The sequence below is a fragment of the Gymnodraco acuticeps genome, unplaced genomic scaffold (genome assembly GCF_902827175.1).
Source record: "Gymnodraco acuticeps unplaced genomic scaffold, fGymAcu1.1, whole genome shotgun sequence".
Classification (NCBI taxonomy): domain Eukaryota; kingdom Metazoa; phylum Chordata; class Actinopteri; order Perciformes; family Bathydraconidae; genus Gymnodraco; species Gymnodraco acuticeps.
In genome coordinates this window covers 210410-282498 of record NW_022990779.1, presented here as the reverse complement: position 1 = coordinate 282498, position 72089 = coordinate 210410, and the positions used below count along the sequence as shown (strand labels likewise).

Below are 72089 nucleotides of genomic sequence, written 5' to 3'. Positions count from 1 at the left end.
TCAGCTGATAGGGGGAAGAAAGTGTATGGCCCACACTGCAGGTGGGCAGTCGTGTCCTGGTGAGAAATGTGGGTGAGAGAGGAGGACCAGGTAAAATCCGCTCCTACTGGGAAGACAACATTTATGTTGTCAAAAGTCAGAAAGGTGACATCAGTCCAGTGTTTGAGGTAGTGCCTGAAAGTGGTGGAAGCAGGACAAGGATCCTCCACAGGAATCTACTTTTACCATGTAACTTCCTCCCAGCCACAGATGACAGATATCAGGCTACCATCCCAACTCGAACAAAGAAATTAAACAATTACACAAACAGACACACATCTGTGACCAAGTACACACAACAAACAAATGTTGATGAGGAATCAGATGATGACTTTAATGATGTAACATTCACCTGGCCTTCAGCGGAACACCAAAGGATGCCTGCGCTTAACTCCTCTGCTCAGAAGTTCCATCCTCAAGAGGGAAAGATGATCTCGGGAACGAGGGAGCCACTGCAAAGCAGGGAGGAAAACAAGAGGAGCAGGTTCACACAGTGACATCTGACGAAGGTGAGGAGGATGTTGTGACAACAGCTACAGAGAGCTCAGAGGAGAAAACAGTGGAAGACTCGGAGCAGAGGACAATGTATCCAAGATGACAAAGAAAGCAACCACAGACTCTGACTTATGACAAACTTGGCCAGCCTAGTTTCGCAGAGAGAACCATTTCCACCAAAGAGATAGCTTTAAATGGCTACTGACGGCCCTGGTAATGGACTTGGAAATACTTTTTTTTTTTTTTAAAAAGTAAATGACACTCCTTGCCTCTTTGAAAGTATACCTAAAGTGCCTTGTGTTAATGTGATTGTTGGCTGAAATTTGTGTTGTGTGAGTTGGGTTCCAGAATTGATTTAGAAAGGAAAATGATGACCCTTTCAACAGTATGGACTCATGGTTTTGTAATATGCATTAAAGATGCAAATGTTTGGGTGTTAAAAAAAGAAAGAAAAACTGATCAAATCAGTAGTATTCACAACTGCAGTGAACAGCAGCTTGTGTATCTCATTAAGAAGTGTTTTATTCAAAATGGCCCATTCTCTTGTCTTACAACCCATGTACTTGTTTAAGACTAGTAGGTGTAAAGGACAATGTCGAGACGACATTTTGTAAGTGGGGGAGAGTGTGACGATATAGTTCACAACATGTTATGTTTATTGTTGAAGCAGGTTTAGTTGGTGCATGTTTTGGCCACAAGGCTCCGCCTGAGGGCGTGAAGGTGAGGAAGAGCGTTTCTTCCTCGGTGGTTGAGAAAACTGTGACGGAGTTTTGTTTGGATGATTCATAATACAGTTGCCACGAGTGAGAAAAGACAAGTGATGTCCGCCTGAGTCCTTGAGTGCAACATTGACATAATATACGTAATATCACCTACAGTACCCAGTGATTATATCTCCAAGTATCTCAAACCAAGGCAGACATACAAGTCAATTGGATTACATTAATCATTCCTCTGACTTCTTGAATAGTGATGAAATGCTGACAAATGTTTTTGAATATTTAACACAATATCGAATGCTTAAGTGTCTGTTTTTGTTGTTCCACAGATACATCCATGATGAGCCCTTTTGAGCACCACCCCTCGTCCAAGACCTTTTCGGTTCTGCTCGGTTATTCTGTATTCATGTTTTATATTTTCCATTTATTTGAATAAATGACTGAATAAAAGCACACTATTTGATTATGTATTTGTTTTTATCTTCTGTCAGAATAAGTATTGCTATTGTTTTACATAGTATATCCTTTAACAGCCAGAATTATTTCTCGAAAATGGTGAAGGTTTGTTTAAGAAAAGGCTGTTCCTGTAATGAGAGTTCACATTTATGCTACATTGAAGGGTGGAATTGACTACACATCTTCAGAAACATAATTTGCTTCAGATATAACTCATAGCAATATTTTAACCATTAAGAAAAGCCAACTGCATTAGTTAACAAACACTAGGTAAAGTATTTTCCTTCAGTAATGAAGATGTAATTCCAAGACACACCTGGGGTCGCTGTCGAGACTGTTAGGCTGAGCCATGCATTGACTGGACCGTAAAAGGGACGAAGAAGACGAAGTGAAGTGACGTACTTCTGGTTGAAAATGAAAATATTCCGAGTGCAAAATCAAATCGCTAAATAAAAAGATAAAACACTGGCATGTAATTTACGTTAGAATACATTTAATGGTTCCGTTAAGCTGTTTTCGCTCTCACTCTTATGGTGATAGGGCACACCAATTTCCCCACAGGTTGGGCAGTCAAGAGTATTCTAATTAGCTTCGGCTTGATGTGGAGATGTGATTTGATGTCGTGTGTCCCCCAACTCCTCTCCAAAGTTGAGATATTCAATAAAATACTCAGGGGTGTTTCCTGAATTTTCATTCCCAAAACCAAGCATGAGGCCCTGGGTAAATTAAGACGCTGATTTCGGGCACTTTTGTCCACTTTCCCTGGTGCTAGAGGCATCCCTGGAATCGTTTCAGAGAGTAGATGATCAGTGGGGCCTTATTTTTACTGAAACATGATGTTTCCATTGAAAATGCTAACCGCTAGCCGCAAAGCTAGCATCACAGCCACTGCTCCGTTTTCGCTTCGTCTTGATCTGTAGATGTGATGTGTCGTTTGTACATTTTGATGGCGGAAAATATAGGAAAATGTCCCGTTGATATACTGAGAAATGTATATAACCAGGGGTGCACATAACTTTTTTGGCCTGGTTCTCAAAGGAGCACCTGGAGATGTTGCTTGGCGCTCATCCTTAAAATGAAATAAACCGTAACTTTTGAGGGGGTCTTGACTTTATTTGCCAGACACACGGCGCTGAACACACGTGCAGAGGTGAACACAAAACACACATGCAGAGGTGAACACAAGACAACATTGGCACGACCAGTAATCCTACAAGCTGTCATCACTACCCTCCTGACTGTTCTCCTCACTGTCTTCCTCTCTGTCAGACATGGTAGCTGATGATGTATGCCTACTTCTTTCTCTCTGGTTGAGTCTGTGATTAGCTGCTTGCATCCACAAGTCAACAGCTGGTTTTGGGTCAAAAGTCTCTGTTGTCATCTTAGAAAAGTGGATGTAATCAAATAAGTATGTGAACATAACCAATAACCTACCATAGCCAATAACAATTTAATGTAACTTATTTTATTTGTGTTGTTCATTCATATCTTATTTTACCTTAAAGGGGACCTATCATGCAAAATGCACCTTTGGACGTCTTTTATACATGAATATGTGTCCCCGGTGTTCCAGGGAACTCACCAAGTGTCAGAAAACACAACCCTCTCTATTTTCCTCCTTCGCCAAATCTCTAAAAAAGTGGCTGAAACGGATCTGAAAAAAACGGATCCAGATTTCAACACTTTCCTACGTCACAAAGAGACGTGCTCTGCTTATTGGTCAACTCTCCACCTATCAGGGGAATGAGCCACGGCCACGTGCATTGCCGGGATCAATACCAACCATCCGGGAGCAGGCCAGTGAGGACACATCCAATTTTGAAGCTGTAAGTTTTTATTTAGCGGTGTTTTTCCTGATAAAGCTATCTCTAGCTTGTAGTATGTAGCATGTAGCTTTGCCGTATCAATGTCGCCTCAAACCCAAATAGTAATCGGTTAGGTGTTTATATGTTTTTGTAACATTTTATATTGTACGCTCCGCAGTCTTTCCTTTGTCTTTTATTTTAATTATCAGGCATTTGCTAACATGTTCAGACATACTGCCATAATGGTGATCTGTGTGAAGGCTGTAAAGCCACGCCCTAGCCGATAACACAAGTATTTATTCTCCTATTTATTAGTATTTTGTATCCTCTAAAATCATATTGAGTAAGTTATAATAACAAACGTAATCTTCTGTAGGTAAGTGCCGTTTTTTGCAGCGTTATATGTAAAAGCTTTTGTGATTGTAGTCTGTAAGAACGATCAGATATCATCGATCTGTAAGCTACGCTACGCTACGCTAATGAGACATGCCGTTTTTTGCAGCGTTATATGTAAAAGCTTTTGTGTGTTTACTTGTTTGCGCACATGAATATAAATGGGGGTGTGTGAGGATACAACACTGTGTGTATGTATGCGAGGGGGGACACACACCATGAGTAAAACGGAGCTAAAGCCCCGTTGGTCTGTTGTTGTTGACGAGGCCTTACCTAGCAACAGGCTAATTAGTGGCTAGCACTCATTACAGTCAGTCTACTGAGCTCAGCCCCTCTCCAACACATCATCTGTATTGAGTCAGAAACACAGCATGCACGTTACGGTTCAAAACTAACTCAGATTGGAAAAGGCTAAGCAAAGAGCTTTGCTAAATAGAGAGTTTTAAGCCCCATCTTTTGGGATTTCAGACGATATTTATCCAAATAGTATTTTCTCATCCTGAATACTAAATTGAGATGATTTTGTTCCAACTATGTTTTCTTCTTTACAGGCCAGCACCTCACATACTTACTAATTAGTGACAATTTGTACATCCTTTGCTATTATTTACATTTTTTTTTCTCATGGCGGAAATGAAAGACTGTACCTGGCAGCCCTGCACTACAATGAAAACGCTGAGCGTGCACAAGCCACTACATCCCCTGGAAACCCTCTGTATAAACTGCAGTTCCCAAAGGCCAGGAAGGGAGAATGCAGAGCAAAACCAGTAAAGACTGACCCCACATTCCGTAAGTGTTTAAAATATTTATTATACAACTATTTACAAATATAAAATTAGAAAGAACTTTCAGTTTTTTACATGCATATACTAATCTAAACCACATTTTTTGTTGTGCTTTTTTTTAACATTGCACAGGCTACGTGGCCAACTTGATGGACCTCATCTTCGACCAAGTCTTTGTGGACCCTGCACCATTATGAGCGACCTGACAGGGACGAGGTCATCGCCGGGTATGCTACACGGTTCAATTTGGCTGCTGTCTGAACCCAACATCGACATTTTGCGGATCAGGAAACTCCTGCCTCCTTGAGGACAACGCAGACCGGAATCACCACTCTGATCCTGCGTCCAAGGAAGCCCCAGCACCAGCTCACAAAGCTTCTGTAGGCTAGATACCTGTGACGCCTGAAATCATTAAAAAAAATATTTAGTGTAATTTATACAAAATACAAGTACATTTCGTTTTTTTTTTATGGGTTCAAAGAACCGTTCATTTTGACAATAAAGTTCAGAGTTGATATCAAATGTGTCGTGATTATTCATGTTTGGATGGGTAAAGAATATTCTGATTTCAAAAGCATAAGGTTGTGTGTGGACTTTTTTTGTCGTACACATGGGTGTGTTATGCCATTGCTGTGTAATAATATATATATATATAATAGTACATGTACAATGAAAGATTGCATAAAGCCATATACACCAGTATTTATTTCCATGAACAATATTAGCATTCGTTTTACAATTTCAGTCAAAAGAAACAAACCACTCACTGCTCTATTTGCCTCAACTGTAGTCCACCATGTTCAGCTCTGTAAATATTCAATGCATTCTGCAGGGAGAACACATTCAGGCACACAGGCTCCAATCCAGGATGGTCCACCATACAGGTTATAGAGTCCTCAAGTTCCTGCATCCGTCTTGACACCTAGTGTGATAAAGATATATTGAATGACATGTTAAAAATGTATTCTCTAAACAGACAACTTAGTGAAGCTATCAAAAATGTTACCTGTGGTATCTCCATGCAGCACACATTCTCCGTTCAGAAGGCATCGTGGCGCAATTTGCACATGTACACCTGTAGAAAGAAGTCAATAACTGAGCTTTTAAAAACACATGAAACTACACACACTGCTGACAACTGAGGTGTTGTTGGAGTTATACTTTTTATCACCCTAAGTTATTGAACTTTCCAACGGTTGTTGCACGATGTTGGAAGAAAAGGACTAAACTATTAATAAACGCAATGAGGCCATTGTATATATGCTGAAAATATGAATGTCTCCCTTTATAAATATATATATGTATCGCTGTTTTTGCATTACAAGCTCTAAGTTATAAACTGTACACATAGCATTCTTGCTAATTAGCCAAAATATGAACGGAATAAGTAGCAAGCATCGTAACAGAGTAAAATAAATAGGAACAACAGCTTGTCAACTAACCATTCAGAAACGTCCTGCTGCAACCGAGATCTTTGCACCTCCGCTGCTTCAGGGTCAGTCTCTGGATCAAATTGATAATACGCTTGAACACATGCATTGCCCTGAGATGACATGTTTATTCCACACTCGTAATCACAGAAAGCATGTTAACGTGACTCTCGCCGGCGCATGCCCCGCTCTTCTGCAGGGGGGCGTGGTCAGCTGCTGCTCAGAATTTTCAAAGGCAGGCTTGGAAAAGAGCGAAAATGAGCGAAACGAGGCATGGCTAAAAAATGATCTGTTTGGTATTTTGAAAAATAAAATGTATAAATATACCTTATATAGGTATGGTCATACACTATATCATTTAAATATAGCATGATAGGTCTCCTTTAACATTTATTTATTTATGCATATTTTTTTATCTCTCCAGTTTTAAAGGATATTTTAGTTTACTGTCCTATAGTATACATTGGAATGATTTCAAACCTGTTTATCCCAATAATTATAAAGGAGTGCCTTGGAAATATGTGTTTACATAAATTGCGACCAAACCGTTTGAACTTAGACTTTACCTCACTGAGCTGTAGTTATCAGTCTGACTGGAGAGGACTCTCCCTCCACATTATTGTAGAAACATCTCCTTCTTATATCCGTTAGAGCAGCTAGCACCAGATGCTAATAACAACAGCGCCGGAACCGGTGCACCCTCCCTCTCTCCCACGCTCACTCGCACTTTGGCTGTGAGCTGCGGGCGCCAGATAAGCCAACATCCCCCATTTTCATCACTTACAGCGCCCATCGTACAGGGCAAATGAAACGTGTAACCGGGGTGAAAAGGGTGTTTCATTAGTGAGTTTATTTAAGGTAATTAGTTAGAGGCCCTATTTTATCAGCATGTCTGCACTGCAGTTACAATGGGCAAACTACATTAAAACAGAATTGTCCCCATTTTTTCTTTAATAGTTACTAACATTAGATATTTTAATGAGATATGTACCGCACAACTAAAAATGTGCCTGAATAAAGAATTTAGCAGTGGACATAAAACTCAACTGAGTGTCACTTCACTTCTATATTAAGATGTAAAGAAAAAGAGAAGGGGTCGGATTAAATAAGTGTAAACTTCTTCCGACCCCTTTTCGGACGTGTAATTAGCTAAAGCTTTGTTGTTTATTGATATCAGACAATGATACTACAGATTATTCAATTATTAAAAAATATTTCGTTTTGTTATTGCATTCATTTGTATAGTACTGTATCATCTTTTGTTTCATTTGTATTTTCTTTGGTTTTACATGCTCGCAAAAAAAAAACTTGACAGTGTTGTGTTTTTATTAGGGCTGTCAAGTTAACGCGTTAATAACCAAAAAAAACGCGATTAACGCATGTGTATTTTTTGTCCACGGCCGCCCCGTAGTTTCAGAGCGCATCGAGTTTAAAATACCATCTACAAGCTGATGCTGACAGCCCCGCTCCTGCCGCGCGCTTGCGGCAGACCACACTTCCACGCTCACCGGCAGGCACCGACTGGCCATCGGGAGGACCGGGAGGGTGTGTGTATGTGTGGCAGAGTCCTGCACGGGTCTGATTTTCAAGACCCGCCCCCGCGATGTGCAATACCGAACCCGCCCCGCTACCCGCACATATTGCCAATTAGTTCGGCACAAGATTCCCAACCCGACCCGAACCCGCATATATAAGCAGTGAAAGAATTTACAGAATTCACAGAGCACGATTAAAGGGAAATGGAGCTCCCGAGAGAGAGCGCTGCGCTGCCTTAAATACAAGCTGTAGGACTTTGAGGAGCTGTCCAGTAACACTTACTGAAAATAAACTATTCATTTGCAGTTGCGTATTTGGCTCAAAAAGCATTGGATGTTAATAATTACATAATAATAATAATAATACTCAAGTAGCCTAACCTATGACGTTTAAAGTGATAATTGTTGGCCATTTAATGTGAAATTTGGATAGTATATTTTAAAACGAAGGTAGCCTAATCCAGGAAATACAATGCCTAAATTATGCCATTCATTCCATTTAATTATATTCATGTAGACACATATTAATTAGATGGTCCTCCGCCCCTCCCAAAACAATGTGACTTATTAAAAACGTAACGTTATCATATTGTTATGCAACAATCACGTGCATTTATTTGGTTTCATAATGTTAGTCATTATGGCTGACGATATAAAACAAATTGAAGCCAACCAGTGCAATTGCAACAAGGCGGCCGCGGCCTATGTCTGACACTTTTAAACTGTTTAGAACAGTACTCCTCTTCATGCCTGAAATAATTAAATGGAGGCCCACTTTAGAGAACATGTGAATTGTAAATAAATACAGAGACAACATAACAATTTGGAATGAACATTTTATTGGGGTCACGAAGGTCAAAAACAGGATTAAGAAAAAACGATGGATACTCACCTGCTCACCGTGACATACGGAGGCTTCACGAAAGTTACATGGGAAATAAGCCCCTCCTACACCTCTATATAAACAGCGTGTGGAAGCCCTTTCCGGCTCACTCTGTCCTGATGCAGCGCAGCGAATGCATCTCTCTTGCTCACGCATCTCTCTTGCTCACGCATCTCTCTTGCTCACGCATCTCTCTTGCTCACGCATCTCTCTTGCTCACGCATCTCTCTTGCTCACGCGTATAGCTGCATATCCTCCTGAATGCTGAAAACTCACACACACAGCTACATGTTCCTATAATACACACTGCTTGGATTTGATCACCTTGCACAGGGTTCGTACGGGTGCTTGAAATCCTTGAAAATGCTTGAAATTTGACGTGGTGTTTTCAAGGTTGGGAAAGTGCTTGAATTTTGGGAATGGTGCTTGAAATTGAGATAAAGTGCTTGAAAATGTAAATGCTTTACTTTTACAATAAATTGCTGTGACTGAATAGTTCGCGTTTTAGATTAAAAGAAAAATAATTGCTTCGCTTCTACATAAAACAGCGCCGCTGCACCTTCCCGCGCGACCTGCAAGTGTTACGTGTGACCTGGGCATTCTGATGAGAGTGATAGATGACTGTGTGCCAGGAGGTTGCAGTTTCAACGAGCGTTGGCTAGCAGAAGACAAATACAAGCCATGGCTAAGACGAGGGTCAAGCCCACGAGTAGCCTCCTGCAAGTTTGCAAAAATAACGATGCGAGAGTGCGCTGACGAGCCACATGAAAGGTACGCCGTAGTAGAGCATTTTAGATTAGGCTAACGTTGCATGTTACGTTTGTTTAACCAGTTAAGCCCTGAGCCTGTTTTTCAGGTTTCAGGCTCGAAAATGCCACTAACACAACAAATGATATATCTTCACTTCTAAAAGGGGTAAATTAATAATTATTTTTCTCAAAGCAAGGTTACATCTGTGAGTTGGATGTAGAAGTGTCAGAATCAATATAGATGTTTTTATTTTAAAGTAAATTCAGATGGAACATAGTAAAAACATGTAAATTCTAATGTCCACCTAAAAAAAAAACCTTTACTTATCGTGAAAACCACCCTTGCATGATGGGTTAGTAGACTAAAAGCTTTAGGAATCCAAACTATAACATATAAGTACCCTGTATCAAGATTGATGCAAAACAAGTGACATTTGACCTTTTTAGAGAGATTTAGAAAAATAAAGTTAAAGCGGACTCACCTCTGGGTAATTTGAACTTTTTCACTGTAAAAATCATTTTATTACTTTGAATTATCACTATAGGTATTCATTCCATCCAAATACAACTGTTGTGAAAAAAAAACCAAAAAAAAACCAAAAAAAACATAGGCTTACTCTTACAGTGAGCCTCTGAATTAGCCCCGAGCGAAAAATGCTAACCTATTACAGCACCGAAAATCACACCTCGCTCCCTTATTACTTATCCTAGCTGCACATCCAACACATTGTTTATGATCGCAAGGAGACACAGAATCTAACGGTGCCCACCTGAACAGCCCAACACTGAAAGATACAAACTCGCGACGTTATCAACAAAAACGTACATCAAAACAGATGGCGCTAGCGCTAATGCGCTAGGCTAACAATGACTTACCTTCCTCGTTGTCTGGTCTAAACTGGTTTTCAATGGCATTAAAACGATAAAAACGATGATGTAGTTAATCCATAGATTAATATCCAATGGGGCTGTGTCCCCTTTGAAATGTTCTGATAATCTATAAGCAATAAAACTGCAATTCCGTTATCTGCTGTCCGCTCTGTGCTCCGTGCGCTCTGGGTCCTGCAATTCCTGCTTCGTTACGCTGTAAACAATAAATGAAGTCGGCTCCGTAATGTACTTAAGTTGGCTGCCATTCTTTATAATTTGCGCAGGACCATATCTCTGGAACCCATTGGTCGATTCGTGTGATTTACACCTTTTTCTTAACCATCAGAACCAATAGAATCGATGGGCAGTTCCCAAATCTACGTAAACATTACCATAACATTACCATACCACGTAATAGAGAAGCAAACGAAGCATATCTGAAAGTGCAAGCCTGGACGGCAATACTTTATACCGAGTATATTGCCATAAATATGATGATTGATTATCAGTAAAAAATTATACGTGCCACAAAGACATTGGATTAACCTTGAGATGCGTTTTTATTCTTTTGATCACAAATCAAAAAAGGTAAGACGTAATTATTGTAATATTTTTGGAACCGGATGTTGTTTACTTTCTCTTTTCTGGCTGATAGATCCAGGAATTCGAGGTCGGACAGTGATGACATTACATGTGTGGAATCTGTGGAGTCTCAGCTTTAAATCGTATATCTTGTTTGTGCAGTTAAGATAGTAATAAGGGCATTTCTACCGTGTGTTGTGTGTAAAAAAGCGTTAGCATCAGTTAGCATTTTTTCGCTCAATGCTAATTCAAAGGCTTGGTATTACTTTTGTGTTTTTCTTAGCTAACAATTGTTCTTATTGTCAGTTAGCGGAGTTTCTTACCTTTAAAAGGGTATGAAACATTAATAGTTTCATAAATGTTAAGAAGCCCTGAGACATGTGAGAAAAAAAAAACTGTGGGAGGGGTCCACTGGGGGGACCTTCGGGCTTAACTGGTTAAGCTAACGTTAGCTAGCTGAATAGCGAACTCCATGAGGGATAATAATAATTGGAGGGGACAATCATTTCAGAGGAGCGTTACAGTCGCCATCGTGTGGTGTTCAGAGGATGAAGCACTCACGGCATTTCGTGTTATAGTCACGAAATATAATCTATTGATTCGACACCGAGCGATTTTGAAAGCTATGTATTTCTACTGGTAGTATGTTTCGTGCCTAAACCAAATGTGACTTGCTCTATCGAAATCAGTCACATTGACCCGAAGACACATTTTCGTTTGTATTACTGGTCTGGGGGAAGCTCGCGAGTGTGTTTGTGTATTTTTGCGTTTGTGTACCGGGGAAACACTCACAAGAAACACCGACTGTTGTTATGCCTGCTGTGACGTTAAATTAGTCCGTTCTCGGCTTGTAATTATGCCGTTACAAGCTTCAAAGTTGTATTTATCATCTGAATTTGCCGAAACAAGTTTAATATTCTGAAAGCCAAGACTTTGTTTATTTGAAAACAGATGAAAACAAACTTGAAGTATTATACAAGTAAAACTACATTTTGCTTTAATCCCATGTAATTGTAGAATGAACAGTCTTCCTTTGAAGATGTATAAGTCAGGTGTCTTGAGTAGTCAAAATTACCTACAAATCATTGTACACATTTGTAAATATTATTTTCCACTTGTTACCATTGTGAGTCTATTTTTATGCAGCTCTGCTTGATTTTGTGGCTACAATTCAGACTAATACGCTACCAGAGGTGGAATAAGTACTCGGATATTGTACTTGAGTAAAAGTACAAGTACTCAGATCTTGTAGTGAAATTATAAGTACTCAGATCTTGTACTTAGTAAAAGTAGAAGTACCAGAGTGTAGGAATACTCTGTCACAGTAAAAGTCTTGCATTCAAAATGTTCCTCAAGTGAAAGTAGAAAAGTATTCTCATCAAAATATAGTGAAAGTAGCGACAGTAAAAGTATTCGTTGTGCAGATTGGTCCATTTCAGAAGAATATATATGATATGTTTTATAATGATTGATCATGAAAGTGTTCTCAAAGCTGGTAAAGGTGCAGCTAGTTTGAATGACTTTGTATACTGCAGGGTAGCTTGTGGATTTACTCCAGGTGGAACTAAAGTCTGATTTAACACTTGATTAGATTTCACATCATTCATCCAGATCTGTGAAGTAACTAAAGGGATTAAATACATGTAGTGGAGGAAAAGTACACCATTTACTGTGTACTGCCAACCTAAAAGTACCTCAAAAATAGTAATCAATAATGTATGGAAAAGTTATTTGGCTGATTGTTTTATATCGGCTCAGCCAGGTTATATGCAACCCAGTCTCACGGCATTTCGTGTTCACCAACACGATTTTTAATCTATTGATTCGTGTTCCCCAACACGATTTGCCCCTTTTTTTCGTGTTGCACAGCACGATTTTTTTTCGTGTTGCACAGCACGATTTTAAAAGCAATGTATTTCTATTGCCTGCAGCACGTCTTTTTCTCCGGTCGGGTCGAGGAAGACCTGAAGCTGTGTGGTTCATAAAAACATGTTCTTACTCAATATCAAGCCACAATTATTGCTTTTATTTTAAATCGTATAATTTCGGACTTTTGTTGCCGTCTGTGAGGAAAATAAATGGGGCTCAGAGCCTCAGAATACTGAAATCTGTATTTTTAAAATATTTTTTTCCTTCTAATTTGTTATTCTTTTCAAAATAACACACTGTTATTTACTCACCAATAACACACAATTATCCTTGCTTTTATTTATTGGTTTAATTCCATAATCTCTGGCTTTTTTGGCGTCCGTCAGGGACTGAATTTCAAAATAAAATATCCGGAAACAGACGTAGGACTATAAGGGACATTTCGAGCGTCATTGCGATTGTCAACCTTTCTGAGTTTAGGATGGCCGAAGACACTACACTATCCATAATCCCCAGCTATCGTTTAGGACTACAGTCCCCCGTAAGGTTACGCAGAGCGTCAAACAGCTGTGTGAAATGGAACGAAACCACCCACCCCAGACTATCCAAAACTGGAATCGAACGCCCCCCCCAGAACTACATATGCTGGATGCTGGCTATTGTGTTTCGCCAAATGTTCTATGGGACGTCTCTACTGAACGTTTTCGTTTTTCCCACAATTAGAAGTTGCCAGTATTAAACACATTGGCGTTATCAAATGTAAAACTATTATATATTATTTATTATAATTAATAAATGGGTGAAAATCGCTATATATACCCACATGACAGCTCATTGTTACTTTGTAATTCTACTCCACTACAATTCAGAGGTTAACCTGGTATTTTTACTCCACTGCATTTATTTGAGTTACTTTGCAGATTCTGATTAATTATGTGAAATATAAACAACCCTTAAATCAGACTTTAGTTACACCTGGGTAAAATTCAGGTAAGGTGATTGTCAAGTGCCAACAATCAGGAGAGATATTTGATAGTTGGTGCTTGAGAAGACTAAACATTAGGGGTGTAACGGTTCACAGAAGTCACGGTTCGGTTCGTACCTCGGTTTGGGGGTCACGGTTCGGTACAACAAGAAAAAGCAAACAAAAGTCCCAAATGTAAAAAATGTTTTGCTGTTATTTATTTTTAACAGTAGTGCACGTTTTGGTATGAAAATAAAGAAAGCAACTCTAACATTAGGAATCATTAACTGTATTACAGTTAAAAACAAACCACAAACAGTAACACACACACACACACACTCAGATGGCCATATTACAAACGAAAAGGTTAAATAAACTACAACTAAAAAGAATGTCTTGAAAATATTAAAATAAATAATAAGAAAGTGTTTCAATCACAATCAATAAAAGGTAATACAGAACTGTATAACATCTGATGTCAAAATATAAAATAAATACAATGATAAATATAAAACAAAATAAAATCTGTACCTTTAGGAGCAATGTCTAATATGTGTAATCATTAACTTGTGAGTGTGTGTGAGGCCATTATGCCTAAATAAAAGGTGCTCAAGCTTTACTCTATTTTTAAGTTTTTTTTCAGAAAGATGAGTTTGTCTACGTTGTCAGTAGTGACAACGTTGTCTGTTGGCGGTAACTATGTCACCTGCCGTCGAGAAAACCCTCTCACTGGGGACTGAGGTGGCAGGTACAGCCAGGTAACAATGTGCCAACATGGCTACATTAGGATAAACAGACTCATTATCCTTCCACCAGGCAAGAGGGTTTGAATCGATTGAAATGCACTCCTTTGCCATGTACGCAGACACTTCGTCCTTCAACTGCTGCTTCAAATCAGGCTGGTTACTCTGGCCAGGTTTAAAGAGTGGGCTAAAAAGTTCTTCCATGGCTGACCTCTTTGGAGGGGGGGGTGCTGACTCTGCTGTCGCTGGTAATGAAGTGGCCTGTGATGTAGTCGCTGGAGTGGCCTCTGTAGTCTCAACCTGCAGTAAAAAAAATGACAAAAACAGGTAATAAGTGAGTTCAGTGACCATTGTTACAATACAATGTTTAGTTAAGACATAAGATAAGGTATTTAAAATATCACCATAATACATACATTTTCTGCTCTGCTCAGAACTTCAGGGATGATGAGATCTTCATAGATTCTCAGATGAGAGGCACGATCCAAGTGAGGAAGTGTTTTGAACCTCGGATCCAGAGCTGTGCACTTGTGAAGGAAGTCCTGCAGCCCAGCGTCAGAGTATCTTTTTTGCAGATTTTCCCTGATGGCATGCTTGAGTTCCCTGACAGTGGGAGTGGCCTCATCGTTTTGTTCCATAGATTTCAAGATCATGGTTTTAAGTGGTAGGATCATAGAAACCGATGGTGCCGTTTCAGTGCTCAGTATTGTAGTGACTGTCTTCAGAGGTTTCATAATCTCAATCACATTCTCTGCGACTCTTACCTCCTGGTCAGTCAGATTGGCAATATCCTTGTTCTTCAGGGCACTTAGTGCCGAGTAAACAGCCGATTGCTGTTCAAGGTACCGCTCAACCATTTCATAGCTGGAGTTCCAGCGTGTGGCCACATCGTTGATGAGTCGGTGTTTTGGCAAGTGAAGCATCTCCTGCTTTTGCTCCAAAACATGTGCAGCCGTTGTGCTGCGGTGGAAAAAAGAAACAGCTCTTCTGATTTTCCCCAGCAGTCGAGATACCTGGTTGACTTCCATCGCTTTCTGTGATGCTAAGTTTAATGTATGGGCAAAGCATCCTATTTGTGGACCCAGTCCTGCTTCACTGACAGCTTTAACAATGTTTCTTGCATTGTCAGTGGTCACTGCGATAGTTTTGGGCTTTTCAAGTTTATACTCTGCTACTGCCTCTTGTAGCTTCTCAGCTAGGTGGGTGGTAGTGTGCTGTTCATACACAGGGCGTGTAAGTAGAACTGGATTTTGCATTTCCCACTCTGAGTTGATGAAGTGTGCGGTCACTGTGAGATAACTTTCAGTAGCACGGGAGGTCCATCCATCTGTTGTTAGTGCAACAGCGGATGCAGCCGACAACTCATGCTCAACAACCGCTCGTGTGCGCCGGTAAATTGCAGGGACCACGGACTGGCTCATGTGCGCACGGGATGGGACACTATAGCGAGGCTCGAGCACTTTCAATAAATATTTGAAGCCGGGGTCCTCTACTATTGCATAAGGTCGCATTGCCGTTGCAATATACATGCCAATTGCTTCGGTTATTTGTTTTGGTCTCTCGGCTGTCATTTCTATTGGCTTCTTAAAAACAGCGGGGATTAGCTGTTGAACAGTTGTCGTCTTTTGCCGGGCTCCGGTGATTGACAAATCTGGGTGATGCCTTCGGATGTGATTTAGCATGTTGGACGTGTTACCACTAGCATACCGCGCCACTGTGAAACAACGCCGACACACCGTCCTCTTCCGATCCACAACTCGCACCCCATCATTGTTATAGTCCACAGGGAACCCGAAATGTTCCCACACACCTGATTTAAACGAAGCAGGTGGGTCTTCTAGCTCCTGTGTATTGTGTGAACTCGCCATAGCTAACTTTTCTTCTTCATGCATTTTGTTCATTTTGTAGTGTTTGTTGTTCTTGTTCTGCATTTGTTATTTACGGGCGGCTGGCTTTTAGGCGAAATACCGCCCCCTGGATTATAGTGTAATACAGCCCTGAGTGACAGACTTTTTTCCCACTCGTAAAAAAAGTCGTATTCGCCGTGTGACTGCATGTGCCGAACCGTGACCTCCGAACCGTGACGGGACGAATACGGATACCGTTACACCCCTACTAAACATGTATCTGCAATTGACGAGTAATAAAGTATATTCATTACTCGTTATTCTCTACTAATAGTTAATTAAAGACTGTATATTATGGCTATTTTTCACATCCCTTTCAAGATTTTCAAAGGTTTATTGACATATCATATATACAACTACGGTGTAGTTATGCAATGAATGAAACACTTGGGTCACAGGTTCCTCAACAGTGCATTACAAGACATCTATCAATATGTGTGAACCTCCACCATTAAACTGTCATATTCTGCACATTTCTTATTCTATCTACATACGAGTATAATTCATATGTATAATATCAGTTAAAATAAGTGCTTCAACATAATTAACATTGCAGGAAAGCAATATATTAGACGTTAAGTACTTTGTCAGGCTTAATATTTATCTGTAGATAGATACCCCCAACGTTTTTTTCTTATTTAAAAGAAGACCTTAATCTGTTATTTAATGTTTAAATAAAGGTTAATTTGTTTTTCTGTTTTGCACCTCCTCCTATTAATATCTTTATACATGCTACACTAAACTGTTTTATTGTAGAGATCACTTTATAGTATCTTCTTGATTTTTTATATTCTATATTTCTATATTTATACTTTCCCCCTATGAAAGTATGTACTCTTAATATTTTTTTAATCAAATACAATGATTCAATAACGTGCTTTAACCACTAGATGCACACAAATGTTTTCCGGATTTCATATCATATAAACAACAAATCCCAGCATGCATTGCGGCTAAAACATCCAATAAACGAGCTTAAAACCATAGCTGAGGATCTTGGGTAATGCCTATGTCCGGTTATTTTTATTTTGAAATTCAGTCCCTGACGGAGGCCAAAAAAGCCAGAGATTATGGAATTAAACCAATAAATAAAATCAAGGATAATTGTGTATTATTGGTGAGTAAATAACAGTGTGTTATTTTGAAACGAATAACAAATTAGAAGGAAAACAATATTTTAAAAATACAGATTTCAGTATTCTGAGGCTCTGAGCCCCATTTATTTTCCTCACAGACGGCAACAAAAGTCCGAAATTATACGATTTAAAATAAAAGCAATAATTGTGGCTTGATATTGAGTAAGAACATGTTTTTATGAACCACACAGCTTCAGGTCTTCCTCGACCCGACCGGAGAAAAAGACGTGCTGCAAGCAGTAGAAATACATTGCTTTTAAAATCGTGCTGTGCAACACGAAAAAAAATCGTGATGTGCAACACGAAAAAAAGGGGCAAATCGTGTTGGGGAACACGAATCAATAGATTAAAAATCGTGTTGGTGAACACGAAATGCCGTGAGACTGGGTTGTTATATGGGAGGCCTAGTCTACGTACAGATCACTCATTTTGAAATATTAAACTTAGTTTTATTTTCTTTAATTTGTCATCCTCATGTAGAATGCTATCACAAAACACACATTTGGTTGTTTATAGCATAAAGAACATCTGATTTAATGTGAGGTAGGGAAATAATCATTTGAGTATGTGTATATAAATATGTAATTTACAACAGCTGTAAGATGCTTGAAAAGCTGGAAAATGCACCTTGAAAATGCTTGAAAAGTGCTTGAATTTGACTTTGGAAAAGGTGTAAGAACCCTGCTTGCAGGGCTATCCTGGGGGGAGATTGTTTAGTTATAATAAGCCGAAACAATCAAAGACTCCTGGGATTACTACTGAAGATGTGTATTAGAATTGTTATATGTGAGTGATAGTAAAAACACTACTATGATAGCTATCACTCAACGTCATTTAATTTGTCTTGGGGTCTAAGGTGGGAATTGGATCTGCCTCGGTGGAGAGCAAGGATGGCCAGTGCATTCAGTCCTGTAGCCGTCTTGGCAGCAGGATTCAAACCCTTTCTTCCCTGACTCAGCGAGTGCCCCATGTTCTCATTTCTGTGGCAGGTTCGCTCTCTGGTGGCCCCTTATAATTCACTGCCTGATACTCTCTCCCCCTCATTATAATTATAATCCTAACCGTCAAACCCTTTCCAGGTCGTAACCTAAAATGGACGCCCACGTGCTTACTCCTCCTCATGCCTTAAAACTAAAATGGCGGCCCACTTGAAATTAATTAAGAGAACACGTGAATTGTAAATGAATAAGGAGACAACATAACAATTTGGAATGAACATTTTATTGGGGTTACAAAGGTCCAACATAGGATTAAGAAAATACATGGCAACTTACCTGCTCACTGTGACATACGATAGCTTCACGAAACTCACAGACAAATAAGCTCCTCCCACACCTATATATACAAGAGTGCAGAAGCCCTTTTCGGCTCACTCAGTCCTGATGCATGGCAGCGAAGGCATCTCTCCTGCTTACTCGTCTCTGATATCCTCCTGAATGCTGAAAGCACAAACGCACAGCTACATGTTACAATGATGAAGAATTGTGATGTAGAATCTTGAATACTGAAAGTATTCAGTGCTGTTTTAATTGTTCCCTATATTGCCCCTATGCCCTGTAAGGTGTCCTTGGGTGTTATGAAAGGCATCCCCCAAAATAAATGTATTATTATTATGAGGTAGCCCTCAGCAGTTCCCCTTTTATCCGCCTCTCTGACCTCAGTGTTGGTCATGTTGGCATACACGCCCGGACGGTGGCCAAATAACAGGTACTGGGTGATAGAGGTCGGCTTGCTGGCCATCAGGTCGAGAAGTTCCGCCTGGCTCGGCAGACGTTCCAGTTTGTCCCTCTTCACATTAAACTGGTGGACAGTGACTGCATTCTTCATGCTTTTCATGTTGGATTTCACCTCTCTGATTATGTTGGTCATATCAGACTGGGTGAGCCTGCACCTCCGGAGCTTTGACTCAGACATGTACCTGTAGATTTTGTGTGAATACAACTTTTTAGAATTGCACTTGTATTATTATAATTACTTATTGATAAATTAAGCAGTTATAGCCTTGATATTCTCTTAAACGTAGATTTTGACACGGCCCATCACAGTAGTGACTACTAAATGAAAAGATAGAATTGATATACATTTTTTTTCTGTATGACTAGCTATGTAGATATTCTGTATGACTTTCCTATGCAGTGCGAATGAGTGTCTCCACTTGTTAACCAACCTCTCCCGTCTGCTCCCTGCGCTTCACCTCCGTACTCTGAGGTCCTGTCTTCCTCTACACCATATTGTTGGTAGTTTTTGGCTCTGACGCGATGAGCATAGTTACCCTCCATCAGATGTCTGTGGACACTGGAGCCCGGCACGAGAGGAGCGGGTTTTAGCCTTTGCTCTAGCTTTTCCGCCGGTTTTGGCTCTTCCACTCATTTTCATGTACTTTCAAAGTCGGTACAAAATAAAGTATTCATCCAACCGAATAAACCTCCTTTTTTATTTTTTTCAAAGAAATTCTTGTCTATTTTTATTCTCCGTCATACCTTATCTCCATGGGAGCCCTTACCGGCCTTGGATTCCATGTCTAAAATCCTCTCTCCCATGCTACCTTCCTCATCCCTCCGAGCTCCTAAACATCGGGCTCTGATGATGCACCTCCATAGGAGTAATCCGAGTCTACACTCTGTCGGACCCGGTTCTTTTGTTGAGAAGGCTGCGGGCACCTCCGATAGTAACGTGGATATGACCGGGCATTCCCAGCGATGCACCTGTGCCACAGCACTAAACGGGTCTTTCAACACTCGCTGGATCATGGATCATTGAACGGATCCCTGATCGGTCATGTCCCAGGATCGGAGACATAGGTGGTTTATTGCCGCAGGTGGTCCAGACACAGAGGAAGAGCACTCTGAACACCCACGATCTCATCTTCTGTGTAGTCAGTCTCGAGGTCGGCTCCATCCCCCATTCCGTGTGTGATATAGTCGGAGATCATCTTCTCAACGACTGCTCTGGTACGCGGGTCCTCTTTAAAGCCACGGTAATCTTTCAGTGAGTCGTTCCCTAGACTGATCAGGAGGCAACCGCAGATCCATGAGAGGTTCCTGTAATTGGCAGACTTTACGGCCGTCGTGTCCCCTTTATATCCATAGTGAGGATTGGCGGCCACAACTTGCAATGCATTCAGAGCCGCAGTCCACTCCGTATGGTACAACCGCTGCACCAGCGGCCATGGAAATAGGTGATGGTCCCTGATCGCCTCCGCGATTGTGTCCAGCCCGACCATTCCAGTCCCAGCCGCCTGTGCCAAGCACACTCTCAGTCTCACACATCCGCCAGGCAGGCATGCAGACCAGTGAGCGAGAACTGCCCCAATTGATCGGTTGTCGATGTAATGGCTGAAGTTATGCCAGGTCAGAGCCACATCATCCCTCGTCAAATTGGCCACACAGGGCATGGTTGACAACAAGTCTGCCTGGAATTTGGCCAGCTTCTTCTGTGAGATGTCCCCTCTCAGACCAAATGAGACCATGCAAAGCAGGATGGAGTACACGAGTGTCACGTGATTGATGCTCATCCCTCATTACCTCATTACAAATTCGATGAACATCGGTAATTTTCAATTTTGGGAGCTCTTGTAAACACCAGGTGTAGAACGTCGCCATTGTTGTTGTTGTACCGGAAACAGTTGGGCAGTACTACGCACAATGCGGAAGTGACTGTGCATGTAGCCTATTGTTCCACGCTTTCAAATATAACATTTTCGTTCGAAAGAGCCTTTTTGACGGAGTTCAGAATTTTAACCTTCTTCTCCTTTTTTACGGCCAAAGACTCTCCTTTTACACACTCACATGGTGTCAAGTTACATTTACATTCTGCTAAGCATTCATCTTCACTGCTGCGACATATAAATGTACTAGCCGTAGCTGGCCTGGGGAAATTCAATCGACAAACAGTGGGTTTTTTCTTACACGTTTTAGAGTGTCTTTTGGAATGCTGTTGCACAGATGTCACATGTCCTTTAACGGCTCATCTTGTGATGGTAATTCACATGTCACACATGTGTCGATGAATTTAATCCCCTCTTCATCTGTATTCTTATCAATTGTGGGTGCATTCTCAATCCAAAACAAGCAATGCACATGAGGTGATCCACGCTGCTGACATAGTCTACAATCTTGCCAATTGGGTGTGAAGGGGACATAAGAACTTCTTTCAAAAAACTATTCCATCTAACAATGAAACATCCTCGCCGCTGTCACAGGATTACGACGCAATAGTTCACATCTGTCTGCCCAATCTAAATCTTCAGCGGTCTATGTTCTACCTTCCTGTTGTAAAATAGTGTTGAGTAGATTTGTCCACCTAAGATCAGCCGAAGAGAATGAACAAAACCAGGTAGGCACACCAAGTTGACGCACACAAGCTAGGAGGTCATTCTGTGCGCGCTGCCAAAATCCTGCAGTACTCTAATAGGTGAGAGACAACGAAAGCCATCATCAAATTGCAACAGTTTTCTTATGGTTTCCTGATTCAACAAATTATCTTCCATCGGTTTGGATGGAAAGCCTGCTTTGCTTTTTCACAATGCAATAGACACACTGGACAATACCTGTTGCACCTCAGACAAATACTGAGTACAACAAATGTATTTTGTGCAAACCTAACATCAGCATTTAAAACATGCATATTAAAATAGCGTGATAATGTTATCTTGGTAGGTGTTAAAGCCCAGTGGGAGCAATACAGGAAAGCATTTTGCTTCCTTGGAAATGTCTGCTAACAGCCTCACAGGACTATTGCCCTCTGCTGGAGCGACATTTAATGTGCTATCAAAATACTGATCCAACATCAACATCAGACGTTTCGTTAGTTGGCAAATCCATCAAGGTCAGATTGTCTACAAAGTCATCATCCTGTTCCCTCCTAAACTCATTAAGCAGAGCGTCATCAAGTTCCTCAACCTCGGGAACCCGTACAGGAATGCATGAACTTTCTTTTGCAGGACTATTGCCTTCTGATGGGGCCATGTTCAGTTCTCTCTCTGAAAACTGATCCGCAATTTCCGGATCAGTTTCCACAGCCATCAAATCCATGTCCTGAAACAAACATGGCTGTTCCTCAGCAGCCTCTGATGATGTTTCCTTGGTGTGGGTTTGTTCATTCTCTTCTTCCTCCCTACAAAACTCATTTGACCGAATTTGATCAAATTCAACATCCCTATAGTGCTTATTGTTTATTTTTAAACATGTCACGCTTTATGTGCATTGTGTCTGCAAATTGATATTTAAAATGACCTTTGAAGGTCATCTTACGCTTTAACTTTACTCGTAAGATTGAACCTTCCATCTTTGAGCGATATTGGCTGGAACACACGTCACCGGTCCATGTACTCCATTTTGCCCACCTTTTCTTAAATGCTATATGTTTGGCAATGAAGTGCTGCTCTCTGCTGTTCAAACAAGCCAATTCTGGGAGAATGGGGTGTACTGCCAGATTATTTAGAGCGCATTCAGGTGGCATCACACCTCTCTAAAGTTTCTTATCACAGTTGCTGCAGATCCAAAGCTGCCCTCTCCCAATTTCAATCCCCACACAGGGTACTTCACAGTCATCAGTGTACATATGTTTCTCTGAAGCATTTATTAGCTAGTTCTTGATCCTTATAATTCTCTTTTTTACAGTGCAAGGCCTGATATTCAAATAACAACCTCTCGCAGCAGCTACATACAACAACTGGTCCATTCTTAACTTTGGCCAAAAACTGCTGCATTACAAAATCAAATACCTCTATTTTTTTTTGCATTAGTTGCCTCTTCAATTTGTTGCTAGCTGTTAGTCGCTTCTTACAATCTGGATTACCGTGATACCTTTTTGAACTCATGGATTTTACATTCTGCCTATATTTACGTTTGTTAAATGCTCTAACTTTCTCTCTATGTAAAACCTTTAGTCTATACATTATTTTACTTGAATCCTTTATCATCTGATTATGCAATGGGTCTTCATGGTATCTAACCTGAGTATGTCCAATTGCTCTGTTTGTAATCATCATCCTCACAATACCTTTTTCTAAGACCGACTCTTACTCTCTCTTGATAATCTGCATCACTATACTTTTTCATGGACGCATCCCTAATCCTTTGCTGGTACATTGTGTTGCTTTTATAATGCAGTTTCTTTATTGACCTGTATCTCTTTTTTAAATCTGTTGAACGACAGTGCCTACGACTGCTGTCACAAACGAGCTGAGGACCAAAATGCAGAACACGGGAAACCAGGGATAGTCAGTAACCAGCTTTATTGAAGACAATATGCTGGTAGGAGACAAAACGGCAGATAGTCGGCAAAGGGCTGGTCGGGGACAGGCGAGGGTTCCAGGAGAAAGCAGGACGGGAGTCGCAGGTACAGAACGGGTGTCGCAGGTACAGAACGGGTCAGGGAGCAGGCGAGGCAGGCTGGTCAGGGACAGGCAGGGTCGAAACCGGGAGAGCAATCTGGAGGGTAATGCGGGAAAGACTGGCATGCTGCAAAGTACGATCTGGCACTGAGGTGAAAGTGAAGTGGGCCTAAATACTAATGGAGCTGATGGGTGTAACAGAGTGAGAGAGAGAGACAGGGTGTGACTACCAGGTGACTAAGGAATGTTAATGCAGAAAATAGGTGAGTGAGAAAGCAGACTGTGACAACTGCAGCTGTTTGCAACACTCTCTGCATTCTTTTTAACCCCACCCTTCCCAGTACAGATATCAACACTGCTATACATACACCGTGTCTAACGAACCACCCACTTTACACAATTTAAAGCACCTTTGTTTATCATAAGGTATGATACAAAATCATTTTTATCAGTGTTTCAAGTATATTCTTTCTTTTGAAAGCATTGCAATATTACAAGTGTATTTGAGCACCCAGTTACTGTACTGCACATCCTGCTTTTCAAAGTCTATTACACTTTGTGCAGTGTTTTTTTCACTTCATTGCACAAAGGATTAAATTCAAGAGTGATTTTACTTACATCACTCTTTTCCACACAATCTGTCCCCAGCAGACGATGTACCATGCGTTTGTTCCGTAACCCTCCTTTTGCCTCTAGTTGTCCGTCTGACATTGTACAGTCTTGAACATGAAGTATCCACTTTGCAACACCCACAACAACTCTGCAAATTAGGTTGTTTTACACAGCAGTCTCATAATGGTTACCATTGCAGTTTTCCAAATAAACCCCCTGATTAGACAACTGCCCGTTCTCGCAACTATATTTAAGCCAGCGTGGATCACAATATGTGAATATATTAACTCCAAACAATCTGCTGCTGCTTGAATTTCTAATTCTGTTGCCCAACTGCCAACCTCACGCATTTTGGATGTGCTGAGGTATTCTAACATGGAGGAGGTCAAAATACGCTCACAAGTCACAGCATTGCTCTGCATTTGATGAACCACTGCACGCCTAATTATTGTGTGATGCCTTTGTGTACCACACACAGCTTGACTCACTGCTCTGAAGAAACAGTTTCCGGGTCCGTGTACTTTTTGTCAGTTTGATTTTTCGTTTAAACCAAAAGCCAAAAAACGAAAATACCAGCCTTTTTCCGGTTTTTCGTTTTTGATTTAAAACGAAAAAACGGAAAACCAAAGCCGTTTTTCCGTTGTTGTTGTCTGAATAAAAACACGGATAACGAGAAAACCTGACAAAAAAAGTCTGTACGTTTTGTTAGTTTGATTTAACGTTTGAACGAAAAAACGAAAATACCAGCCTTTTTTCGTTTTTTCGTTTTTGATTTAAAACGAAAAAACGGGAAACCAAAGCCGTTTTCCTGTTTATGTTGTCTGAATCAAAAACGGATAACAAGAAGACCTAATAAAAAAAACGGTCTGATTTTGGTTTTTGATAACAACAATTTTCCATTTTGTATTGAAGAATGAAGTAAAGCAGTCCGGTGGACCGGAAGTTAAAGACCATATTTCAAAAATAAAAGACACGAGGATATGCTGTAAAAGTTAAATCCTGGAACCCAGAAGTCTGACGAGGATAAGTTTATCTCTGCATTCACATGCAGATATGCGTTTATAGAGATCAATACAAGTATGCAAGCACTGTGCATAGCTTTATTTAGCTGACTTCCGGTTTGTACTGTGTCGGTAAATCCAGTGTCCAGCTTGCCGTTGTGTGACAACCATAGACTGGTGACAGCGTCATGTTTGTTGCATACCTGCAAGATAAGATAAGAACTATCGCCCTACTTTCACCTGCACCCAGCAGCAAGCGGGAGAACGATATATACAGTCGACCCCTAAAACAGTTCACACAGTAAATGGAACAGTTGTTAATTTGTCCAACATTATGAATTTGATGTTTGTCTAAACTGCTAATTTTATTTTTATTTATTTTGTATGTAACCTTTATTTAACCAGATAAAAGCATTGAGATAGAATCTCATTTGCAATGCTGACCTGGCCAAGAAGGCAGCAACGTTACACATAACACAAACATATAAAATACAGAGAACATAACTAAGAAAACAAAAGACAAAAAAACAGTCACTACATTGTGCACATTAGGACAGTAAGAAGCTGACAGCTGAGTTAGAACAGAAAGACATGCAGGCCATAATCACTCGACGCTCAAAAGAGGAATGTGTGTGTAGGCTTACATGAACTGAAACATTGTCCATTAGTTGATTAATAAACAAGACATTCAAGTCAAAGTTTTAGGCATTTTCATTTGTAGCACGCTGTAAATATGGACTATGAATGAACACATGCAATGTGGAAACACACAAATAGGTTTATTCTCAATACTCATAACAGTATCAGACACAATGACTTTACTGAGAGTGAAGATGACTTGAACATAGTTACTGTATGGTACTGAAGACAACATACAGTATTTACCTCTTCCTCTAACTCTCTCTCCAAAAGTGGCCTCCATTGTTGTGCACAACAAAGTGTTCAAGCTCAGGTTTCTAAGTGATATCATTGGTTACATTGCTTTGAACATGTGCATTCTGGGTGCAGGGGCTTGATAATTGAGTGTGGTATTTCAGTGGCAGTGTTTTGCAAACAACACACAGGCTGTCGGTTTTGAATAACGTGTCAAATGTAAATAAGAGTGTGCAATTATTTGGTTAATCCAGTGTCCAGCTTGTGGCTGTGTGACAACGTCATGTTTGTTGCGATACCTACAAGATTTACCTGTGACAAATGTCAGCGATGTAAACAGCAATGTCGACCTACTTTCACCTGCACCAAGCAGCAAGCGGGAGACATGTTTCAAGTTGTGCTTGTGAAGTTACGTCTACAATTAGGAGGGTGAGTAATTAAGCTTTTATTTCTGTAACGTTAAACTTATTGTTTTTCTTCAACAAGTTTGACTACAGTGAAAGACAGAGGAGGGACAGTATGTGCATTCTTAATGAACATACTTTGTATTTTAGTGTCAGGGTGTTATGCTACAGGTCCATGAGGACAGGCCCCACAGTGAGGTCAGGATGAAGTGTTAGTCTTAGTTACCGTCTGGCTCAACATGTTCCTGGGGATTTGGCTCATTTCAGACAGGTTAGACACAGCCAATAGTAAAACATTAACTTTAATATAACTAGCACAAGGTAGCTACTCCCCAGAAATGGACTGACTGGTCTGTGTGTGCTGCACAGAGGTCACAGTTGTGTTTTGTTCCTGTTCGGTTGTTAGTCATTTTTCTTCGTTCATAGTATACAAGTAAATCAATTCATATCAGTATAAGAAGTTGTAAGTATAGAAAACATTTAGGAACAAATATATGACTTATTTACTCCTTAAAAGAGCACAATGTTATTAAACCAAAATGTTACCCTAAAATAAATAATACAAAGCAAACTGAATACGTATTTATTTTGTTTCTCTTCTTACAGGTGGGGCTGAAAGACTCGACCCCCATTGAGCTGGAGCATCATGGCTGCAGGTGTGACGTGTGTTACTCTCCTGCTCCAGTCACATGACTCCCAGTGGGTCCCCAGTACTCAGCTGTACAGAGCAGAGCAGCAGTGGTACAAACCAAGAACTATGGCAAGTCTAAGAATAATGTCATTGTAATTCAAATACTAAAACTACACACGGGATATTTCTGGTCTTTTGAAGTGGGGTAGTGTGTGGTATATATCCATAATCAGTGTACTACCTACAGTAGTCGTGTGGAGAAACATACAGGAGCCCCGGCACAGCAGAGCCATGCACTGCTGAGGACGTGGGCAGAAGCAACATTTATTTTATCCACCCAAAAAAGCGATATCAGTTTAAGTGTACATTATTTAATGCTTAAACTGAAATCGTATCTTTCAAGTGGACCTTCATCTTTGGATGGATACAATAGGTTTTGCTGCTGTGCTGGTACTCCTGTCTCTCCTACAAACTGGGGTCATGCCAACCGCTGTCTACTGGAGAGTATACACTGACTGGATAAGAACCTCATACAGTCCCACCCAAATAACACACTATCATCTTAAAGTCTCTTGAGGTCACCTAAAGAGGAAAATATACTGATTCAACACATATACAGAGACAGAGACTTGATCCAAAGGACAACAGACCTCTGTGTGTCCTACATTCACAGGTGCCTCAAATGTCTGTATATATATATATATATTACGATTAATGTCAATAAACATGTATGTTGAGAATTATGTCTGGTGTTTCTTAAATCACTGCAGTTGTTCAGAGTAATGAGATACAGATATATAAAGTAATGATCATATTTGTAACCCACTCAAAATCTGATCAAGACAAAACGTTTTTTTTTAGTTCAGTAACATTTAACAACATTCAGTACGAATAACTTTTTTAATGGCTTTATTTAACAATAACAAACACAACTCCACAACTCCCCCTAACCACACAAGATGAACAAACAACCAAAAACAAAGCTCTAACCCCTAATAATATCCCTTAACACTAACCCCTAATAATATCCCTTAACACTAACCCCTAATAATACCCCTTAACACTAACCCCTAATAATACCCCTTAACACATCAATTACTTCTTCCATTCCTGTCACTTCGAAAAGTCTCCCTGGGAAGGAGTCATCCCTACATTTAGGGCAGTGAGGCGAGTTCTCAGTCCATTCAGTAATGCACCTCCGGCACCCAACCAGGCTACGGCAGCATGGTGCCACCACAGGATCTTCCATGACATCTGCAAGAATACATGTGTTTTTATTAGACCAATTTCAAAAAAGTATTGTGATGGTAGTCTCAAGCAGTTTTCATCTGACTCATATTACCTGTTAATGTTACAGTGTGTAATATATATGTTTTCCCATATACTTTAGTAGCTGGGAATATCAGCATCAAATGTTAGATAGTTATTTTTCAAAAATGCAGGCATGTACATTTTATCTACATTATTTTAGTATGTAATAACAATATCTAACTAAAGTCAGCAGTGATTCTCATTTTAATGGGATAACCCTTTAAACTCAGATTTTCCGATGAAGTTCTCTTGTATATCGGTATGTATCTCCGTATGTGTTTTTAAACCCCTTGTTCCATATTGTAGGACTCTAACATCCATGTGTATGTGTGTATCTGCTAGTTGCAGCATCATTGCAGCCACATCACACTTATATTGAGTACAAGTTTCAAGTCGAGATGCCATTGTTTTAAGGCTGCAAGATTAAATCAAACAGAAAATAACTACATGTAATTTATACACATTTCCCTGTAATGCAGCATGTATATATTTTTTTTATTTTCTGAATCCCAGGTATCTGCACTAGAATCTAAAATAATCCTTGTGGCTTTGAACAAAGATGGTCAGTTCAGTGTGTTTGTAATGATGAACCCACTAACGGGACTGACCAGTTTGAAGAGTATAATGCAATGACTTAAATTAGAAAATATTTAGAATATGGCTAGTTTGTGTAGAATTAGTATGCAAGTTACTAACCTCGGCATATAAGGCACTTAAATGTGGCCTTGATGGTGGACACCTGGTCAGTCGTCAAGGCCTTATTGGCCTGGGCGTACCGGCTGAGGTCCCGCAGGGCCTGTGTGATAGCTGGCAGCTCCTCTGCTGCCAGCACCAGCTCCTCCACCTTCTCCACAGTATCGGAATCAATACCACTGGGGGGTTAACAAAAGTGTTAGTTTAGACACAACACATCACACACATTCCCTCTCCACATCAATGATTTTCATCATGTAACGTGTTAATGTTTATTCAGCATAATATAGGTCATCATTAGTTCATGTAACTTATTTATGACTCCACTTTATTTTCCAACTATAGCATTACTACAGTAATTTTCGGACTATAAGCCGCGCCTTTTTTCCCATTTTTCGACCCTGCGGCTTATATAACGGTGCGGCTAATCTATGGATTTTTACAGCTAACGGCCACTAGGGAACCTCCTAAATCTATGGATTTTACAGGTTACAGTCCACCACCTTTAACTCTATGGGCTCTATGACCGGTCCGCGCCCGCCACCTTTAAGCGGCGGGCTCCAGCGGGAAAAGCTGGAGGCCGGAAAACAGTGAGACAGGTAGCGCGCAAAAGTAAAAGTTTAACCGAGAGTGGTACGAGAGACAGAACGAGAGCAAGACAGACAGACATTACGAGAGCGAGACAGTTTGTGCAAAGGAAGTTTTCATGCACAAACCCTGCCGGTACGTGCGCTGGGAGCGCACCGTTTAAGTTTGAAAGTTAAAAAGTTTGTGTGTCTGAAACGCTATGTGATACAGTACAGTTTACACAGCACAGTACATGTTCTGTAGCTACTATTGCACTAAATGGTAACACTTGAATACGTTATGCAAATATGCAACTTGTTTGTTGAAATGTTAAGAAATGGGAGCTTCCTCAAACAGCCATCTCTTTCCCGACAATCCCCTCTGTGCACGAACCCTTACATATGGTAATTAAACATTAAAACACCTGCGGCTTATCGTCCAGTGCGGCTTATATATGTACACATCATTCAATTTAGCTGCTGCGGCTTATATGCAGGTGCGCCTTATAGTCCGAAAATTACGGTATATTGTTTCTGACTGAAATTAGAGAGGTCTCTGTCAATATTTGCTTGTGTTGTCACTTAGTAAGGTGGTGTTCAAACAGGGTATATGCAGGAATCCTGAAGTCAAATGTAATTCCTTTTAAGACCTTTTTTAAGACCCTTTCCATACATTTTAAGACCTCATCGCCACATGGAGTTTTAACTGGTTATATTGGCGACACACTTTACCTCACATTGACTATATACAGTATTGATTGTCCTTCCTCCTTATCTTCCAACCATTTGGACGCAGACTTGCATTTCCCCATGCTTGTTACCTTGTCCTCCTCCTTTTTCTCCTCATCAGCTCCTGATAGGAGCTGATGAGAAGAGCCACCATCTTTCTGGCATTTTGCCTCCAAAACCCCAGACCTAAAAAGAAGATAAAATGTAGTTTTCAAATGACTATTACTTTATCAATTTCAACACATCATTTTTGAAGATTTTTTTTTAGTTTAGACGAAAGGCATAACTAACTCACTTCTCACATAATTGACCTTTCCTGACAGCCAGGAGTGCAACAATTATCAGATTATACCAAATGAAATGACAGGTTATACAATTAAAAGTGAAATCAATAAATAAATCAGCTAATTAGACAAGATCAGAACAATACTTGATATACAAGACATGTAATGAAAAATTATATTAAATAAACGTAAGTAGCATTTCAGTTTTTACAATAACATACCAGTTGTCCCGGCCCCCTCTAGCATTCGGTTCCCCTTCCCGTCACAGAGGACAACCTCCTCCTCTGTGCCCAGGTCAGACTTTATTTTGTCGGTAAAATAAGTCAAAGTCGCATCTCTCTCTGAGAAATCAATGTAGAGATTTCCTCCATCCGTCTGAAGGACTCCATCCTCCACTCTTCCCATACAAATGATCCTATTGAGAGAGACAAAGAGAGTGTGTTATGGACATGAGTAACCCGTTTATGATCGAGTTATTGGAGTATCCCGTTTATGTGTTTGAACATGTAAAAAAAACATATCCCGTTTATGATAAACCCAAATATGATTATCCAGGTTACTAGCACTTAGCTATTTTATGTACCTCTGGAACAAGCTCAACTAGTTATAAATATGTTTATTCTTCACTGTCGGGTCACTCATTACTGGATTAGTGAGATGCATGAGACGGATAAGGACGGGCTGCCTGTCAGGAGAAGGAGAGAGAGCGCTCCGTTTATTATGAGATTTAGATATGCCGGTCTTCAGTTTAAATGGAAGATCCCCATAGCCCCCACCCACCCAATGATTGGCCCCAAAACCCCTGATCGGTGCATCCATTTATCATGTAAACGGGTAATATGAATGTGGAACGGATCCAACCCCCTCACACACACACACACAATTTGGTCTAGGTTAGAACAGACCTGGAAAAATTCTTGACAGCGGCCGCAGGTCCAGCGCGGCCAGCAGAGGCCACAGGCCTTCCCCCAAAGCGGAATAGGTTTGGCTGGGCCGGCTGCGGAGCTGGGTGCCCAGATGAGGATGGTGTGGAGACATCCTCTCCACAAACCTCATAGCGCCCTTCCGTCTCGATGTTGCCCAAGTAGCCCAGGCTGCTTGGCAACAGGACCACACCAGTCTCAGCAATTAAGTAAATGCTCGAGGGTGTCAGCTGCAAATACAATACAATGCTTTATTATTATTAGTGCTGTCAATAGATTACAATATTTAATCGGATTAATCACATTAACTAACACTGAAATTCTGTGATTAATCCGATTAATCACAAGTTTAAAAGAAACATATTTACAAAACAATGCAGGTGTGGAAGAATGAAATGCTAAAAGCAGTTAGAGATCAAGATGTGTTATTATCTTAGTTGTTTCTTTTCACTTAAGGGGGCGGGGGGGTGCTAGTGAATTGTCAAGGGGGGGAGGGGTGCTAGCGAACTGTCAACTGGGGGTTAGGGGTTAGAAATGAACGGCGGGATATCTCTCCCAGTTTAGACGCGGTTTGATTGGCTAGGGCTTGAGCTGTCAGAGCTGTCTTGCCTCTGTTGCATTTACTGAACACGGGAAATTACAGTCCTGCCGTCCTCTCGAGTGTCTTGATGAGGTTCACGTAAAGCACGGTTAATGTATTATATTATTGAGGTGGAATTGTCGGAGCTCCGCACCACCTGCCTGCCGCTAGGGGGTGCTGCAGCGCCCTCAGCACCCCCCTTCCCGTGCCCATGCACACGGTGCAATAAGAAGCTACAGGGACGTTAATCTAACGTCGGTAATATTAACTTTATTTAATACAACATTTGCGGTACAAGATTTAATCATACAGCCCATGTAGTATACTATTTTACAAATGATGAATTACAGCAAACATGTGCAATATATCCATTATTACAGCTCCGTGGGCTGGCAGTAAAGTGATATGGATCCGTTGTTATTGTGCATCCATGGGTAAAGATAAACGCATGTAGTGCTGAACACGTAACATGAACGTGCAGGGGGCTACCCACAATTCAGTTCGGCGAAAAGCGAGGCAACGTGACGTCACCCCATTCAAAGTGAATGGGCAGACGCGTTGGAAAACTTTTTTGAAGCTGTAGTGTGGACGGGCCGTTACTCGGAATCGAGTTTAGCTTCCCAACCCTGCCACAGTGCTCGCTATATGTTCCGCCCCCGTCTAACAGTACAGAAAGCAGCGAGGTGGATTTTGGTACCGAAGCCTACTCCTCAGTCATCCTGTTAGTTTAACTTGCCTGCCTCTTAGTTAATTCCCAGGTGAACATGTACGGTTAACGCGTTAACTCTAATTATTACTACTATAAAGTTACATGAAAATACCACAAATAAGGAAAATGACACACTGAACAATGAGAACAAAAATGTCAACATCTGGTCGTTAAAGTATGACTATGTTCGCCTTAAATATAGCATACTGTCGTGCAATTAAGGCGCAATACGGCTCCTGTTTACAGCAAATATGTGGCATTAACAAACTCCAACAAATACGAGACTAACTTTAGGCGTATACGCTAAATGGTATAAGTGTGGAAAATAATACATTTGAACTTATCCTATTTTGAATGTCTTGGACTGACGTTAAATACAGCAAGTGAGATATACAATTTGAAATATTCTCTTTGGGCGAGGTTGTAACGTTACATTTTTTACTCACCTTAAATATTCTGCCTATGTTCTCCAGCGTGATGTCAACATCACGAATTCGAATCGTCCTAGTTCCCCGCCAGAGGTTCACGTGATCCTGCTCTAACATGTTGGTGTTACAAGTGTGGTCGAGGTCTAGCTGGAAGAATTGTCAACGGTCTCAGCTTGGCGCAAATTAACAGAACTTCGGATTGCCGCTATATTTAACGCGGCCGGAAGTAATCATTTAAAAATGAACTGTTAACTTTTAAAATAGTCTAGCTAAAACATATTTAACTTCCACTTAATTAAACGTCATAAACATTTGAAACATGTGAACATGAAGCTATTATTTTCAATAAAAAATAACTGCAAATTCTAATATATAATGTTATTTTCGGGGGCGGATCTCAACGGACCCCCCTGCAAAATACAAGAAACTCTACTTGGAGGGGTCCAACAGGAGCTAGCCAATGACAGAGACTGCAGCTTTTAAAACTGTCCCAAAGGAGTGGACCAGACTTTAGTGCGCCAACTGCTCTGAATTTGAACGTCACCCACCACCACTGCTGCTGTACGCCTACTCGAACGAGCTGATGGAGTCCAGCCTACAACCTTACCTAGAAATTATTAAAAAAATGTTACATAGTGGCTGTAGTGATGAAAAGATACATCACTACTTGACTTTTGAATGTGGCATGCAAAGAGGAGCATCCATGAGTAACATTCGCCGTTTTTGTAGAGAGCACGGTTTAACAAGACAGCGAGTGACCGACCATGAACTGGAAGCTGCTGTCTTCAATTCAGTAAAAGAGGTAATATTGGGCTACAATATGTTATATGACATTAATGTCCCAGAGATATACATTAAAACAAATGGTAATTGTGTATTTGCGTTTATTATACTATATGTGTGTTATGTACTGTAGCAATTGGCTAACCTGCTACAGACACCTGCCTCCTGTGGGCGACTTCTCCATCCATTATGAATATTATTATTATTATTATACATGTGTGTATATTTATATTTTTGTCATCTTTAACATCATTTTTATAACTAACACTGATAATTACTATCTTATCTTTACCTTAAGACTGGTCCTACCTATGGCCGGAAGATGATGACAGGGTATCTTGCAGCTGCAGGAGTCCATGCATCAGAGGGTCGTGTGGGCCATGTGTTGCGCAACATTCACCAACCATACCATAGGGCACGATGTCAGGTAGGTTTAATCAAATGTAGCGTCATTAGTTATCCACGCTTGAGAGGTAGTTGGATCAATCCAAACAACACAAATGTTGTTATTAATGCTTATTAAATGTAGCCTAGATTATTTGGATGTATGGTTATTGTTATTTCTCAGAAACCCTTGATGAGGCAGCTCATACAAATTAAGTGGAGTGCTTTATATGGAATTGTGATTTTTCTCTAATATTTCAGTATGGTTTACTATACCCTTATAATGAGGTCCTGATGTTTTTTTTGGTCTCTATTTAAGGGAGCCAGGAACCTCAATCCCGTTCCATATACTGCGGCCTATGTTGGTCACAAATTGCACATGGACCAAAATGAGAAATTGGTTATGTTTGGTGTGACTCATGTTCTGGCGATTGATGGCTTCTCCAGCAAAATTGTTGGGCGTTCCACTATGCCTGTGAAGAACAACCTCACTATCTACAATGAGGTTTACAGGTATTTCAAAATACCCGTGTCCAACAAAAAGTACAGAACAACTAACAGCTTGTGGAAATCATCCCCATTTCATGAAGTGCTTTAACAGTTTAAATCCAATTATCTAAATGTTCTGCCTTAAATTGGATTATGAAGTTAAATAAACTTATATTGATCACGCTGTAACAAAAGTACAAAATCAAACCACCATTGTAAATTGTGCATGCCGGTCAGAATATATTGGAGCACAACCGGCTAGTGCAGGGGTGGCCAACCAGTCAGAGGTTAAGAGCCACATTTTTTCTATGTTACTGCAAAGAGCCACATCAAACACACAGTCACTGATACCGCTTGTTTCAGTTTTTTGTTTTCTGGAGACAAGATTTCAACCACGTCACTGATGCATTTTTGTGGCATTGGGATATATATATTTTAAATCCTCTGGAGCAGAGAGAGGAGCTGTGGATTATTGGTATTGATTAATGCATCAGTGTTTCTTAGGGTCAAAAACACTAAACTCACAACTTAAAATGAAAGCGTTTAGTTTATTTAATAAAAGAGCACATGTTCAATGTGAAAAGTGACAGTAGTTATAGATTATTTGCAATTTGGTGCTATATATATATTTAAAAAAAAATGATATATATTTTTTGGGCGCAGCGCCCCTCCAAGACAATGGTAGGGGAAACACTGGATAATGTTTAATCAACGATAGGTTTCCCCCCCTCAAAGGTGATTGGTTCACTGCATCGCAGGTATTATTGTGATTGGCTCTTGGGCCACATCAAAATTAGACGCGCTCGCGCTGTCATCCTCTCATACTGACACCTGACACCACACATACGTGGGGAGATGGGGGAGAGCCGGGACGAAAGTAACACGCGACGAAAATAACGGAGCGATTTTATCCGAGCCCAAACAACTTTGACCGGCCAAATTATGTCAGAATTATCAACATTCAATACTTAACAGACCTACTAAATATCAGGTTTAACTGTCAGGAGTAGCTAGCTAGTGTTGTCACGATACCAACATTTTGGTTTCGATACCAAGTCAAGAATTTCGATTCCGATTCTTTTTCGATACTTTTCTTAAAAAAAGGGAAACAGTCTTAAATGTAATTATTGTGCTTTATTTCACACCAGAACCATAACCATAACACAACCTTTTAAACAATGAGAACAATAAATAAAATAAATGACAAGAATTCGTATTAAATAAAATTAATAAATGTCTTACAGACAGGCCTCATGGTGTCCGTAGGCTTGCCCTCACTGTCAGAGATATAGCTAAAATACATCAAAATGTCGCTTCTGGCGTCTTTTTTGTCAACAAGCCGAGGCGCAGCGGCAGCTGCACTCCCACTTGCAGCCATGCTTCTCGTTTTCTCACATGCTCTGGCAGCTAGCGCGTGCACGAGAGAGGGGAGGGACTTAGAACGTGCTTGAGAGGGGAGGAACTTAGAGCGTGCTTGAGAGGGAGGGACTGCAGGCACGGCTGCAGTGCAGGGATTGGGAGCAGAGTGCTGAACACACGGCTCGAATTAAAACGGCGCTTTCTCACCGGAGTACTTTTCCCCGTCATTCTTAAAGTAGGCCTACCGATAGGCCTAAGAATCGTAACGTTTTTAACGGCAGGGTATCGCGGTATACCTTTCAAGTATCGGTACACCGTGCAACACTAGTCAGGAGTCAGTGTCTCTCCCCCAAACTCACACATTTACAATTCGATATGAACTGAAGAGCCGCATGAAACTAGGCAAAGAGCCGCATGCGGCTCGAGAGCCGCGGGTTGGCCACCCCTGGGCTAGTGTGTCGCAGTGTGGTGTATGGGTTAATGTAAGGTCTCCTCTTATCCCAAAAATATCTACTTCTAGAAGTAACGGGTTTTTGGCCCGGCGCTTGGCCGGTTACCGCTGGTATTATACATTTTGGCGAATGGTTAGGTCAGGTAGCGCGATAGTCTGTAGTGAAGGAGCGCGCTCCCGCTCACGGGAGCCTGCTCGCGCTACGCAGCAAACCGCTGTTTGCTTTTCACCCAACAACGACAACCGACTCACGGAACGCTATGTTGTAGCGTTGATAAACGAAACAATTTAACTAAATTGCTAGTCAAAATACCAATACCACAGGAAACATTTTTTTTAAAACAATATTTTTAGTGGCCCGAGCGGGCAAGTGGAAAGTACGTTATGCTGGCCCGGGGTGTCTAAATAGTGCTTCCGGGCCAGCGGGCCATTTATAATGTCGAGCCCTGCTTAAGTGCAAGTTTGGTTGAAGCCTGATGAAAATACAAATGTCAAGCCTGCTGCACCGTGTGCAAGAAAACACTCAAATTATGATAAAGGCATTAGTCGAATCGGAAGTTCTTCATATCCGTTGTACTTTTTTTTTAGTATGGATGGGAAAAACTCTACTTTGCATTTTCATGATTTGCATTCATAATGATCCTAAAAAGGTCTTACATTTTTAAGCAGCAAGTCAAAACTCTGTTCACCTCTGATCTGCTTGACAACACAAGACCAACTATAATTGTTCTACAGACAGCTACGGATGACACCATTAGCCGCACTCTTCATACTGCTGTATCCGACTTGGTAACCTTATTCTGTTTTCTTGCAGAAGTGCAATAATGGAGCATGGCATGTGGGACCAGGTCAGAGTGGACCATGGAAAAGAGTTCTATTTAACTCTTTTTATGCAGGAGAAGTTAGCCAGCCAGCGACACAACACAACACAGAGAGGCCACCATACCGGCAAACTCCATCAACAAAGGTGATTCAGTTAGAAAACCGAGTTGTAATGTATACAGTCAAGCTAAGAATTGTACAACCCCTGATTATAATTTAGAGTTTTCTGCTTTTCAAAGTAAATTACAACATGTAATTAATTAATTAACGCTTTTCTTCATTATTTCTTCTTAATTGATTGCTAAAGGTAGATGATAATTATGAAATTGTGTGTAAGAAAGTACATTAATCTATAAAAAAAAAGCTTATATCTTCTATATTTTGCATTGACAGAATCATACAATCGAAAGAATTTGGCCTGAAATAAACAATAGGGTAAACTACCCGTTGAAACTGGCATTGATCCAACTTGTGGATCAGGAGGAGCTGGACATGGAGGACAACATGAGCAAATACTGCGTGTCATCCTTGACTTGCCAATTGGCCCAGCTCGGAGTTGAGCGTGCTGTGCAAGCATGGAATGCCCACAGGATTCCAGGTTTGTGTTAGGGTTTGTTTCTCAAGCAGAGATGTGATAAAGTCTAATCTAATTACATACACATATATTTTGAGTAAAAGGAAAGTCTAAAGCCATCTCAGAATTTCAAAATAATTCATCATGTCTTGACTTCACACCTCTGCTCTTAAGACTCTTTAAAAAAAAAATCAATGTATAGTTAAAGCAATGAATGTATCCTTTATGCTACACTTATTTTAGGGAAGGGTATACCCAATTACTTGGCAAGAGAGGGATGCCCGAAGAGAGTCGAACCAGACCTTTTGCCTGTTGCATCAGTGGCTGCCGACTGGTACGATGAAGAGGTTGGAAGGCTGACACGGGAGTCCCACTTTGGCACCAACCCCTTCCATAATGCCCAGGACCAGGAAGCTGCAGAGAGGGAATTTGCTCAGCAGGTCCCAGATGTCAGTTTTCTCTTGGACAATGCTGTAAATAATCAGCCAGAGCATTTTAAGCATGGACTCAAATGCCTGGTTGATGTCACAAGAATACATTCCCAGCGTTGACCAATGGACGGAGAACTCGAAATGGCAGGGATGGAGTTCAGTCATTCAATATTGTGACATTCTAAAATTAAAACATTTTACGTCCTGCATTGTTGTACTTTTTCTTGTGTTTGTTACTGTAATAGGAGTGTTATCTATTGTACACACTGAGGTGTATGTGAAGAAGAAACATTTGAGACATCTGCTTAGAAATGTGAGATTAGCTATGACTTGTGACATGTTTGAGTCTTGTACAATATCTCATACAGTCGACCCCTAAAACAGTTCGCACAGTAAATGGAACCGATTTTAAACATTATTTTGTCCAACTAGTCTACATTGTGAATTTGATGTTTGTCTAAACTGCTAAGAAGCTGACAGCTGAGTTAGGACAGAAAAACATGCAGGCCATAATCGCAATTGTTTTCACCGAGGGCCATATAGGCCTACAGAAAAATAGAGAAATAACAAAATACAGTAGATTGCTATTACCTCTTCCTCTAACTTTCCAAAATTGGCCTCCAGTGTTGTGCACAACAAAGAGCAAACCTGAATCCCTATGGGGGTTATTAACTATCTTTATTCAAGAGTGTGGTATTTAAATTTGAGAGCATACTTTATTGATTTATTTCCCTCAAACCCTGTCCTCGCACTCACATAGTGCCTGCTGGCGCTTAGATTTGCTCTGCTTCTGCTCAAACTGTACGCTTGCACTCAGATATATATATTGCTGCTTACAGATTTCCTGTGTTCCAGTTTAAAACCTTCTCCTCGTACTCAGGCTGTTTCTGTGCGCTCGTGAAATGTCTGTTCCCAGGTGTCCTTGCGGGTGCGTTCGCTTTACTTATTAGAGCGTCCGGTAAGGGCGGTTACTCTTTGGTTTATAAACTACCGCCCTCCACGGCTTTATAACATAACATGTACTTCACTTGTTTAATTTACAACTTTTTTGGGGGGGAAAGCACAGTTAGTATATATACGACCAGCACCTTACATAATAGCTACGTTCAGTGGCGGACTGGGACAAAAAATCAGCAGAGTTGGGTGTAACGCGTGACTGTAATAATATTACTGTTGTCGGTACCGGAGTAGTGTAACGCGCTACTTTTATAATTCAGTAATCACACTACAGTTACTAACAATGCCCCGAGTTATTGCCACTCACGCATGCGCAGTTCGTACGTGCTCGGCTGAAGTCTTTGCGGTGTGCTCCAGTCTGGTTCCAGTGCAACACATGGCCAACACGCCGACGCAACAGCGTGAGCAGAGATAGACTGCGCAAAATATACAGATAGCAGGAGACAGAGGACAGCCATGGTCAGATAGGAAAACATTCAGGATCTGGATCAGTCTTATGCGACAATGGAAACTGAACTAAAGAGAACATTTGAAACTTTAGCAGTATGCGTGATCTGCCTGCAGGGAGGGGCGGGCCGGCCCTGCGAGTAAAGTAACAAGTTACTTTATGTAGAGAGTAACATATTACTTTTTTTAAAAAGTCATATGTAATATATTACATATTACTTTTTTTAAAAAGTCATATGTAATATATTACTTTTTTAAAAAGTAATATATTACTTTTTTAAAAAGTAATATATTACTTTTTTGTAGTAACGACCCCATCTCTGATTATGGCTCTGGTTGCCATGGATGTCTAATTGTAACATCTAAAAACGAATATAACATTTAAAATAGGGATTTTATTTACTTTTTTTGGTATTATTCTATTGATATGTCTCTTGTAATGGTAAAATCAATTTGTTAAACATAAACATATTTTAGATAACAGTAATTTTGCACAGAAGGTGTGTCCCTCAACATGCGTTCAACCCTGTTACCCAAAACTTTTTAGATTGGCACAGGAAGTGAAAAAACTGTAAGTCAGATGGCACAGTGGAAGTGACATCAGCAAGCCATGTGCTAGTGCCATGGGTAGACCAAAACTAAGTCCTCTCTTTATTTTTCATATTTTTACAATCTTTTCAGTCTTAAAAGAGTGGCACTCTGACCCACTCAACCCTGTTACTGATATTATCAGAATAAAGCATTCATTTAAAAGTTATCTTTCTTGCATTAGATATCCAAGTTTGTCCTTGCCTTGAGAGCATTACATACTACATCTAGCAATAATTCCTGAGGTTAAAGGCTCAAATTAGCATTGATTTTCAACCCTGTTACTTTCAACCCTGTACTATAATTAGAGTAACAGGGGTAATTCTTCATTGGAAAATATTAATTTGATGCCTAGCTGGGCAAATCACTTTTTTTGATGGTTTATTATCTGTTTTTCCTGAATACATAAAAAAAATTATAAAATAAAAGGTTGATTTTTCAAAAATGTTGGTGTCTAAATTGTCCTCCAATTCTGGAATAACCCAAGAACGGTTGTTGCACTAAAGATCCGAGCGCGCACAGAAGAAATCTGAGAGCAGACATTTCACGAGCGCACAGCCTGAGTGCGATGAGAAGGTTTTAAACTGGAACACAGGAAATCTGTAAACAGCAATGTATCTGAGTGCAAGCGTACTGTTTGAGCTGAAGCAGAGCAGATCTAAGTACAAGCAGGTACTATTTGAGTGTGAGGACAGGGTTTGAGGGAAATAAATACATATTCTGAACGTGAAATCAATAAAGTATGCTCTCAAATTTAAAGACCTGCACGCTCTTGAATAAAGATATGGAATAAATCCCATGCAAGTGATTAAACTCAGGTTTCTAAGTGATCTAATTGGTTACATGACTTTTAACATGTACGTTTTCCCATCGCTTTTTGTTACAAATATCAAAACAACAGTGTGGAATGGATAACAAAATATATAAACAGCATTATAAAACGGACAAGTCAAATCAAGCAATCTGATCAAAGAGGTCAGTAAAAACACTATCGGCCAATCAGATTGCTTGATTTGACTTGTCAGTTTTATAAATATATTTACATTTCTTCCGTTACGGAACAAACTTACAAAGCATATAGAAACATTTAAGATTAACTTCGAACTTCGGTCTTACTATGGAGGAGTGGATTGAGGAGTGCCTATCTCCAGGGGAAAAAAGCACCTAAAGGACGACATGCAGAGCTACGTGAAGAGCAGGTAGACCAACTGGAGAAGTAGCACCATTCAAAAGCTTTCTGATGGGGTCTTGAACCAAAGCAGAGTCATGATGACCGTTAGTGGCCACAGGTGCGAAAGCTCTCTCCAGAGCTGCTGGAAGCAGAATCTCGGGGACCGGAGAAAGTGGAGCAATATTCTGACCACGCCGAGCAACAGCCAGAACAACCGCAACCGATACAAGTGACCTCGTAAGCCATGCTACTGATGCTGGACAGGTTTTCAGTGGCTGCACAATAAACGATAACATACACATGAATGTGAATTAACAGCCAGATAATGGATCAACGCTCTCTGTCTAATATGTTCGCTAACTGTTAGTGTTGTTGCCTAGCAACCACCTCGCACTATGTTTCGCGCAGAAGGCAACGGAGGGACTATTTTATTATGAACATCATTATTTACTAATAACAACTATTTAAATTAGAGTGTATTTTTATTTCATATTGCCACATTTGGTAACCGTTTTATAAAAGCAATAGCTCACTTCAGGCCGTGATATATGCTCATTATATCACAGCTAAGGGGGTTGTCGACCCTCCGCTTCGCGTCGGGCCGAACCATGCCCCTTAGCTGTGATATAATGAGCATATACCACGGCCTGAGCTATTGCTTAAGTATAACTGTGTTAATATTGTAAATTAGACGTTTTTTAATCCGCACCATCTACTGGTTAAAGCACGTTATTACATGTTTAGAGTCATTGTAATGTAGATTGTGTTGCTTTTTAATGACTGTTTTTAAATGTCTTTTTGTAAAGCACTTTGAATTGCCTTGTGTTGAAAGGTGCTATATAAATGTACTTGCCTTGCCTAAGGTCGGCAGCATGTTTTGTTGAATGTGTTATATTTGATGAAAACAATTAAATATTAAGAGTACATACAAAATAGGGGGAAGGTCAATGATAGTGTGCAACTCGATTTTGACAGGATAACAACTGGTGACTTCTAGAATTGTGTGAGTAACATTCTGTTGGTAAGGACTCTTTTAAATTTAGCAATAATAGTCTGAAGAAAAGGACTGATAACAGAGATTTGCTCTAATATGTATTCAGTATGATAGGCTCTGTCTTAACCCCAAATAATAAAACACAAAAGTCTTCATTCTGTCAGATGCAATGCAAATCACCGTTTGTCACATGTAAAAACTCGCGAATGCGCAATGCATATTTTGTCACATGTAAAAACTTGCGAATGGTTCAGAATGTCTAGATGTCAATTTTGTCCTACTTGGGTTGCCGTCCGGCGTTGTCCAATATGGCGGACCATCTCGCACATGCGCACAGCAGATCGGGCAGAGCTGCAGATCGGGTAGTGACAGCCATTATATCCTTGTGTCTTTTATTTTGAAATATGTTCTTTAACTTCCGGTCCAGCGGACTGCTTTTCTTCATTCCTCAAAACAAAACGGAAAATCGAATGAAGTTGTTATCAAAATCAGACCGTTTTTTTTATTAGGTCTTCTTGTTATCCGTTTTTGATTCAGACAACATAAACAGGAAAACGGCTTTGGTTTTACGTTTTTTCGTTTTTGATTTAAAACGAAAAAAGGCTGTTTTTTCCATTATTCTCATGTTTTGTTTAAAACGAAAAATCAAACTAACAAAACGTACACTTACCTTTTTTTACTTAGGTTTTCTCGTTATCGGTCTTTTTATTCAGACAACAACAACGGAAAAACGGCTTTGGTTTCCCGTTTTTTCGTTTTAAATCAAAAACACGGAAAAAGGCTGGTATTTCCGTTTTTTGGCTTTTGTTTAAAACGAAAAAACAAACTGACAAAGAGTACACGGACCTTTCCGTCACCCTCTATCGTTACTTTGTTGAGAATGTGGCCATGTAATAAGCAGGATAATGTACAGCGACTTCAGGCAGATCTAGATCCCTCCGCTACGCGTCGGGCTCCTGATCTGCCTGTCGGGTGTTCTTTTCCCCATAATGACCGCCTTGCTGCACATTATCCCTTACTTAAATACTTTTGTCATTTCAATGTTTTACTTACAATGAAGAGTTGGCCCTCTCCCCGGAGTGTCTCCGCCTCGCTGTCCTGCAGTTGTGGTATTTTGGACGGAGAATCAATTTTTCAGCCTAAAAAAAACACAACACATTAAACAATAAAATACATTAACACTTCAAGTTAACTAATGCAAAGTTAGCTCTACACAGGTCTAAACTGTGGACCTACACTTTCATACTTAAGTAAATATTAATGAATTAATACTGTTTCTTTTCAAAGCAATGATAAACCTGTGAGTTGGAGGTAGAACAGTTAGAATCAATATAGATGTTTTTATTTTAAAGTAAAAACATGTAAATTATAGTTTCCCTCCACAAAAAAAACATGACTTATAGTGAAAACCACCCTTGAATGATGGGATAATCCAAACTATAACATATAATAATGACCCTGTATCAACAATGATGCAAAACAAGTGCCATTTTACCTTTTTAGAGACATTTAGCAAAAAAAACGCCTCTGGAATTATCTGGGTGTATTTACCTTAGTGCTAATTCAGACGCTTGGCTTTAGACTTCTGTTTTGTTTCAGTAAAAATGGTTAATATAGCTTAGTGCGTCAGTTAGCTGAGTTTCTTCCCGTTAAGTGGGTATGACACATTCATAGGTTGTTAAATGTTAAGGACACTGTCGGGGTTAACAGCTTAAAGAGCCTGTGACAGCATCCCAACAACTTTTGTGCAATGAAATATTGGGCTACTAGTAATCTCGAACCGTCAGTTTAAAAAAGATGGTGCGATACCGTTCCGTTAAATATCAATAATTTCGAACATCGCGGGGAAATTCCTTCGACTCATTTTGAAGTTTTGGGGGAAGCCGGAAGTGACGTCAATGCGGGAACGCTTCACTGTGCGGCGAGAGAGCCAAACACGGACAAAGTGTGTTGTCATGCGTAGAAATGGTGAATTACTGAGTTTAGGCACGTTAATAACGTTTTAATGAAGTTGACTACAGTATATTCATATTTTTCAGTGCTTTCATGTCAATTCGGCGAACACAAACATAAATGATCGTGGTGAAGATGATGATTACATTAGGATTAAAAATCGGTAGTGAGAGCTACTGAATTTCCTCCCGTATGTGATATAAAAACAAATCGATTATTTTTGTAGTTGTAAACTCAAGTGGATGAAACTACATTTATTAGTGCTTTCATGTCAATTCGGCGAACATATGATACATTAAATGATCGTGAGGATGATGATTAAAAATCGTTTGTTTGAGCCGGTCTGCATTTCCTGATGAGAAAACAAACCGATGCTTTTTGTAGTTGTAGTACACCAACATGGATTAAACGTGTGTTTTTTTTACCACAATGTTGGGGAAATTAATGGATAAAATGCACGGATTATTATTATTATTATTCCCACTCCGATCGGGACACTTGGTCCACCGTTTCCCCGCAGCGAGGCTCCCCCCGTTGACAGTTTACGTGGGCTGGGTGCAGTGGCGGACTGGCCATCGGGACGAATCCCGATGGGCCAGTACCGAAGTGGGCCGGTCGGATAAGTCACTAGCACATAGGCGAATATATATATATATTAGTGCTGTCAAAATTATCGCGTTAACGGCGGTAATACATTTTTGGAATTAATTGCGTTAAAATATTTAACGCATGTGCAGAATGGCCCGCCCCATACGTGCCACCAGTGGCAGCGCCAGGGTATGGCTGGGGTAGGCTACACCCATACCAAGAAATGGCTTAGCCCCACCATGAAAAATGATGTTAAAGTAAGCTAAATAAAGTCTGCCAACTTGCGCGGAGTAAATTGCACAGACAGCAGTTAGTAAGATTGATTTCAGTAGCCACGGTTTTGAAAACTTTTGTCACGTAGTGATCGTCTTCTCAATAGAACATCTTTGATAATGGCGTGGTGTTGTGTCAGGAAGTCCCGACGGAAAATACTTTTGCTGAAGTACACAAGCCCCCAGGAAGTGCGCCGGACTCAGATGAAAATATTCGTGCTGGCCAAACGGCGGTACTACACTTCCGTTTGGTTGCCAGGCCCGGAAACACTTTTTCCCATTGACTTACATGGGGAAAGAGTGGTCTGTAACTCGTTGGATAATTTTTTTAAAACTAAATAAACTACCCAGTTGTATAGCCCTTATTAAAAACATTCGTTCCTCAAGTTGTAAAAATTAGCTAATAACGTTATTCTGACAGTTATTTCCCTCTTCATTATGAACGCGCATCTAACCCACGGGACCGTGCCGCCCGGCACGTTCATGTTACGTGTCCCGACCAATCAGAGCACACTGTGCTCCCAGGGAGGGTGGGGGGGCTGTAGCTATTGGAGCTACAACGAGCCGTTAAAGGCAGAGAGTGAAATTCAGTGAATACACGTAGTTTACAGAGATGCTGTATGAGAAACCAATGTGAGTTGCGTTTATCTTTACCCATGGATGCACAATAAGAACGGATCCATATTGTCTTACTGCCATCCCACAGAGCTGTAATTATGGATATATTGCACATGTTTGCTGTAATTCATTATCATACTACATGGGCTGTATGATTAAATCTTGTACCGTAAATGTTGTATTAAATAAAGTTAATATTACCGACATTATTAACGTCCCTGTAGCTTCGTATTGCACTAAGAAGCTTATTGCACTGTATATAAATATATATATATACAGTGCAATAATAATTTCATGCTAAATGAAGCTCTGTTGGATATCACTAGATCCTGTTACAGCGTAATATAAGTACATAACGATTGATGTGTACATTAGCATCATTACTAGCTAGCCGCTAGCTGCTAACTGCCGCCTCGTTCATATCAAATCCATGTTAACAACAACCATTACCATGCTGTCATGAACGCACGGTGCTGTTACGTGTACGCAAATTGACGTGCTTGATGTGAACGAGCATTTTGGTTAAAGTTGCGCATGCTCTATGAGTGCACATACGGGTACTTCTCAGGCATGCTGGGTAATCTGTGACGTTTCACTCTCTCAAAAGTTGGGCCATTTTATCATCATGCGCTAATGAGCAGCTCTCATAGGAATGAATGAGGCCCCGCCTCCCACGCTGTATCCAGTTCTTATTATACATCCATGGTAGTACAGGGGTGCACATAACTGGTACGCAGGTTATGTGCGTAATCCGAAATGCGTACCGTCACTTGTGTACCGACGTACTTGTGAAGCTTTTCCAGAAGGCGGTTAGATCACCGGACGACAGTCGGTCTCCGTGTGCACAGACAGGGCTGCTGTTAACGTCGGTCTGTACAACGGAATTGTGCCAAAACTACGCCAACCGGCTGCGGAGGGAGACTCCCCCCCCCCCCCCTTCACTGGAGAACTGCGCTAAAACAGCTGATCACAACGTTCACACTCTGTGGTCAAGAAGTACTCTACGAGCCGCCCCCTCTGTCGACTTTCCTGAAGTACTCCCCCGTTGATATAAATCAACACGTAATGAATTAAGACCCCACGGTTTGATGATTGATAGGTGTGTGGGTTGTCTTTCATTTTGACACGCAGAAAAATGTTATAATAAACATAGATAGGCCTACTGTATGTTAAATGGATATATCCGCCTTCTTTCATTTATCTTTCCATTCCCACAACAATATACATAAATAAATGGCATATTTTGGACATAGTTCGAATGGTGATTAATCATGATTAATACATTTTTAAGCTGTGATTAATCTGATTACAAATGTTATTCGTTTGACAGCCCTAATATATATATATATATATATATATATATATATAACTGGTGTGCATGCGCACCCCCCCCGCCAAAAAAGAGCACCGGATCATTTGAAAAAAAGCGCATTTGCGCACCAACATTAAGAGAGTGAGAGAGAGACAGATTTGCGAGTTGCATATTAACTGGTAAGATAGCAAGGTTCCCCACACATAGACTTTACAAAGTATAATTCGCGAGCCATTTAGGTTTAATTTATTATATCCGTCCGCAGTGTTGTGCTAGTTACTGAAAACCAGTAACTACACAGCAAAATCAAAAGTGTTATATTTTCAGTGTTGGAGTTGGAAATTTTAATATAGAGTTGTTTCAACTCATTTTAAGTGTCATTCAACTCCAAGATAGTTATTATTCAAAACGAGTTGGTGTTGAAACAGGGAGTCAAATGTTGAATTCTCCAAACAACTCTAGAGTGTTGATTTAATTACATAGCCAGTGTTACAATCTCTCTTTCTGTGGATCACTGGCTGTTGCTCTGTTGGGTGTGGCCGTGACTGTGAATGTGTGTGCGCGCAGTCGAGGCGGGAGACCAAATCGGAGGAGCATACCACCACATTCTATTTGGAGGATAAACTGACCAAAGTGTAAGTAAATGTTTCGAACCAGTAGCCTAGTACAGGTATTTATTTATTTAGCTGAACAGCGCTTACCTTCAGCTACATAAATACTAATTATTTTACATTGACTGCTGTCTTCGCTCCACATGCTAGTAATATGTGCTGCTATCATTAGCCAGGGGTGTTTAGCCTAACATCTTTTTAATATCATTACAAAGTCTGTTATTGGGGCGTTTAGCTCCATACCTTAGGGATATACGCGTCCCCCGTAGCGACATTAACTACCAGTCGCGGTAAGCCAAATGTACAGAATGGATAAAATGTATCCCAAAATAGTGCCTCATAATGCAGGGAGGGAGAGCAGCAGCGGGCTGTGACACAGAGGTACACAACCATGTGTACACTGGGTCATTCAGAATGTGCTATTTATGAATAAATAGACAAAGTTAAAGTTAACTTTTGGAAGAACCAGAGAAAGGGGTTAAAATGTATCCCAAAATAGTGCCTCATAATGCAGGGAGACTCCCCTGAGAACTCCCCTTGCATTCCTCCACAGGCTAAATAAGTATAAGTGAACTTTTGGAAGAACCAGAGAAAGGGGTTAAAATGGATAAAATGTAACCCAAAATAGTGCCTCATAATAAGATTTGACATGGGCAAACAGGCTATTTCACAGGACACAGGCTATGTCAGACTTCCATGACATACACCGGGAAAACCACCTCTATGTGGCCGCTCACAGAGCCCCAAAACACGGACTACAGACCTCCAGCATATCTCCCTGACATGCGTACTTCCATAACCTCGCGCACCTTGGGACCCCGGGCCCCCGAACTTAAGCACTCCCCCACGGACTAAACCCAGATGATTACACCCTCAAGAAACTCGTGCCCCTGGTAACCTATAAGGGGGTGTATTTTGCGGTGCTTTACCGTCCGCACATCGGCATCCATAGTCGGCCTTATTCACAGCAGCACCCACCCTCCTATGGAGGATGTTCTCATGGCCCTGGTAACCTATAAGGGGGTGTATTTTGCGGTGCTTTACAGTCCGCCCATCGGACTCCATAGTCGGCCTTATTCACAGCAGCACCCACCCTCCTGTGGAGGATGTTCTCATGGCCCTGGTTACCTATCAGGGGGTGTATTTTGCGGTGCTTTACAGTCCACCCATCGGACTCCATAGTCGGCCTTATTCACAGCAGCACCACCCACCCTCCTGTGGAGGATGTTCTCATGGCCCTGGTTACCTATCAGGGGGTGTATTTTGCGGTGCTTTACAGTCCGCCCATCGGACTCCATAGTCGGCCTTATTCACAGCAGCACCACCCACCCTCCTGTGGAGGATGTTCTCATGGCCCTGGTTACCTATCAGGGGGTGTATTTTGCGGTGCTTTACAGTCCGCCCATCGGACTCCATAGTCGGCTTTATTCACAGCAGCACCACCTGCCCTGCTGGAGGTTCACACTTTAACTTGTTTTACCCTCCTCTGCCTTACACATCCTCCCACATTTGAGCACTCCTCACGCGGACTAAACCCCTTCATGCACACCACCAGAACCTCGTGCCCCTGGGGATCTTAAAGGGGAAACACCCATATTGGGTTATAAAAAAGAGGACAAATTAAGTAATTTTAACAAACTTTATTGACAGAAATATATACATTGACACTTTATAACATTATAACATTATTAACTCATCCAGCACAAGCGGACTGAGAACAACAAAACATTGCATATTTACAAGTTGGTCACTGGCAACATTGTCCGTATCGGGTGAAGTTGGTGCAGAGGCTGGCACCCTCTCTTCACCCGTGTCTGAGGGACTGTTTTCGGCCATTGACTGTTCCCTCTTCGCCGCTCTCCAAGCGTTGAAGTCTTTGTATAATTCTTCATCTGACGTCTCGGTATCGGTGGAGTCTTGGTAGGGAGTAGGGCTATGCTCCTCTCCAGAGCTGTCACGGTCACTGTGGATGTCAATGTCCCCCAAATTGTCTTCACTCACCCCTGATGCTGCTGCGGCCGCTGCTTGCAGTGACTCTGTGAAGAGCATTCGTATGTCCGCAGCCTCTTTCAAAGAAGGATTCTTGGCATAAAATGTGTCTGCAGTTGCAGTGTTGTGACACATGAAATCACTCACTCTTTGGTGGTTGCTTATGTCCTGAAACCTCTTCGCATTATCGGCGTGGACTGTGCGGAGGTCGGTGAAGTTAATGGGACCTTTTAGTCCAACATCAGCCCATGCCAACCTCAGGAAGGTGGCAAGGTTCCTCGATGGGTTCTTCCCCGCTATGCAGAGGAAGTAGCGGTTGTTGGTGCCGGTCAGCGTCCCCTTGATTTCCAGCCACCTCTTCATCCATCCAAATTCTTCTATGGTGAGGTACATCTGCGCTTCCCCGAACGCGTTGGCCGTCTTGTGGTTGCTTACCTGTTATGACAGAGTTAGAGAGCGTCAATACAAGTATCAATCATCCACAACATGTGTATCACTGCCAGAATAAACACATGTTTTAATAGCTCACTCACGTGGATGAGGTGGCCAAAGGCAGTGCCAGTTATCTCCGCCTTTAGGACCTCCGTGTTGGTCATGTTGGAGTAGACCCCCGGACGGTGCCCATAAATGCAGCTCCAATTGAGGGTCATGTACCCATAGAGCAGGCTCCGGGTTGCGTGAGTCGGATTGCTGGTCATCACGTCCAGAAGCTGAGGGATGCGAGTTTTGGCCGCAGTCAAACATGCCATGATGTCTTTATGGCTTGGCAGACCTTCCATCTTGTCCCGCTTCACCTGCATCTGGTGGATAAACACCTTCTTTCTCATGGACTTCAGGATGGCAGCAACTTCCCGTGTGATTAAAATCATGTCATTCTGGTTGAGCCTGCTCCCCTTGCATGGTGTTTCATTCATGTACTTGAGAAAGTGTGATATATTTTTGATATATAAGTCAGATGTCGTGACCTGTAGGCTTGACTTTATCAGGCTCCGGGACCACCCACGTATCCTCTTCAGATCCCTCAAAAAGAGCCAGTCAGACAGGCGATTGAAACCGTGTGCCATGAAGCTTAGGAATGATTTGACTCTGCTTATTTTGGAGACTGCGTTTTCTTGGAGCCTCACTGTTGGATCGATGCCCTCATAATGGTCCCGGTAGCCTTGCAGATACTTCTCCATGATGCGTGGGAATGTAATGTCCCGCATTCGATTCCCCCGGCCCCTGCCGCTGAACCAGGGGGAATGTATGGGAGGGGAGGATGACGAGGCCTCGGTATCTATGGATGCAGGTTCTGAGGAGCTGGATACAGGTGTGTGAGAGGCAATGGGGGACTTCCTGCAGGAGGGACCTTTGGACTTGGACAGCCTCTTTGGTGTTGACTCTGTTCGGGATCGTTTCCTTAGAAACACCCGCTCTTGGTCCTCGGCCCTCTGGTTCATCCTCTTTCGGTTACGTTTAATCCTCTGCTGCAGCATGCAGCGCAGGGATTTCACCTCAGCAGCATATATGTCCCTCTGAGCCTTCATTCTGTTTGCATCCATCCTCCATTCCTTACAGTCCGGGTTGTCACATTTAATCACTGGGGACAAGGGTGGAGGTTGTGACAGGACATCATCACCCACAGTGTCCACATCCCAAGAGGTAATCATTGCTACTGTGGGGTTTGTCAAACTGAGTTCATGAAGCTTCTTCGTGGCCACTTTCATTTTTAGTTTAGTTAAAACCACATGTAATTCCTGCCGGGACAGCTCAACATGGTTTCTGTACAAGTGGCGGTCCAGCCTTGTCCCGATGTACTCGCATCCTGCAATAATGCAGGGATGGAGCCTAATGTTTATCCGTCCTTTCGCCAACAACAGCAGAATTCTTCTTTCAACTAAATTACGCACACTATGGTTCCTCAGCAGGTGCTTGCTCAGGGCACGGTAGGGACTATTACAGATAGGACAACCGATCGCCATCATTGTTGTATGCCTGAGCATTTCGGTACCGGGAAGTGTCACCAGTATAATGTATAGAACCGGGGGGGACAAAGAAGGATAGGTGAAAATAAGAAAGTTGCACTCAGCGAACTAGAAAGACCCCATGTCAAATCTCTCCGGTTTATTTTCAATAAATAACCCATTTGCATCATCGTGCGAAAGGTGTCCCATTTAGGCACTCGTTAGGCGGGCAGAGATCCCTGTCATCTATCGGTCCTATCATCCAGGCAAGGCGGGAGCCAAAACTGGGTGAAATAGTGCCTCCTAAGGCGAGTCGAGTCCCCTGGCAACTCCCCTTACTTTCTTCCGGAGACCAGTTCAAAACGTTAAGTTTGGTAAAACCATGATTGGGGGTCATCCAGGCAACAATTGTATCCGATCCAAAGTCCTCATGCAGCGGATGCATTCTTCCATGATCCAGAGACGGATGCAACCAGAGAACCAGAGAAAGGGGTGAAAATGGATCAAATGTATCCGGGAATAGTGCCTCCTAAGGCGGGTCGAGTCCCCTGACAACTCACCCTACATTCCTCCAGAGTCAGAAAAAGTTAAAGTTAACTTTTGGAAGAACCAGAGAAAGGGGTGAAAATGGTGAAAATGTGTCCGGAAATAGTGCCTCATAATGCAGGTAGAGTCCCCTGGCAACTCCCCTTGCATTCCTGTCAGAAAAAGTTAAAGTTAACTTTTGGAAGAACCAGAGAAAGGGGTTAAAATGGATAAAATGTATCCGGGAATAGTGCCTCCTAAGGCGGGTCGAGTCCCCTGACAACTCACCCTACATTCCTCCAGAGTCAGAAAAAGTTAAAGTTAACTTTTGGAAGAACCAGAGAAAGGGGTGAAAATGGTGAAAATGTGTCCGGAAATAGTGCCTCATAATGCAGGTAGAGTCCCCTGGCAACTCCCGTTGCATTCCTCCAGAGTCAGAAAAAGTTAAAGTTAACTTTTGGAAGAACCAGAGAAAGGGGTTAAAATGGATAAAATGTATCCGGGAATAGTGCCTCCTAAGGCGGGTCGAGTCCCCTGACAACTCACCCTACATTCCTCCAGAGTCAGAAAAAGTTAAAGTTCACTTTTGGAAGAACCAGAGAAAGGGGTTAAAATGGATAAAATGTGTCCGAAAATAGTGTCTCGTTATTCCGTGGAAACTCCCCTTGCATTCCTCCAGAGGCCAGTTCAAAAACTTAAAGTTTTGTAAGAACCGTGATTGGGGGTCCTCCGGGCAACAATTGTATCCGATCCAAAGTGCTCACTCATCGGACGCATTCCTCCATGATTTCCCCATCATGAGAAATAGGCCGTTTTTTTCTAAGTGCTCTCAAAAACCGGGTTTCCGATTTCGTGCAGAAGGTAGCTTGGAAAAGATGAATGAAAATTGTTAACGGAGGAGGGGAGGTCTGAATTCCCCTCTACGTTGAAAAGTGCAACGGGTCAGTGGAAATGTCTCCGGGGCTTCCGCCCGAAGCGCCGAAGGGTTGACCCCCTCACCCGTTGGCACTTAGCCGTTTTTCGAGAATTTTAAAAAACGTAGTTTTTGATGAATTTAAGATATAATTGACCGTTTTATTTACTTTTTTTTGCTTTCCACGGGTGCACGGCAGGCCGCATATGAGCTCCCAAATTCGGCCCGGAACCTCCGGGAATTGGGTCCATTTCATCCACATGTGACTCCCCCATCAAATGTACATGAAATGGACACGAGGAAATGTACATGAAATGGACACGAGGAAATGTACATGAAATGGACACCAGGAAATATACATGAAATGGACACCAGGAGAGAAGAACCAGGGGTCAACATGGATACAGTTTACCCCGAAATAGTGTCTCTTAAGGCGGGTACCAGTCATGGCAACATGTCCAGACCCTGACTGGACTTAAGCCGATTTTCATTGGAACTCCACATTGCATTCTTCCAGGGACACCAACATACATCCAGGGTATAAGGATGAAGAACCAGGGGTCAACATGGATACAGTTTACCCCGAAATAGTGTCTCTTAAGGCGGGTACCAGTCATGGCAACATGTCCAGACCCTGACTGGACTTAAGCCGATTTGCATTGGAACTCCACATTGCATTCTTCCAGGCCCATCTACATGCATCCAGGGTACAAGGAACAAGAACCAGGGGGCAACATGGATACAGTTTACCCCGAATAGTGTCTCTTAAGGCGGGTACCAGTCATGGCAACATGTCCAGACCCTGACTGGACTTAAGCCGATTTGCATTGGAACTCCACATTGCATTCTTCCAGGCCCATCTACATGCATCCAGGGTACAAGGAACAAGAACCAGGGGGCAACATGGATACAGTTTACCCCGAAATAGTGTCTCTTAAGGCGGGTACCAGTCATGGCAACATGTCCAGACCCTGACTGGACTTAAGCCGATTTGCATTGGAACTCCACATTGCATTCTTCCAGGCCCATCTACATGCATCCAGGGTACAAGGAACAAGAACCAGGGGGCAACATGGATACAGTTTACCCCGAAATAGTGTCTCTTTAGCCGGGTAACAGTCATGGCAACATGGGGTGATGTATATGGGCACTTGAGCACCAGCAAGACCCCCACCTCCATAACCTTGTGCACCAGGTGAACCTGTGTACCCACACTTAAGCACTCCCCCACGGACTAAACCAAGAGGGAACACCGGTCAGAAGTTCGTGCCCCTGGTAACACTGAATAACAACAAAATAGAACCCCCAAGGGTTGCATGTGTGTAGGCATAGTTGGTAACATTTGTCGTGCCATCGGCGGGGAATTTACATTGGTAGTTGACATCACATTTCCATTGTGCGGACTTCCGTAAATTTGAAGGACAAGTCACATGTTAACTCTGTCTATAAGACAGACATGTTCCTTACATACCTTAGGGATATACGCGTACCCCGTAGGGACATTAACTACCAGTCGCGGTCCGCCAAATGTACAGACATGCAGTTCCGCCCCGGAGCAAAATAAAAATAATCTGGGGTGCTTCATGGATAGCCAGTGCAGGGACCTTCCACGTGGAAAAAGAACCGGAGACCAGAGGGCGTAATGTCCACTGAGTGGACATCATTGGCCGTGGCGTGTACACGTCCATATCACGGACATTAATACATAGAGTGGTGTCCATGAAATAAACATTGCAAATAAGTGTTTAACGGTGATTTAAACTAGTTTCTGCGGGGAAAAGAGTGCTAAAAATGGGTTTTTCAGCACCCAAATTCGGCCCTGATACATCCAGCCCCGGAGAGCTCGCTGGAGAGGGGGAGACAGCCTGACAGGCTGCCCACAGCTGATGGGGGTCGACATGGAGGTTTGGCAGTCCACCTTTCAGCACCCAAATTCGGCCCTGATACATCCAGCCCCGGAGAGCTCGCTGGAGAGGGGGAGACAGCCTGCCCACAGCTGATGGGGGTCGACATGGAGGTTTGGCAGTCCGCCTTTCAGCACCCAAATTCGGCCCTGATACATCCAGCCCCGGAGAGCTCGCTGGAGAGGGGGAGACAGCCTGACAGGCTGCCCACAGCTGATGGGGGTCGACATGGAGGTTTGGCAGTCCGCCTCACAGCACTATGTAACCCTGGAAAGAAATTTGAAACCTGTCCATTTCATCCACATTTGACTACTCATGAAATGTACAACAGAGTCACTGCTGTAAGCAGGGTCCCACACTCACAGGCAGAGATCCAGGGTGATGTACATGGCTTTCTTACCCAGGAATTAGTGTGTGAATGCTGGGTAAAAGTGCTGTGAATACAGGGAGGAGGAGGACCAGCAGGCTGTGACCCAGAGAGCTTGAAACCTGTCCATTTCATCCACATTTGACTGCTTATGAAATGTACAGCAGGGTCACTGCTGTAAGCAGGGTCCCATAGGCACACAGGCATAGATCCAGGGTGATGCACATGGCTTTCTTACCCAGGAATGAGTGTGTGAATGCTGGGTAAAAGTGATGTGAATACAGGGAGGGAGAGCAGCAGCGGGCTGTGACACAGAGGTACACAACGATGTGTACACTGGGTCATTCAGAATGTGCTATTTCTGAATAAATAGAACATTCTGAACATTTGTCAAACAGACATTCCTATTAAAAGTTATCAATTAATAGCAAGATTTGACATGGGCAAACAGGCTATTTAACAGTAACAGGCTATGTCACTAGTTCAACTAAATTACGCACACTATGGTTCCTCTGCAGGTGCTTGCTCAGGGCGCGGTAGGGACTATTACAGATAGGACAACCGATCGCCATCCTCTTTGTATGCATGAGCATTTCGGTACCGGGAAGTGTCACCAGTAGAATGTATAGAACCGGGGGCGACAAAGAAGGATAGGTGAAAAGAAGAAAGTTGAACTCAGCGAACTAGAAAGACCCCATGTCAAATCTCTCCAGTTTATTTTCAAAACATTGTGTTTTCCATTTGCATCATCGTGCGAAAGGTGTCCCATTTAGGCACTCGTTAGGCGGGCAGAGATCCCTGTCATCTCTCGGTCCTATCCTCCAGGCAAGGCGGGAGCCAAAACTGGGTGAAATTGACCAAAAAGTTAAAATAAATACAATAAGTCATCCATGGAAAGATGCATGAAAGTGAAAAAAGTATCCAAAAATAGTTCATCATGATGCGGTTAGAGTCCCCTCACAACTCCCCTTACTTTCCTCCAGAGTCTGAAAATAATATGTTATCTTTTTTGGAGAACCACGAAAACCGGCCAAATGTATCCCAAAATAATGCATCATAATGCGGGTAGAGTCCCCAGACAACTCCCCTTACTTTCCTCCAGAGTCAGGAAATACTCTGTTATATTTTGGGAAAACCAGAGTAAAGAGGTGAAAATGGATAAAATGTATCTGAAAATAGTGCCTCATAATGCAGGTAGAGTCCCCTGACAACTCCCCCTACATTCCTCCAGAGTCAGGAAATACTCTGTTATATTTTGGAAGAACCAGAGAAAGGGTTGAAAATGGATAAAATGTATCCGAAAATAGTGTCTCATTATTCCGTGACAACTCCCCTTGAATTCCTCCAGAGACCAGTTCAAATACTTAAAGTGTTGTAAGAACCATGATTGGGGGTCCTCCAGGCAACAATTGTATCCGATCCAAAGTGCTCATGCAGCGGATGCATTCCTCCATGATCCAGAGACCAGTTCAAAACTTAAAGTTTGGTAAGAACCATGATTGGGGGTCCTCCAGGCAACAATTGTATACGATCCAAAATGCTCATGCAGCGGATGCATTCCTCCATGATCCAGAGACCAGTTCAAAACTTAAAGTTTGGTAAGAACCATGATTGGGGGTCCTCCAGGCAACAATTGTATCTGATCCAAAGTGCTCATGCAGCGGATGCATTCCTCCATGATCCAGAGACCAGTTCAAAACTTAAAGTTTGGTAAGAACCATGATTGGGGGTCCTCCAGGCAACAATTGTATCCGATCCAAAGTGTTCATGCAGCGGATGCATTCCTCCATGATCCAGAGACCAGTTCAAAACGTAAAGTTTGGTAAGAACCATGATTGGGGGTCCTCCAGGCAACAATTGTATCCGATCCAAAGTGCTCATGCAGCGGACTCATTCCTCATCATGAGAAATAGGCCGTTTTTTTCTAAGTGCTCTCAAAAACCGGGTTTCCGATTTCGTGCAGATGGTAGCTTGGAAAAGATGAATGAATTTGTTCGACGGAGGAAGGGAGGTCAGTATTCCCCTCTCCGTTGAAAAGTGCAACGGGGTAGTGGAAATGTCTCCGGGGCTTCCGCCGGAAGCACCGAAGACTTGAGCTTTTTGCAGCCCCTCCTCCGTTGGCACTTAGCCGTTTTTTCGAGAATTTTTAAAAACTTCTTTTTTGATTAATTTAAGATATAATTGACCGTTTTCTTTACTTTTTTTTGCTTTCCACGGGTGGGGGCGCATGGCAGGCCGCCGATGAGCTCCCAAATTCGGCCTGGAACCTCCGGGAATTGTGTCCATTTCATCCACATTTGACTACCCATTAACCTCTTAAGCCCTGAGCCTGTTTTTAAGGTTTCAGGCTCGAAAATGCTATGCCCAAAACAAATGACTATAACTTAACTTCCAAAAGGGTTATATGAATAATTTCTTTTATCAAAGCAAGGTTACATCTGTGAGTTGGTTGTAGAAGTGTCGGAATCAATATAGATATTTCTCAGTCAGAGTAAATTCAGATGGAACATAGTAAAAAAAGGTAAATTCTTACCCCCGCCTAAAAAAAAAAACATTACTTATAGTGAAAACTACCCTTGAATGATGGGATAGTAGACTAAAAGCTTTAGGAATCCAAAGTATAACATATAATAAGTACCCTGTATCAAGATTGAGGCAAAATAAGTTAAATTTGACCTTTTTAGAGAGGTTTAGCTAAAAGTAGTCCAGGCGGACTGACCTTTGGGCACATTTTGGCACATTTGGATACCATCAGTGCCATTTGACCTTTTTCAGGTACCATACTGTAAAAAATAATTTTATTATCACTACAGGTAATCATTCCATCCAAATACAAGTGTTTTTTAAATTATTTTTAAATTACATTTTGTTTTGTATGTAAATGGTGTGTGTGTGTGTGTGGGTGGACTTTGCCACAGCCCTTACATGTTTATCACCCGACTAACACTTCTAGGAAGGTTTACTTACACAATAACAATTAGGAAACATAGGATACACTTGTCTCTTGCCTTGAGCAGATTTATTTCAAAAATAACACTAAAACCGAAATAACACCACAAGCATTTTTTTTGTAAATACTGGCAAAAAAGTAAAAATGTACACAACCTGAATGTGTTTAGTGTTTTTGAATTGAGGCACCAGGCACTTAGTGCAGTAGATAGGTCTTCACAGTGGTGTTGCCAGCATCAGAGCACCTCCTGAGCGCGGTGGCATCTTCCCCATAATACTTGGGAATGCATACGAGTGATGATGGGGGGGGGGGGGTGGTGGTGGTGCTGCTGCAGGGACTTCACCCCTCATGTCTGCAGCAAGCTGCTCCCTGAAGGACTTTTGGGTGTGTGGCTTCGTCCTGCCACCCCTCATCTTGTGCAGCTCCTTGTGGAGAAGGAAGCTGTTCACCACTGCAATGTCCAGAAAATGGTAAAAAAAAAGGTCTTGTACTATTTCTTGGTTTTGTGGTGAACGCTGTAGTACCCAATCAAAGCATCGGACACATCCACGCAGCCCATGCTTCTGTTGTAGTCCACCACAGCGTCAGGAACGGTAACAACCTTAGTCTTCCACACACCAGCCCGTTTCACTTTCCTCCTGACAGTCTGTCCACTGAACCAGAAGACGCAGAGGGAGGCTGAGTTAGTACTGGTGCAGACGTCCGGCGGCGTAGCTTGGATGTTGATGGCTCTGGGGCAACTGTATGCTGATCTGATGCACGTCGTAGCTCGGATGAGGCAGATGTTGATGGCTGTGATCCAGAAGCCATTTAATACTTGTCTTCATCACTGTGAAAACAAATGTGGAAAAAACAATTACTTTGATTACTTCACTGGATTATTCTTTCAAAAATGTAACTCAAATCAGAAATAATTCCTCCATTTAGCGTGTAACGGTAAGGTATCTAATTACTTATTTATTTAGTATTCCATAACTTAATAACAGAGATGGTCAAACTGAAGTGACAGAAATCCTACAATGAAGCGGGACAGTGAAGTGTTCTCCGTGAGAGGGTGATCAAGAAAAGAGAGCGAGCGGCCCCGTCGAGGGAGTTTACGGAGCAGAGTAAAAGACACAGAAAGACAGAAGCACACTAACAAGTATATTTAGGTGTTTTTTTTGTAAATAACCGACGGTGTCAAGAGGAAGTAAAGTCCCCTGATTTGTCCCTTATACTCTAACGCCAGGCAGGCATTTGGTGTGGTCACCATAGCCATATGAGGCCAGAGGGCTTTCCTTTAGTTCCAGCTGTCAGATTGTAAACAAAGTCACGTGACTGGGCGCAGATGACAGCGCGGACAAGGTGTGTTTCCCGCAGTGAGACGCTACAATACTAATTGTGGGTTTATCATGTTGATTCGGCCACAATAGAAAAAAAATAAAAACTGCTCTCTCCAGAGGGGCAGGTCAGACAAAAATGGCAAACGGGCTGTTGCCCGGGCAACATTAGCCCGTACCTGTGCACGTCCCTGATTTTAGACAAACCTGGGACCATACCTAGAGAAAATGACCACTGCTATGCTTACCTATCATGCTTCAATCTAATGAGTTGTGTGACTTTTTAATGATGTTCTGAAAACACATTTTTCATCGCAACAAGGAACACCTTGGGATCCTCCAGTCAGAGCTGGTTGATGTCGCCAGGGAAAAGAAAGTTTGGGGCTCTCTGCTGGAACTGCTACCCCCGCGACCCGACCACGGATAAGCGGGAGAAGATGGATGGATGGATGGAACAAGGAACACTTATCTACAACTTTAGCACAATAATTTGCATCTGATATTGTAATTGATGTTTGACAATCAATTATATAAACACCCGACAAACCTATTTTTTCTTTGTAACACACAGAAACAATGGATCGTCCTGTCCTGAGCCCCTGCTGCTCTACAATGATCGGCTGCAGGATCTGCGTGGAGCAGTGGCTGCAAACCTCACCACACCGTCTCAAATGCAGGGGACCATCTAGCATTGACTCGTTGGTCCATGTGGTGGGTTTAGATGAGTTCCTTACCTTGCTAAGGAATGGCAGTGAGTGTGACTAACACATTGTTACACTTTTATGTTAAGTTTGTGAGAAGAAAAGATGATGTTCCTTGTTGTGGTTGCCGCCCATAGTATTCTGTAGAGCTACTGTTTACAGCTGATTGTTGTGTTGTTATTGCAGAGAATAATTATGCTGTTAAAAACACTGATTAGTAAATAAAGTTAATTAAAACCCTGGTTACAAGCATTGTCATTTTGAAAGGTACATATGTATTTTCCATGATCATAATCCTGAAATATACTCAATACTGAAGAAGTGATCCTTGCATTTTTACCCCATGGCGTATCAAATGAATAATGCCAGTGAAGGAAATTAGCCTAACAGGTATCGTGAGGAATTGAAAATGTCATAATTTACCTTATTGTTGTGTTTTTGTATTTGCTTGGCTTACACAAGTGTGAAGAGTGTCATTCGGATATCAGTGGACATGGACATTGGGATGTCACCAGCATGTTACCGTCATCTTTATGTAAAACAATACACTCATTTCTATTAAGGCCCCAGGTAGACCACCACACCAGAACGACCTGTAACACACTCTTGAGCTACAACACGTCAGTGAAATGTGTTTTAAAGGGTTTCATTACTGGCTGCCACGTTTGTGATACACTTAACAATATATGTATTTCATAATGTTTGTTATTACTAGCTGCCACTCCACTATAGATGAGAGCAATGCTACGTCACGGCAAAACGCCGGCCCCGCCCCCTTTCCGGTGAAAACAGTGGCTTGATTTTGTTATCAAGAAGGGGACAATGAAAGGATTTTTTTTTTTAAACAACACAGTAGAAGTACTTTGTTGTGTTGTGGCAGTAGGTGTAAGACTACTGAGTCCAGCAGTATCAATATCATTAAGAACTAATGGTAAAATTGTGTTTTTATCACTCATCAAAGATGGCAGAAAACATGCATTATGGAGGGTAATCACTAAGTACACCGTAAAAGTAATTCATTCAATTGTTAGTAGTAGGCTTACTAATACAAAGTCAAACAGTATCAATATAATTAATAAGAACTAATGGTAACATTCTGGTAGCAGTCAAACTAGTACCGAGTCCAACAGTATCCGTTTTATTAAGAAGTTGTGGTAAAAATTATTTGTATCGATCATATAGCAGGGAAAATATGAAGAGCAGCTGATTTGAAAAAATAAAGTGGAGAGATGGCTGAGGTGACCGTGCAGAGTCGCCGTAATAACATACATTTTCTGGCCTCAATGTGTGTCTTGGCCGTTTTCGTTGTGATCGCTAAATCCCCCTTGATTATTATCACCGTTCCAAGCAAACGAGTGCTTTTGTTTTGAAATCACTTCCGTCAGTTTTGCCCCGCCCCCCGTTGCACTGACCATTAGACCAGTGGTTCCCAAACGGTGTGCCATGAGACAAGTCCGGGTGTGCCGTGGGATTTTGTGACAACCATACGTTATTATTGTTATACGTTATTATACAACTACACAACAATAATTATGTTTTAATTGACTATATCAGTACTTTGTAGGTTTATATGTACGTAATCTGCGCGACTTGCGCGTCCACATCTCCACGTGCAGTGCTGCATAAACATGGCTGAGTCAGCGATAACTTTCGAGGGGTGGAGGAATGCCCATTATTTTGAGTTTGTCCGAAGAATAGACAGGAATGTGACGGTGAGGTGCAAACTGTGTCCAGGCCAGAAGCTGTTATCCACTGCTGTAAACACCACGTCAAACCTCAACAAACACCTGCAAAGAACACATGCTAAGGTGAAGCTAACGCACACGCTATTTGTTGTTTGTTGGGTACCAAGTACGTCATTTCCGGAATGCCCGCCGCCATCTTTGTGACCGACTGACAGTTTGTTTACACTCGTCATGGCAGCAAACACAGCGCATTTAAACGGGAAAGAGAGAGAGAGATATTTGGTAAAGACGGCGATTATTGGATGCGATCCCTATTTGTTACCCCCAACTGTATTTTGTTTATTGAATTCGGCTAAGTGTCTTCCCCAACTAACTTTTCCCGACATATATATTTATCTTGTTCACAATCCATCTCCATTCACCGGAGAGAGCCTGAAGGCTTTTAAGAGCACAGATGCATATCAATACGCCGTTGCCGGGTGGGTGAACGACACCAAGATATGGCATGTGGAGAAGACACACCTACATGTGATCACAGCGAAGGTAAGTCATTTAACAACAATCATAAACCGTGTTATTATAGTTGTATTTATGTCTAAAGTGATGATGTTAGCTTGCTAGCCAGTTGCTAGCAAATGGTATTTCTAGCTAAAATTATAACTCCAGCTATATATATTGTTTTAAAGCAACATACTCTTCTTTCATTGACAAATGAATTCTTATTTTTTTCTACATAAGCAAGAAGTCCATGTTTATTTCACGATTCTCTGTCACTTGCACTATTGTTATATTTCGTGTTGTTGTTGGAGGGGCTGAGGGTGAAGGGGGTGTTGGTGGAAGCACGTGAACTGTTGAAGAAGGATCTAATTGTGTCTTTTATGTATCTACCTGTGTATTTGAGGGATGAAGCTATTCTGCTGAAACTTGTGGAGTGGGGGGTGAAACTGTTAACTGTGATGGTTATTCTCGCGTCCAGGAAAGAGAAGCTTAAAAAGGAGACTAAATGGAGTCTCTGAGATGTTTTCAAATTGGTACTTTAATTAATAAAAAAGGCGCGGTAAAGTCACAAACAGGATATTTTCTGACAGAAAAGCAGCTGCCTCTGGCTCCCCGCTAGCAGAGAAAAGAGGCCGAACCCCTCAGGTTTCGTTGTTTATATAGCCTCTCCTGGCTCCTCCCTGGGGGCCGGCTCTCCGCGTATTTAATGTCCGTTGTTACACATATCACAGTATACAGACATTGTACATTCAATATATATCTAAACACGCCTTTTCTCCTCCTTAATTCTTTCATGACTTTTCATTCAACACATTCCAAACGCTGTAATCAACACTCCAAAAAATACAGGAAACCCTTCACAGCAATTCGATTTCCGCTCGCTCCGAATGTTGTGACATGCTACCCACATCTGTAAACGATAACGTACTCAAATAAACTGTACCTTCATTTAATATCCAACAATAATAATATCTCGACGTCTATAGTTGTAGTGTTGAAATCAGTAGGTTTCGGTGTGCAATATCATATCGCTGCTAAATTCACCTCTATAGGAAATGGTATATTAGCCTCATGCTAAATGCTAACCGGAGGTGAAGGATTTTCAGAATAAAAGTCTAACTGGTTGTGCACAAGAACTTCTGGTTTTTCAGTATAAAACAGCATTTAAACTAAAGGTACATTTAAGGTACATTATGCCATCAAAACATTGATTTTAATTTCTAAAAAAACCGGTATCAAGGGTGATAAGGAGGTTTATGCCGGGGACAAAGGTAGCAGATGGCACCAGATACCTAAGGGTGGAGTTTGGAAGTGAGGTACACTCCCTCCCCTATTCAACTAAGTTCGAAGTGGTGGGGGGAGCTGAGTATTTTAATGTCAGGAATGATGGGCAGAGCCAGGTCTGCAGGAATTGCCTCAGACCTGGGCATATTTATAGAGAGTGCCCGGCTATAACGTGCTATAGATGCAAAGGGGCGGGGCATTTAGCTAGGATCTGTGGGATGGGGAGAGAGAGGAGGGAGAGCAAGGTCCCCATAAGGGAGGTGAGGGAGCGGAAGAGCAGTTCTCACCCCCCCCCCCCCCCCCCACACTCAGGAGGATGGGGGGTCAGGGCCTGAAAAGGTGGGTGAGACAGATATGGGGAAAAGAAAGGGCAATGATAATGAGGGGAAAGGAGAGAGGGACCATAACTTGATATCATTCATTACATAATAATAATAATACATGGGACTTTTATAGCGCTTTTCATGAAACTCAAAGACGCTTTGACAGAGAATTAAGAGGAGAAAAAAAGACAAGAGAAAAAAAGTAGATTACAAAAAGAGATAAACAGAACAAAAAATAGGGGGGGGAGGGGGGTGGTCAGTGGTCAGTGGTTGAATGCAGTGTTGATCAGGTGGGTTTTGAGTGATGTTTTGAATGCTGTGAGGGAGGAAGAATCTCTGATGGATTGGGGTAGTGAGTTCCAGAGGGTTAGTGCAGCAACGGAGAAGGCTCTGCCGCCCCAGGACTTGAGGTTGGTCCGGGTGGGGGGGGACAGGAGGTTGGCAGCAGCAGAGCGGAGGGAGCGAGTGGGAGTGTGTCTGTGGAGGAGGTCAGTCAGGTAGGATGGGGCCAGGTTATGGAGGGCTTTGTATGTTATCAGGAGGATCTTGTACTGAATTCTCTGGGGGATGGGGAGCCAGTGGAGCTTGATGAGGATGGGTGTGATTTGTTCACGGATTCGGGTGTGGGTGAGTAGACGGGCGGCGGAGTTCTGGATATATTGAAGTTTTTTGAGGATTTTTGCAGGTGAACCGTAGAGGAGGCTGTTGCAATAATCTAGACGGGAGGTGATGAAGGCGTGGATGAGGGTTTCGGCAGCAGTGGGAGAGAGGGATGGACGTAGACGGGCGATGTTTTTGAGGTGGAAGAAGGCTGTCTTTGTGATCTGTTTGATGTATTTGTTATAGGAGAGGGTTTGGTCAAATATGATGCCTAGGTTCCGGATGTGAGAACTGGGAAGCCGTCTATGTTGAGGGTGAAGTTATGGATAGGTGTGGTGAGCTTGTTTTGTCCAATGATTATTATTTCAGATTTATCGCAGTTGAGTTTTAGGAAGTTAAGTTGGAGCCAGGATTTTATTTCAGTGATGCAGTTTGTCAGAATGGAGTGGGTAGCAGTGGAGATGGACTTGGTGGAGATGAGAAGCTGGATGTCGTCGGCAAAGCAGTGGAATTGAAGTCCATGACGGCGGATTATGTGACCAAGGGGAAGCAGGTAAAGGATGAAGAGGAGGGGGCCGAGAACTGAACCTTGAGGGACACCTTGGGGGAGAGGAGCGGTGGGGGATTTGCAGTTATTGATGTAAATGAACTGGTTTCTATCAGAGAGGTATGAAGTGAACCAAGAGAGGGCAATGCCGGTGATGTTGAAAGTGGTTTCAAGACGGGTGAGGAGGATGGAGTGATTGATGGTGTCGAAGGCAGCGCTGAGGTCAAGGAGGTTGAGGATGTACATCACATTACTTGTTACTTGTTAGATGCTTTTCTCCAAAGCGACTTACGTACTCAATACTCTGGGCAACCCCCACAGGAGCACTTTGGGGTGAAGTGTCTCAGGGACACAACGCCATGCTGACTGCAGTGGGACTCGAACTTGCTATCCTCTGATTCGAAGATCAGCGCACTAACTCCACTGTGCCACACGCCTCCCATTATTAAGTTAATATTTGTAATCTGTTCCTGTACTTTTTATACATGTATTTCATTGTGTTTCAAATATAAACTGTGTAAGATAAATGTTGGAGTCAAAATCCCTTATAGAAGTAAAGGTTGTGATCATTATAAATGATGGCACATTACACCGTCTTATTGAATAACCGGATTACGACTGTTGAGGAATCAATGCTTTCATCACAGCTAGTCGAAAATAATGCGTATGACGCTGCTGCTGGATATCTCAACTCAGCATTTAATATTTACGAGTTGATTTACATTTTATATTAGCAAGTTATTTGAATGTATACATTCAAAAATATAGGGACAATATATTAGCCACTCACTTCAATCTGTACAGTTACTAAAGCTGTGAGATACATTTGGCATAGTCAATCAATCAATCAATGTTTATTTATATAGCCCAATATCACGAATGTTACATTTGTCTCAGTGGACTTCACAGTTTGTACAGAATATCAGTATGACAATACGACACCCTCTGTCCTTAGACCCTCAAATCATACAAATAGTGCAAAGTAATGCTTCAAAGTCATGCCATCTCAGGCCAGGGAAGCTTGGGGGTACAGGTTACCCTAACCAGACCAGGCATGTCTGGCGATGCATAATCCTCCCAATATGGCACATGTCTAATTTTCACAGTAAGTTATCCAACTTGAAGGTTTCTCGCACCTTCATATATAAACAGGGGTGCACACAACCTTTTTGCCCTGGTTCTCAAAGGAGCACCTGGAGATGTTGCTTGGTGCGCATCCTTAAAATGAAATAAACCGGACCTTTTGTGGGGTACTTGACTTTATAAACGGGGGGGGGGGGGGGAGTTGCGCTAGTGAGCACGCTCATGGACTGTTCACCGGAGCCTCGCAGCAGGGTTACTGTGCGGAGTGCATAAAGCAGACCCTTCACACGATAGCGAGGGGGGTAGAGCGAGAGATCGACAGATGCCGTCATGCTCGCGGACGGATTAAAAAAATCAAACCTAAACGGCTTACGAATTATACTTTGGCGGCCGTTAATATACCTGGGTGGCCCGCCCAGGTAAAGTCTATGTGTGGGAAACCCTGCTATCTTACCCGTTCATATGCAACTCGCAAATATCTCTCTCTCTCTCAATGTTGGTGCGCAAATGCGCCTTTTTTCAAATGATCCGGTGCTCCTTTTTTCGCGGCGGGTGCGCATGCGCACCTGCGCACCAGTTATGTGCAGCCCTGTATATAAAGCTTTTCCCAAGAGCCCACATTGGTGGTTCATACTCTCCATTATAACTCAAACCCCCAAACCCTCACCCTAAACATTTAGTATAAATATAGGTCATCCTTGTCCCTGTAGCTCATTCTTGCTCTGACTGCTGACAGGAGAGTACATTCAGTCTGGAGAAGAACATTTTGTCAAAATGAACACTGTGGTCATGGACTCTGAATTCCAAGAGGTGGGGCAGGACAACACATCCAGCATCCTGGTACCATATTCTGCTGCTGATGACATCAAGGCATTCCTTATTGATGGCACCATTGTGACACCTTTCAATGCGTCCACCGTGAATAACTCAATGAAGGTTTGTGACTACACCTACGATCTGGATGGGGTCTGCATTGAACTGGATCGTCTGAGTGCCATCAAGGCAGGATTGCACTACCTGCACCTGAAAAATCCAAAAGGAAAATTGGTAGGACACTACCATATCCTGAAAAAACACTTTCATCTGAGGAGGATGAGCAATGAAGGACGAAAAGCCATCAAAAAGATACTTGGCCTGTATGTGTCTGTGCTGGATGGGGGCTACTTCCTGAACTTCACGATAGTCCCTGAGGATCTCAACAACCCGGATCCCAGGGTAACAGGCCTTTGTCGCTACGAGAAGTGTGGAGAGTTGTTGACTGATGTGTGGGAAGCTTTTAGGGGAAAACTTAAGACGTTGGGTCCAGCAGACATGGCAAGGGACACAGTGAGGAAAAATAGCTGGAAGGACCTTTCAAATTGGAATATTCTTCCGCAAGATCAAGAATTCATCCTTAATCTCTTGGATGAGGCAATTGTTGAGGCCAACAAGAATTATTTTGCCAGGATCATGATCACCATCACCAAGTTTGGTCAAAAACAGCATGAGCCTCTCATTCTGTCCCAGGTTGCCGATGTGCGAGCTATAACAAAGGTGTCTGTCCATGCTGCTGTTGTGATTGCAGCCAAAGACAACCGTACTCACCTTCTGTGGTCCAGGGTAGGACTAGAGGATCAGTTGGGCCATCATGGTACTCTTTACTCCACCCTATCCATTTTTTAGGCTGACAACTATTCCTCAAACATGGATGGAAAACCACATAAGTGGTCAAAGAAGATGAGGAACCTGTTCACCCCTGTAAATGTCACATTTCTTCAGCTTTATTGCGATGCTCCCCACAACCACCTTAAGAGCGCATTTGCATCCAAGCACCCAGTTTCTGGATGCATTGTTACATGTGGTCTGTGCCACAAAGACACAAACAAGGCAATGCTGTCCATGGCTCTGGACTACATTGAACATGTGGAGGAGATGGCCAAGAAGATGGTTGGCCAAATTCACCTAAGGATGGAAGTGGTGGGACTCTTTGAAAAGGAAGATGGTATTCCATCGATCTTTGTTCCTGAAGAGTTCTTCCGCCTACCTGCCATCGACCACCTTATGAGCACCATCCCTCTTGTGCTCCCTTTCTTGGATGAAGCTAATGGTGAGGGACTGCCCACTGTTATCAGAGACATCCTCGAGTATCTGGGGATCACACTGAGGAAGGGGTTTGACTCCCATGTATTTGTTGGTGGCTTCCTGAGCAGCTGGACTACCTACCAGGCTGAGCTGGCAGTGGAGGAGACCCTGTGGGGACATCCCCTGTCCAACTTGGATAAAACATGGAGTGTCAGTCTCGGCACTGACACTATCAGTGAAAACAGCCTGACATTTATGAGAGGTTTCCTGGCACTGGCTCCACCAAATAATGCACGTGTCGAAAATGAGCCACCACCTCTGAGCAACTGGACCTACGATCCGCTCCAGGTGATCCACATACTGAGGGTCTTTATTCTTGGTGACACCCTGGAAGCTGCTCCTTCACTTGTAGCTGCACAGATAATCCGGATCTTCCTTGGAGACATATACAAAAGGAATGACCGCATCCCCCTTGGGGCAATGGCTGGAACCACACCGCCCGGAAAGCTCAAGGGCTCTGTGCACGTGGACAAAGTGGTAGATGACTTAGCCACACAGGATTCATTCCACGCACCTGACACTTTTGGTCAGGCTCGCAACATGTGCATGAAGCTAACCCTATATCACGGAGTGTTTGAGGCTTGGCTTTCAGGAGCTCAAACTAAAGTTCTTTCCAGCCTTCACTCTCCGTGACGTGCGGAAAAAGAAAATCCTGGGCTGGAATGGAACTGACTGGTACGAGCTCTGTCAGAGAGGCCAGGCATCATCCAAACGAGCCAGAGCAGCATCTCTTACAGGGGATGTCTGCATTGAGATTGAAAGGAGGAATCTGTCCTATTCACAGAACCTGGAGATCTACAGAGACAATGGCATGCCCTGGATGGAGCCCATCCTCCTGAGGCTACCCCAAAAAATGGAAGCAACCAAAGAGCTCAAAGCTCTCACATTCCTGACCTGCGTTGGGATGCTGATGAACAATGACTATGTTGTCAATGAGCAGCTAAAAACCCTTGTGACTGAGCTCCCATTCTCCCAGGCCAGGATGCAGGTCCTAAAACTCCAGTCTGCAATGATGCTCCCCAAGGTCCTGGGAACAAGCATCTGGAAAGTGGCTGATGACATCCCCTACCAGATGAACAAACCACCACCAACCCCTACACAGAAAAGCAGATGCCTTCCTGTCACCAGCAAGCGCCTTTGGTCAGTGGAGGAGTTGGGCTTCATTGACTACAAGGCCTCGCTGAGGGATGCTTACACATCCTTTGTCAAGAAGTGTCAGGCTGCTGGAACCCCAGTAAGAAACATAGGTGCCTTCAAGCGTCGGTGCAACAGGACCGTCGCAGAGCAGCAACACCCCTCATCGATGGCTGATGAATCCAACGCTGACTTGTAAATAGTTCCTTAATATATATATATATATACACACACCCTTTTACATATATATTTTTAATATTCCTAACATTCTTCCACTTTTACATTTTCCCAATATCTTATTGAGAATATCTTTTACAAAATTGTACTTATACAAGTTTACCATTTAAATAGATAAGCAAGTAAAGTTTAGTTGAATATTACATTAAGCATTAGTTGATGATCAACAGATAAGTAACTTTAGAGTTTAGTTGACTATCTGTTGATCATCCACTAATCTAGAGTTGACTATCAGTATACTTTTAGTAGGTTCTCCACTCTTCTGCAGGTCTCCCTTGAAAAATAGATCATTGATCTCAATGGGATTTTACCTGGATAAATAAAGGTTTTGAATTGAATTGAAGCGTTTGTAGGCATGTGTTAGGACTATCCAATTAACTACGCACAGCTTCTTCCCTTCAGCAGTCAGACTGCTGACAATGAACCCCACGCTGTCCCATACTGCCTAGTTGTTGTCGTGTGCTGTGCTGAAGCACAATTCTGTATTCACTGTATTTATTATTATCTGTGTATTTATTCCTATTTATACATTTCCCAACTATTTACCTTTATTTTGGTACATACTTCTGATAATTGTGTATGTAACTGACTGTTTTGCACTCTGGTTAGACCCTCCTTAAATTTCGTTACACTGTGCTTGCATTTTTGTAATGACAATAAAGTAATCTAATCTTAAAGTGAAAAACAGTTGAGAACAGTAGAAAGTCTATAACAGGGGTGGCCAACCCGCGGCTCTCGAGCCGCATGCGGCTCTTTGCCTAGTTTCATGCGGCTCTTCAGTTCATATCGAATTGTATATGTGTGAGTTTGGAGGAGAGACGCTGACTCCTGACTAGTGTTGCACGGTGTACCGATACTTGAAAGGTATACCGCGATACCCTGCCATTAAAAACGTTACGATTCCTCCGTTTCATTAGTAGGCCTATCGGTACTTTAAGAATGACGGGGAAAAGTACTCCGGTGAGAAAGCGCCGTTTTAATAAGAGCCGTGTGTTCAGCGCTCTGCTTCCAATCCCTGCACTGCAGCCGTGCCTGCAGTCCCGCCCCTCTCAAGCACGCTCTAAGTCCCTCCCCTCTCTCATGCACGCGCTAGCTGCCAGAGCATGTGAGGAAACGAGAAGCATGGCTGCAAGTGGGAGTGCAACTGCCGCTGCGCCTCGGCTTGTTGACAAAAAAGACGCCAGAAGCGACATTTTGATGTATTTTAGCGATATCTCTGACAGTGAGGGCAAGCCTACGGACACCATGAGGCCTGTCTGTAAGACATGTATTAATTTTTATTTAATACGAATTCTTGTCATTTATTTTATGTATTGTTCTCATTGTTTAAAAGGTTGTGTTATGGTTCTGGTGTGAAATAAAGCACAATAATTACATTTAAGACTGTTTCCCTTTTTTTAAGAAAAGTATCGAAAAAGAATCGGAATTGCAATTCTTGACTTGGTATCGAAACCAAAATGTTGGTATCGTGACAACACTACTCCTGACAGTTAAACCTGATATTTAGTAGGTCTGTTAAGTATTGAATGTTGATAATTCTGACGTAATTTGGCCGGTCAAAGTTGTTTGGGCTCGGATAAAATCGCTCCGTTATTTTCGTCCCGTGTTACTTTCGTCCCGGCTCTCCCCCATCTCCCCACGTATGTGTGGTGTCAGGTAATTTTGATGTGGGCCAAGAGCCAATCACAGTAATACCTGCGATGCAGTGAATCATCACCTTT

The 72089-nt window shown here is 42.1% G+C and overlaps 1 protein-coding gene across 1 annotated transcript; it reads right to left on the bottom strand.

Annotated features, from left to right (window-relative positions):
• Positions 1-27780: 27780 nt before the first annotated feature.
• LOC117557031 lies at positions 27781-52499 on the bottom strand. Its single transcript, XM_034232705.1, has 10 exons — positions 50768-52499; positions 49973-50669; positions 49741-49820; positions 33460-33588; positions 31707-31954; positions 31023-31216; positions 30813-30833; positions 30610-30703; positions 29226-29401; positions 27781-27800 (listed from the first exon to the last, which is right to left on the bottom strand). Exons 1-10 carry the CDS (start codon positions 52214-52216, stop codon positions 27781-27783), a joined length of 3108 nt encoding a protein of 1035 aa, XP_034088596.1. The 5' UTR covers positions 52217-52499.
• Positions 52500-72089: the final 19590 nt, after the last annotated feature.

Bases quoted from the DNA above. Each gene is read 5' to 3' on its own strand.
- LOC117557031 (XM_034232705.1), bottom strand. From the start codon at position 52,216: ATGCTCAGGCATACAACAATGATGGCGATCGGTTGTCCTATCTGTAAT. The intron at 50,670-50,767 runs GTGAGTGAGCTA...CTGTCATAACAG, and splicing joins CCTTTGGCCACCTCATCCAC to GTAAGCAACCACAAGACGGC. The intron at 27,801-29,225 runs GTTAGTAACTTG...TTTCCTCTTTAG, and splicing joins TAAGTGCCTTATATGCCGAG to GTGACCTCAAGAGACTTTAA.